The 72,089-nt window shown below is 39.2% G+C and overlaps 1 protein-coding gene, 1 long non-coding RNA gene and 1 pseudogene across 2 annotated transcripts; all 3 read right to left on the bottom strand.

The window, feature by feature from the left end:
- Positions 1–7,977: 7,977 nt before the first annotated feature.
- Positions 7,978–18,395, bottom strand: LOC118147218 (uncharacterized). Its single transcript, XR_008476203.2, has 4 exons — positions 18,033–18,395; positions 10,898–11,005; positions 10,150–10,272; positions 7,978–9,859 (listed from the first exon to the last, which is right to left on the bottom strand). It is a non-coding gene; the product is annotated as an uncharacterized LOC118147218 (long non-coding RNA).
- A 14,172-nt stretch (positions 18,396–32,567) lies between these two features.
- IL18RAP (interleukin 18 receptor accessory protein) lies at positions 32,568–62,960 on the bottom strand. Its single transcript, XM_003734685.6, is given in 11 exon segments — positions 32,568–32,627; positions 32,629–32,927; positions 33,659–33,832; positions 37,837–37,974; positions 39,434–39,585; positions 41,742–41,865; positions 43,637–43,702; positions 47,582–47,732; positions 61,474–61,657; positions 61,751–62,075; positions 62,540–62,960. Coding segments are annotated over 11 exon segments (1,743 nt in total). The 5' UTR covers positions 62,610–62,960.
- Positions 62,961–70,124: 7,164 nt separating this feature from the next.
- On the bottom strand, positions 70,125–71,095 carry LOC144579115 (NADH-ubiquinone oxidoreductase chain 4 pseudogene; annotated as a pseudogene).
- Positions 71,096–72,089: the final 994 nt, after the last annotated feature.

Genomic DNA, 72,089 nt, shown 5'->3' with positions numbered 1-72,089 from the left:
CAAGTGTTTGATAGTTTTATCTCTTAAATATAAATCTATATTCCATTTGAATCAATCTCTATATACAGTGTAAGAAATAGAACCAGATGCATTCCTTAGCATATAGCTATCTAGTTGTTCCAACACTAGTTGCTGAAGAGTATTCTTCTGTCTTGAATTTCTGTAATACACTTGGCAACAAACAACTAACTACAAGGGTAAAACTTTATTTCTAGAGTCTGCATTCTATGCCACTGATAATGTATGTTTTTCAATATGACAACTCTACATAATCTTTTATTACTTTAGCTTTGTAATAAGTTCTAACATCTGAAACTGTAACCATAAGAACTTGTGTTCTTTATCCAAAATGTCTGTCTATTCTTGACCAATATTGTTTTGGCTGTTCTGACATTCCGTACGAATATTAGGATCAACCTGACAGTTTCTGCAAGAGGCAGCTGGAACTTTGATGGGGACTGACGAAATCTCTTATCCATGAACACTATTTATTTTAGGTCTTCTCTTTCATTCAATAATGCTTTATAATTTCTAGTGCACAAGATTTGCACTTCTCTTTAAAAACCTTCTTAAACTGTTATTCATTTTGATATTATTGTAATGAAAATGTTTTCTTGATATCATTTTAAATTGTTCATTCCTACCACATGGTTTTTCCTAGAGAATATTTCTTGTGTACTCAAGAAGAATGTGTATTTTGCTGACATTAGGTGAAGCATTCATTCTACAGAAGTTAGTATGGTCTAGTGAATTTAGAATATTTTTTAAATGTTCTACTTTCTTGCTGATCTTCTAAGTTTTCTGTTCATTACTAAAGTGCTGCATTGAAGGCTCCAACTACTACTGTTCAATCATCTGTTTCTGCCTTCACTTCTTCCAGATTTTGCTTCATGCATTTTGGGACACTGTTTTTATTTGTATGGGTGTCTACAACTATGACATCTTTCTGAAAGACTAATTACTTTGTCTTTACAAAATGTTCCTCCTTTCCTCTAGTAGCATTTTTTTCTTTAATGTCGAGCATGTCTGTCATTAGAACAGTTACTTCAGCGTTCTTGTGGTTGCTGTTTGTGTGACATATCATTTCCCAATTTTTTACTTTCAAACTACTGTATCTATTTCATGAAAGGGCCATATATGCAAAGCAACTGGCAAATGAAGGAGTAGTTGAGAAGTGAAAGAGCGAGGCAAACTAATCTAGTTTGTCAATAAAGGGTAATTTAATGGAGAACTTACACACAGAAATGTGGTCTTGATGGCAGCAAGACAGGCAGATCTCTGAACCATAACTTCCCAGGCTCAGTGCTCATATACCACAGGGAAAGGGGGTGCAAGCTTTCTAGGGACAATTAAAGGCAACCTTCCAGAACAAGGAAAAATGCTGTATGTGTCACAGCCTGTAATTCGTAGGAAAATATTGTATGTGTCTTAGCCTGTAATTTGTATGATAGTATCAAGGTTGCTTTGATCTAAAGGCAAGATTTAGAGTGTATATTCTTATACCAAAGACAGTAAATAAACCAGGGGCAGTGGCTCACACCTGCAATTTCAGCTTTTTAAGAGGCCGAGGCAAGCAGATTGTTTTAGACAGGAGTTTGAGACAAGCTTGGGCAATATCGTGAAACCCTGTCTCTACTAAATACAAAAATTAGCCAGATGTGGTGACCTGAGGTGCACCTGTCATCCCAGCTACTGTGGAGGCTGAGGCAGGAGGATCACCTGAATCCAGGGAGGCAGAGACTGCAGTGGTCTGTGATCATGCCACTGCACTACATCCTGGGTGATGGGAGTGAGACCCTGTCTCAAAAAAAAAAGAAAAAAAAGATAGTAAATAAAAAATCACGAGGTATTCCTGGGACTGAGTTCAAGCAGAAGTGATTATAGCAGATTAGCATCAAGATGGAGTCACTTTTTTCTCCACGCTCCATGGCTCTAATCAGGATCTTATAATTTTATACATCCACTTGTTCCACAGTCATCCCTGAGCTGGGGACCCGGTGTAGGATGGGGGGCACAGCAGTCATTTTGATGGGTGGATAACATATTGCATCAATTTATTTTCTGCATGTAAGCAGAGGCTACAGCACTAATATGAACAACTGGTGATTATACCTATGCTAAGTATAAGAAACACAATTAATAATGCTTTTTCCATCATGCTCCTCAGGAGCTGAAAAAAATATAAAGGAGAGTCTTTGGGAGAAAGCATAGTGTCAGAAAGAAAAGGCAGTTATTCATTTATGCATGTCCTATAGGACTGAAGTTATATTGCTATAATTATTAAGAATATATATATACAACATTCAGTCTTCATAATAGCACAAATCCCCCCCTTCTGCAGCCATTAAGACAGCTATTGCTGGAAAAGCAAATTTACATGCCTTCCATTTTATACTGCTAGGTAGAGAAAACATTCCCAGTCAGACATAATACCCATTTCATAAAACATTTCAGCAAAGCGGACACAACTGAAGCTTCTTTTCTCCATCCCCAGATCATTTTACATTTTTCTGTGGAAAAGGATTTGGGTTCAGGGACTTGGGCTCTTTAATGTTGGGGGGCTATGAGAGGCTCCCTTCGGTCCACTCAGCCTTCAATCGTGTTGTATGAAGATCTTTGTTTTAATCCCACTAATTTCCATTTTGTTCATTCCTTTTTTTTTTTTTTTTTTTTTTTTTTGAGACGGAGTTTCATTCTTGTTACCCAGGCTGGAGTGCAATGGCGCGATCCCGGAGGCAACCTCCGCCTCCTGGGTTCAGGCAATTCTCCTGCCTCAGCCTCCCGAGTAGCTGGGATTACAGGCACGTGCCACCATGCCCAGCTAATTTTTTGTATTTTTAGTAGAGACAGGGTTTCACCATGGTGACCAGGATGGGCTTGATCTCTTGACCTCGTGATCCACCCGCCTCGGCCTCCCAAAGTGCTGGGATTACAGGCTTGAGCCACCGTGCCCGGCCGTCGTTCCGTTTTTTAATAAGCATCTAAAGATTTTCAACCTGCTGCATAAGTCTCATGTCTCTCCCGTTTCTTTTTCTGCTCAGTTTCATCTCTATCGATGTTTTCTTCACTCACCTTGTTTCTTAATATTTGTTTTAAAATTTCTACCTTTCTGAGATGAGTCCATTCACTCTCCCTCCTGCCTTTTCCCATTCTCTTGTTAATAAACTTAATGTTTTTATTAACATCTGTGAGACCATGAGAGGAAGCTCAGACAGCAAATTTGATAAGGCTTTTTGAACTGACATTTAGCTCTGCAGGAGCAAAGTCACGTGTAGAAGGGGTCACCTTAACCACAGCATTTACCCTGACCTAAGTAATGGGGCATACTCAGTGGCGAATATCCCTGTCATCACAGGCCCATGCAGCTTTCATAGGAAGCATATAAGCTGCTTCATCTGAGGTGCTTTACTTGGCATTTATAAGGAGAGCTGGACAGTTCCTTTCCTCAGGATACACAGAGCTTACAATGGCTTTCATCCAGTCCACCTGGCTGGCAGTTCCCTCGGGAAAGTCCTCTTGTGTGTCTGGATCATTTACCCCTATTTATAATTGTTCAATAGTGAGTTGTGCATCCTGCATCAACCCAAACATAGTATTTCACTCTGCAGCATTTGAAACCAAAGATATTGCTACTAAATTGGTTATTCTCAGAATCCATTTATTTAAGTTTTCTCAAAAAGCTGATAATGGCAATCTGCAACATGAAACAATTCTTTCACACTATGTCCTCTTGATTCAATAGTTTCAATAGAAGGTTATTCCTTCTCCCATATTGACTACCTTTTTGGTAACCACTGGTCTGAGGTACTTTGTTTTGTCTTGGAATAGTCTTCCCTTTCGTGGGTACTTTGAGTTTAGTAGTACGGCTCAGACAGGCCCACATCAAAACTTGCTCCAGCCTTAAGTTCCAACCTAGCACTCTTTTTTACGTTCATCTTAACTATTACATGTTACAATAACCAAATAATTGAATATTTTACTTCCTTATTAGTTTCATTTTCTTATGCAATCATTGAATCAACTCCCTGGAAATTGCAAGGTATTACAATGTGAGAGTTCTTGCGGTTGTACCTTCCTTCAAAATGCCATTTTCCCTTTCTTTTTCTCTTTTTCTTTATTTATTTATTGTTGAGACTGTGTCTCGCTCTGTTGCCCAGGCTGGAGTGCAGTGGCCCGATCTCAGCTCACTGCAACCTCCGCCTCCCAGGTTCAAGCAATTCTTCTGCCTCAGCCTCCCAAATAGCTGGGACCACAGGCATGTGCCACCACTCCTGGCTAATTTTTGTAGTTGTTTTTTTTTTTTTTTTTTTTTTTTTTTTTTAGTAGAGACAGAATTTCACCATGCTGGCCAGGATGATCTTGATCTCTTGAATTTGTGGTACACCCGCCTTGGCCTCCCAAAGTGTTGGGATTACCGGCATGAGCCACCGTGCCCAGCAGCCATTTTCCCTTTCAATCAACCCTGCTACTTAGGGATTATATAGCATGTGATATCTCCAGTCTATATCTTTTTCATGCATCCAATCTTGGCCATCATATCCAGTAAAATGCAGGCCTCCGTTGTAATCAATGCACGGAGGGTATCCATACATGACACTGAATTTTTCCAAGCCCTTAATGATGGCTGTTTGGTTTGCCGTTTTTCTAGGGAAGGCCTGCAACAATCTCTTGGCAGTATCTACACGTTAGTGCATGCTTTTGTTCCAAGATCCCTGGCAGGGTTCCGATGTAGTCTATCTGCCAGTCTCTTACAAGAGCAGCTGTCCTATGTGTGTGTTTGTATATTCACCTCATTTCTGTCCAGGTGTTTGTGGGATATGGCAGGGGCAGTTGGTAACTGCCACCACTAAATCTGTGTAGTAGAGGGGCAGTCTTGTTCACTTTCCTATTTGCCAGCACACTTCTGCACTGTGATGCCCACTGTGCTTATGTGCCAGTCAGCTAGTTCAGATAATTACAAGGGAGCTAAAGTTCTAATTTTTGCTAGAGTATCAGCTGCCATGTTTCCAGGAAGTGAATCTGACTGTTGTGGAAACATGATACACAGTTAAACTTGCAATGAGTTCTTGCAGCCTTTCTACATAGCAGCTCCCCATAAGAGTTTCAAAACACGTATCAGTCATCTGGGGCCCATTAGGCAAGCCAAGTGTAAGACCTTTAAAAACTTCCCAATTATCTGTACATAGAAATATAGGCCATAGCTCATGGGTGGAAACCAACCATGCACCTTAGAGTTCTTACCATTGACTGCTTGGCTGCATTCCTAACTCAAACCAGATAGTATCTGCCCATGGTGGTACAGCTACTGCTATCCATATACAAGGGTTAGTTCTTTTCCATTGGAACACCAAGCATTTTTAGGAATGGAGACTGTGCCTTTGTGCACTATTGGAAGCATCTCTTGTTGGGGATCCACCTTAAGGGCAGCGCTGGTTCCACAGATAGCACTGGCTCTAAGAGAGTGTGCAGTTCATTCCCATGGAACTCATGGAGAAGGCAGTATATTGTTGCAGGGATATATCATGCCCCTTTTGTAAAGTGGAGGCTTGGGCAATAGCTGATACAGGCCTAGGAAACAACTCTTCTACCCCACTGATCCCCTCAGGGCTTGTGTTTGCATATAAAGACATTGGCACCTTGGGAAGGGGAGACCAAAGGCTTGTGCCTGAGCCACTAATATTTTAGCCTTCGCCAATGTGTCTTCTTGTTCTTTATCCCAGCAACAACTAGATCCCTTCTTCACTAGTCAGTAGAGGGCATGAAAACATTGAGCTAAAAGTGGAATGAAAGCCTACTGATATTCCAAAAGGCCTAGGAAACTTTGTTACTGTTTAATTGCTTTAGACATGGAAAAGTGTATTTTGTCAATGACTGTGCCTGGATAAGGCATGTCTTACCCAACCAAGTGACTGCTAGGAACTTCGCAGCCAATCTTGGTCCTTGTATCTTTTGTGAGTTGATGGCCCATCCTCTGGATGGGAGAAGAGCACACAATGCATGGAGGTGCTGCTGTAGCAATAGTGAGTCTTCAGAAGTTGGCAAAATATCATTGTTAGAATGAACCTGTTTAACAGCAGGTGCTGCCATAGCAATACTGAATCTTCAGAAGTTGGCATAATATCATTGTTAGAATGAACCTGTTTAACAGCAGGTGGCAGTGAACACAAAGTTAAATCTCTAGCGATCATGTTTTTCATGATCTCTGTTTTCCATGACAAACAGTTGGGCTGTGGTAATAATGCTCGGGCAGCACTTGGAACGTCCACTGTTTGCTATTCCAAGAAAAAGCATATGGGTTCTGTAAGTCAGGGTGCAAAGCGCTACATTTTTATTATTTGCTCCATCACTTAGATTATATTAGGCATAGTAGTGATGCCTGTCTCTGGGACCATCTTATTTAGTTCCTGGTGGTCTACTCTCATGTTCTTAGTGCCATCAGGTATTCTTACTGGCTGTACAGGACTCTAGAAGGGACTCCGGAATGGCCACATAATATTAACTTTGGTCAGCTCCTGCATGATGCCTGTCTTTTTTTTATCCCACCCAGAAGTGGATATTGATTCACATGAATCATACACAGTGGAGGAGGAAGGTTTACCAGTTTCCATTTTGCTGCTCCTTTTAAAATAGCTTTTACCACCTAAACTCATGGGTTAATTCCCTCACAGACATTTGTAAAGTGCATTTAAAATGGACATTCATACTGAAGACGTTTTCTGGAATAAATGAGATAAAAACACATAATATCTGGGGTTCTCTGCCCAATAAAAGGAGGAAGGGAATCTGTTTCACTCGGATTGCTCGCCCCCGATAAACATCCACAGCTGCTCACTTACCCGGGTGTCTCTCTGGGTTTCCATGACTTACGGTGCATATTTCGCCTATGTCCACTAAAGCTAAGGCTTTCTGCTTCTTTTTTGGACTCTAATACTGTGTGAGATCCACATGGGGCCTCTGTTTGCCTCCTATCGCTGGCAGGTGGAGGCAACAGTCTTTAGACTGGAGAGTAGTCACCCCTGAAATGCGGAGAGACTGGAGTTGTTTTATTTGAAGCTCCTTCTTTTTCTCCCTGTTATGGTGGAGCTCTAGGAAGGAGTGCAACATGTTGATCGGGTGCCAGGTTTTCCTAAAGGCCCACTAATATGGTATTGTGTTTCTTATTGATTTTTTCTTTGTCTTCTCCAGCTGAGATGGGATCATGCCATATCTGTTTCCTGGTAATCCTAACTAGGCTGTTCATTTCTCCTGTGTTTAGTCTGGCAGACTTGGCTTCTCCTTCTCCACTCCCATCTTTTTTTAGTAACCAGACAGACCTTATCTCTTTCCTTTTTATTTTCTCCAAGATTAGCTATAGCTTTCTAATGTAATATATATCTTGTCCCACAAGAGGGCTTAAGAGGCATATGAAAGAACCATACCAATTCTATGGTTGGTGGAGACAGGACAGCTTGCAACAACTTTTTTCCTATGGTAAACACAACCTTATCTGGTCCTGTGAATGACGGGGCATAGCTGGCCTGAGTGTGCCCAACTCCTTTAAACTGGTCCTGGTTTCCTCCTGCATCCACCTTGCCAGCGTCTGACCTGGACAGTCCCCTTCATTTGGCCAAGCCTCTGTCATAGCCAGGATAATCTGATCTGTAAGACTATACTTGACCTCACGAGTTGCGGCACTATGCAACGCTGTCTTAAAGGGGATTGAGCTCATTTTATCAGCTTCACTTTCTGCTAAGGAAATACCTTCCGCACTAGGGTGTCTTACCTGCATCATCCATGTAGCTCAGCTTTCTCTTGGCTAGTGTTTGAAAAGATTTTGCTAAGTTCAACAATTCTGCCAAGGTGTAATTTTGGACATTCAAACGTTCCTGTTTAAAGGCTGTCCATCACTGCCTGCAGGTTAGGCAGGTTAGGCTTTTGTTTTCCACTGCGTGAGGGGTGCTGCTCTCAAAAGGGAAGGATAATTAGCCTCCGCCTCTTGAGGTATGGCTTCATCTCACTCAGTAATTGGTTCCTAAGGACAACAAGTTGTAACGTTCCAGTCCGGTTTAGGAAAAACAGCTTGCATTTTTGGCCAACACAGCTCTATCCCGCCTAACCATACAAAGCAACAAGCTGGGGGTTCCAGGTGAGTATCCTGAGTTTTGAGCTTATCTGCCAGACCACATGCAAACACGGAGGTGGAGTTCCTCATATCCTTTTCTAACTGTAGTTCTTCCACTAGTGTTAGTACCTTCATCTCAGCTGCTAACTACACTTCTGTGGCCATTCCCACAACCCGTAACAGTGAGCCATAAGACTTGCTACTAACAAGCATTGTAGACCCTCTCGCATCTTCAGAGCATCCCTGTACTCACACAATGGTCCACGGGCATCTAACAAGTAGGCAACACCACCCCAGGCATTAGGTGGGGAAATAGCAGACACAGACATGGGGGAAACATGTTTATTTTTATTCTTTAGGACCCCCGCAACTGGGGTAGGTAAAGATACTACAGGTCAGTGATGCAAATTCAGAAGAGAAGAGATGGTCTGGATTGATTTGGAGAGAGATGAGATGGTCCAGTTTAATTCTTTTACTCCATAGTAATTAGTAGACACACTCTAGACATCCACTTTGCAGCTACCTCTAGTTTTTGAACTTGCAAACAAAGGAGAACGTCTCCTTACAAGAATCATTCTTCCATTTATTGAATCCTATAAGCCAATGAGAAGATTCAAACTGAGGGGATCAGAATGTGTTACCCTCTAGGCTGCAGAACTCAGGAAAAGTCAAGAGGAAACGCTCCTCTATTTCCTGAATGCGGAGCTCACCTTTCCTCTATTGCAGTCCCCAGGTCAATCCTGAGACAAATAGGATAGGATGGCAGTAAGTGTGAGGTTGCTGTACCTCTCACCTGAGCTTGAAGTCAGGCTTGCACAACAGGCAATACTGGCACAGCTTGGGGCTCCAGTGTCCCAGGATTTGTAGGAGACCAGGGACCCACTGCTCCAGTGCCAGTGGTGGTTCTAGATGGAGAAGGGCCAGGGCAGGGGCGGACGAGACTCAGAAAGAGAAAGAAACACCTGATTTGTGTTTGACTTGTGTTTCTTGATTCAGAAACCGGTCAAGACATAAGGCAAGGATAAACCTTGCTTTATCTCTGAGTGTCACACATTTCCTCCACATTTTCTCTAAGCTTCTCCTTTCCTGGAATCTTCACCTACCTCTCTGTGTCCTGCCAAACAGTAAGTGTTCTAAATATGACACAGAGAACCATAAAACATCATTATTGAAACTGGTTCCTGATTTTTCTTTCCTGAGGCCCCGAAAGTTCATATCCAGCATAGCATTGGATGGCCATTAGTTGTTGATATATTATTTAGTATACCTTGAGTTTCCCAAATACAAGCAGCACATTCTCCTCCTCTATTACCTTTCTCTATATGGTTTACAAGATGATAACACAATAGATAAGAGGTGCATAACAGATATATAAAGATGCTACCCTAGAAGTAGACAAAATGAGTTTACTGTGAATGTCTGAAACACAGAGGATATTCAGTTTTAAGCTTATCTCTAAGGACCTATAGAGAAACTTAATATCCTGTACATTATAGGATTTATAGAGAGGTTGCTTTTATCATAGTATGGTAAAAACTGGTGTTTGCGGTGCCAGACATCACACCTCCTTCTTCCCTCTGAAACCTGATAATAAGGAGGTAGAAGATGCAGCAGACTGGCCCAGTGGGAGTCATGGAAGCCAATCCAGACATTGCAATCCTTGGTGCCACCCTCTTTAATCAGCGAAGCCACGAAGGCACCCTCAGCCTCAGTGAGCGCAGACACCAGGTTACCCGAATTCGTATTCTGGCAGTAGAGCTGTTGGAGAGTAAAATGGAGCATTCAGTGAAGGAGGAAAGTGTGGGGGACATAGTGAGCCCTCCCAATGGATGTGATAGTAAAAGGACCGCACAGAAATGTCCCTGATGATGCTTTCACTGACCATCAGCATCTCTGTGCTGAATGATGGATTAAGTATACTGGAAAGTTTGGGCTGATGATTGGATAGGGAAATGATTAGTCTCATCTTATATCAGCCACTGAACACACTGGAGAGAGGCAGCTGCCTCTGCCTTCATGAGCCTCCCTTCCCACACTGCTCTCCTCACCCACATCTGCATCAACCCAGGTCTCAAGGTCTTCATTAAAGTAGTAGCAGTAGGAGCCATAGGCATTGTTGCCTTCTGGGCAGCTGACCCGGGACTTGGGCAACTCTGTCTGGCCATCCTATCCTGGGAAAAGAGACAATTAAGAAAGACTCTAGGGAAAGACAAAAGGCTAAAAGGTGATGTAGGAGATTCTGAGGATTCTTTATAGGAATAGATGGTTGCTGTACGTCATGAAGTGATTGGTCACTTCCATTCTCCTGCATCTTACTTATAGTCTCTCAATATGTCTTTGCTCCAGACAAAAGCACACAATAAATAGGCTAATGAAATGTGTTCCCATTGTCCCTTTTACTTCTGGGGCTCAGGCCTTTTCTGCCTTGAAGGACTCAGGCTTCTGTCTTTCTCAAGCCTGTCTGGTTTCTCTACTCACAAAGCTCCCCTCAATTCCCCATTCCACTAATGACTGTCTACATACAGGCATCCCCAAACCCCTGATTATTAATAGAGTTGATATGATAAACCAATGCCAATTGCCACAGTCACTGATAAAGGGTCATACCAAGTTTCATTTCTAATTACCTTATGAGGTGAAGATGTTTTTGAATGGGATGAAATCAGCAATAAATATCACTGAACAACACAAAACAACCCCTGATGTTGACTCTGCTATTTTTCAAGTGAACCCAAATGCATGAGGATGGAGGGAAGACTTCAGGGCTGGTGTGAGAGGTGTGAGGGAAAATCTCACCTTGGCTCAGAGACAGGAACATCAGGCAGGAGATCAGCATGAAGAATGTATTGGTCTGAGCCATGCTGAGCAGCAGTGAGTCTCTTGCTTAAGGAGAAAGTCAGAAATCTTCATAGGAGAATACAAGGAAGAGGGTTTGAGAGAATGAGAGCAGAGCACCTATTACCTTCCTTAGATTCTCCTCTGAATTCCTGACAGCAGGAAGGTCCTCCCAAATATTTCTCTTGAGAATCTGGCACCTATTCAGACTCAGTAACCCAAAGTAACTTTGGCTCCCACTGAGGCTTCATTACTGCTGACATCTCTTGGGCAGATATGCTGTATCTTCCCCAAGATTTTAGATTCCAGCCTTTGTCCTTCTCCTGTAAAGGTGTTCTTCTGAATGCCCACCTACCTGTGGGCTGAATCTAAGGTAACTTTTCAGGCTAGATAGTGGTAGAGATTTATAACAGGGTCTGAAAGAAGAGCCACAGTGTTTAAGCAAGGGGTGGGGCAAGGAGTGAGGGACAGCGTTCCTACAGAGGGCATTGACAGCAGGAGATTCTTGCATAAAGAGGAGCTCTTCCTGCTATATCCTGGGAAAGGCCACAGATAAGGTCCCTTCCTCCAAACTGGAAAGCTTTCCCAGTTCAAGGCAGATCTTGCCCTTGCTTGGCAGAAACCAGATGTCCTATTTTGTAGGCTTGAAGATCCAGCAAGGAAAGAAAGTGGAGCTAAAACTCAATTCTTCTTTACTTTATCCTTTCTTCTTATTCTAATACTCTGTTTTGTTTTTTGTTTGTTTGTTTTGTCTCTGAGCACCCTCCACTTTCAGGTTCTGTCAGTCCATGTGTGGTCAGTCCTTCTGTACTGTTCATTTCCTGGCAAGATCACTGCCTGCATCACCCTGATATAACTTCCCTGTACTTCTCAAACCATTCCTGCATTTCAGTTTTGACTGTCCCACAAGTAGCTGAAAAGCCCATACTTTTCCTCCTCTATGAACGCACTTAAAAGATAGATCACTCTCTATCTTTTGCAAAAGGAGCTCTAGGTTCTTTCTGAGAATCTCCCTTATTGGATTTGCTGCCTTGCCTTCTGATCCTACCATCCAGTAGAATTTCCTATTGCTTATTTTCAATATTGGCATCTTCTCTATTTAGCTAATTAAAGAACACTACAGGGTCAGACCTAAGAATTCTCCCTCACAGTGTCTCCTTAGCATAGACTAAAATATCCTTAGAATATACCAGAAAATAGGTTAACATCTGCTCATTAAAATTTTAGTGGTACCAAGTCTTTGATCTTTGGAGAAGGTAATTATAACTCACAAGAGGATTCCAGACTAACCCCCATATATGGTCTTTCTCTGTAAACTCAGTTTCTTAGTTTAACTTGGCTGTGTGACAAATTTCCACTTCCATTGAGGTTGACTGAATGCAGTTCCTTGTAGTTGTAGAGTTGTAGCAGTAAAGTCCCCATTTCCTTGCTGGCTATCAGCTTAGGTGCCAGTCTTAGCTAGATTTCTTGGCACAAGAGCCCCTCCATCTTCTAAGCTAGCAAGGGGATCATGCATTTTTTTCAGCCTTTGAATTTCTTGACTTCCCCTTATGCTGCCAGTCAGAGAAAATTCTCTGCTTTCAAATGGCTCATGTGATTAGACTGGGCCTCTCCAGGAATCTCCCAAAACCTCCTTTCTTGTTGAGACAAAGTCAATGAATTAGTGACCATCATTGTATCTTCAAGAATCCCTTTTGCCATATAATACAACATAGTTGTGGTTTTTTGATCTCCTTCTATTTACGGGTTCTGCTCACATTCATAGGGCACACATTATACAAGATCAAGATGGGGGCCATAATTCTGCACTGCACAGCACACCATGGCAAATAATTCAATCTCTCCTGAGATGAACCTCCCTCAGACTTGTATGGGGAGAAGAATTACTCTATTTCCCACATGAAAGAACCAAAACACTTGATGCCTAAGACATTTCCTCTGGACTTTCATGTTCATGACCTTTCAGCTAATCTCATTCTCACCCAACTACTCCCCATATGTATAATACTTCAGTCCCTAACAATTTATCTTCACATCTTTTGAGTAAATTCAAATTACTCAATTTATGGCTGCCAGTCCTGAAGAACAGTCCCTCTATTCTTGATAGTGGCTGAAGTACCCTTGCTAAAGCCCCATAAAACATTTCACCATCCTGATCCAGTCAGAATGGCCCTTGAGACTCTTCTTAAGCCAAGAACATTTTCAAATAGTCTTACGCTACTGATGTTTTGTTCGATTTTCCTCCAGTGTTAGGTAGGCTATATCATTTAGGTTTGTGTAAGTACAGTCTTTGATATTCGTATGAAAACAAAATCACCTAAGGATGCATTTTTCAGAACATATCCCCATTGTTAAACAAACTATAACTATATTCTGTGGCACCTTATAGTCAAAATGTTCAGAGATTCCAACTGTTTAATGGACAGCCTTTTAAAAGTTGTTATGAAGATGGTTTTAGATATATAAACTCTTTTAAAAAAAGGAAAATCCTAAAATTTATTTTCCCAAGTATTGTTGAGGATAGGCTAATAAAAACATTGACTGTATAATCCCAAATTTTAGTAGTACTCTGGTTTATTTTCTTCCACGCTTATTTTCTTACAAGATTCCCTAATCTGTGACCCTTGTGAACTTCACGGTATTTGATGTTTGGAAGTAGTTTGGAAAGACATTCGTTTAACATTAAGGTTTCCTTTGGGAAGACATTCTTAGAAAGCTGAGCTGTTTCTTAGGGAAGAACAATGGGACTATCCTTAGTACTATGCAGGACTAGATACAGTGTTAGGGTGAAGTTCATAGCACTTCCAGATGCTATGAAGGAAAAGGAAAGGAGAGCCATTGTCAGACAAGGCTAAGCATGGAGCAGGTGGGTGACCAGAAGAACGGACCAGGATAACATGGCTGGCAGATGTAGGTTAAAACGAACAAAAACAACAGTAAGAAAAACCCACAAAAAAAATCTGCATTTCTTTTTTCTAGAAGGAAAATGAAATGGAAACAGCAACAGAAATAAAGAGATGCTTCCGAGATTTATGACAAACCAATAGCCAATATCATACTTAATGGGCAAAAACTGGAAGCATTCCCTTTGAAATCCGGCACTAGACAAGGATGCCCTCTTTCACCACTCCTATTCAATATAGTACTGGAAGTTCTAGCCAGAGCAATCAGGCAAGAAAAAGAAATAAAGGGTATTCAAATAGGAAAGGTGGAAGCCAAATTGTCTCTATTTGCAGACGACATGATAGTATACATAGAAGACCCCATTGCCTCAGCCCAAAAACTCCTGAAAATGATAAGCAACTTCAGCAAAGTCTCAGGATATAAAATCAATGTGGAAAAATCACAAGCCTTCCTCTACACCAATAACAGACTTAAAGAAAGCCAAATCAAGAAAGAACTGCCATTCACAATTGCTACAAAAAGAATAAAATACCTTGGAATACAACTCACAAGGAACGTAAGGGATCTCTTCAAGGAAAACTACAAACCACTGCTCAACAAAATCAGAGAGGACACAAACAGATGGAGAAACATTCCATGTTCATGGTTAGGAAGAATTAATATCGTAAAAATGGCTATACTGCCCCAAGTAATTTACAGAATCAATGCTATCCCCATCAAGCTACCATTGACTTTCTTCACAGAACTGGAAAAAACCACCATAAACTTCATATGGAACCAAAAGAGAGCCCGCATAGCCAAGTCAATTCTAAGCAAAAAGAACACAGCGGGGGGCATCACACTACCGGATTTCAAACTATACTACAAGGCTACAGTAATCAAAACAGCATGGTACTGGTACCAAAACAGAGATATAGACCAATGAAACAGAACAGAGGCATCGGAGGCAACACAACATATCTACAATTATACAATTTTTGATAAACCTGACAAAAACAAGCAATGGGGAAAGGATTCCCTGTTCAACAAATGGTGTTGGGAAAACTGGCTAGCCATGTGCAGAAAGCAGAAACTGGACCCCTTCCTGACACCTTACACTAAAATTAACTCCAGATGGATTAAAGACTTAAACATAAGACCTGGCACCATAAACACCCTAGAGGAAAATCTAGGCAAAACCATCCAAGACATAGGAGTAGGCAAGGACTTCATGAACAAAACACCAAAAGCATTGGCAACAAAGGCCAAAATAGACAAATGGGACCTAATCAAACTCCACAGCTTCTGCACGGCAAAAGAAACAGTCACTAGAGTGAATCGGCAACCAACAGAATGGGAAAAAATTTTTGCAGTTTACCCATCTGACAAAGGGCTGATATCCAGAATTTACAAAGAACTCAAATAGATTTACAGGAAAAAAACAAACAAGCTCATTCAAAAGTGGGCAAAGGATATGAACAGACACTTTACGAAAGAAGACATATATGAGGCCAACAATCATATGAAAAAATGCTCATCGTCACTGGTCATCAGAGAGATGCAAATCAAAACCACATTGAGATACCATCTCACGCCAGTTAGAATGGCGATCATTAAAATATCTGGAGACAACAGATGCTGGAGAGGATGTGGAGAAAAAGGAACACTTTTACACTGTTGGTGGGAGTGTAAATTAGTCCAACCATTGTGGAAGACAGTGTGGCGATTCCTCAAGGCCTTAGAAATAGAAATTCCATTTGACCCAGCAATCCCATTACTGGGTATATATCCAAAGGACTATAAATCGTCCTACTATAAGGACACATGCACACGAATGTTCATTGTAGCACTGTTTACAATAACAAAGACCTGGAATCAACCAAAATGCCCATCGATGATAGACTGGATTGGGAAAATGTGGCACATATACACTATGGAATATTATGCAGCAATCAGAAATGATGAGTTTGTGTCGTTTGTAGGGACATGGATGAATCTGGAGAACATCATTCTCAGCAAACTGACACAAGAACAGAAAATGAAACACCGCATATTCTCACTTATAGGCGGGTGATGAAAAATGAGAACACATGGACACAAGGAGGGGAGTACTAAACACTGGGGTCTATTGGGGGGAAAAGGGGAGGGCCAGCGGGAGGGGGAGGTGCAGAGGGATAGCCTGGGGAGAAATGCCAAATGTGGGTGAAGGGGAGAAAGGAGGCAAAACACACTGACATATGTGTACCTATGCAACTGTCTTGCATGTTCTGCACATATACTCACAAACCTAAAATGCAATAAAAAGTTTTTAAAAAAAAAAGAAATAAAGAGATGCAGCTCAATTCTTTTCAGTTAATATTCTTTTCTTCTAATGTGCTGCAAATGAAAATAATTTAACTTCATGTCAAGAATTATAAAGGCTCTGAGATTTTACCCTACTTGCAAGGCAAGGTAAACTTCCACAGTTTGATTGATACTGGCAAAAGACAAAGGACTTTGTATTACTCATGGTACCATAAGCAGCACAAGCAGAAACACACCCGCTGTAGGTTCCCTTACTCCAAGTTTCATTGAGGTGACATCGATGGGCAGACAGATGCCTTCACATTAACTGGGTTATGTTACAGGGGTGAAATGTCCCCTGCAATTACATTTTAAGAGCTTAGGAAATCTGAATCACTTATCACTTATAATGGGCAAAAGGCAAGCCTACCCTTTGCTTCAGAGGGGGACTATTTTATTATACCTGGGAGTAAATATGTCTGTTTTTACTATGAATGGAAACTTTCAAAACTATAGGCAAACCTACTCTTTGCTCCGGAGGAAGATGCTGTCTCTATTTTTAAAGATTTTTTACTACACGAACATTCTTGAAAGATAGTCTAAAAACAAATGGCAGTAAGTGCCTCTGCTTGCAAGACATGAAGAAACATGAGAGACACATAAATAATTGTCTCTCTTCTCTGAACATTACTTACTCTCTCCATAAAACAAGAGGGCTCTTTACACTTAAGGTAGACTAGGACTTTTAGAAAAAGATGATTTGTATGGATTTAATTGTCTGAAGAAAGATCTGTGGGAAATTGGCAGCAAAGAGATGATAAGCTTTTGAAAATCTTTAAAATGATGGAATTGAAGAAGGAATGCACCAAAAGCATTATACAACTGGAAAACTTTCTCATCCCTATGATAAATTCCAAGTAGCACCTAAGACATTAATGCACATTCTACAGGCAGCATATCTGACTAACATTTTCTTGAGAGAATACCTTTTGGTTTTTAAATACCTCAACTCTACACAATGTTTATGTTCCTTGGTGCAAGATTTTTTCTGCCAAAGTTTATATAAGAACAGTGTAAATATTTTAATGCAATTATAAGTGGGCTAAATCTCTAGTAACATTTCAAGCACAATGAATGAAGAAACAGAATCATGTGTACTTTGAAAAGGATACTGAGGGTCAATAAAGGGGTCCCGGCTATTGGTCATACATGTTACTGGTGCAAAAAGAGCCTCAGTGGACCATGACATTTCATACAAAAAAACAGGTTTTTAGGAAACATATTAATCATCTACCAATCAAGGAGTTAACTTTTAAAGAATTTTTTATCTTAGCATGATATTTTGCCATTTATATATAGATGTTTATATGTTTGTTACAGAGTTGGTTGAGGGTTTGTGGTGAACACCTACTATATTAGATTTCTAAATACAAATAATGAGATACAAGCTTACAGCTATAATTTTTTTTTTTACTAAAGTCAGATTTTCAGAGAATAACTGGAGCTGGATTCATTTGGAAGAATGATTATTACTTTTATCATCCTCCTCTGCCACCATCATATTCTACATTGGCAAGTATTGGTCATTTTCATTAGTTTGGGACAAGGGGTAAAATCAAGAGATAAGATGGGCGGTCCAGAGGAGGAATCCTCAGTCTACTCTTATCTACTGCTTTCTTCTTCTGTGAATCTCTCCTCAAATGTCCACATTATTCCCATGTAACCTCTTGCAGTCTTTCCTAGAAGATCTCTTGTTTCTCCCTCTGCCTCTCAGGGACATGGGAACTGGGCACCTGGGAGCACCCAGAGAACAGCAAACTCCACCTTTACCTGAAGGAAAGTCTGTTTTGACTATGGGAGGATACCTTATGTCCCACCTGCTGCCTGGAAGAGCATCTCCCATGCCCGAAATCTCTCTGAGCCCACTCACCTGCATCTCTTCTCAGTGTCCTGGGGTTGCTCTGCTCACTTGCTTGGCTCTGATTTCTGCTCCTCCCCACATCAGGTGCTGTTAATAAAAGATCTTTCTCATCTACCCTGGCAAAACCATTCCAGCAGGAAATTGTATAAGAGGATGTAAAAGGAGTTCATTTATTGTCTCCACCTCTTCTTCCCCCATATCTGCCTTTTGTAATTTAACAAATATAAAAAATGTCTACAGTGTCATTTATAATAGTTCAACCATATTCAGTTCAATAAATGTATCACAATTTATTAAATATATCCTGTGTGTTAGATGCCTACATCTTTAATTTCCATTTTATAATGATTGTTTGCAATGGTGTTTCTTGAGAGATTGAGAGAGAGAGAGAAAGAGAGAGCGAGAGAGAGAGAGAGAGAGAGAGAAAATGTAAGCACTTGTTTCTGGGAAAATGTCTGTCAGGAAAGAACTAATTATAAAGTCCCTAAATTGTTAAGGAGTTACTAAGCAGTCACTTGGTTTGTAGACCTAGAATATGGTTGCCAAGTGGTCTTACTGGAGTTTTAGGTAAATTAATTATCATAATGTTGAACAGATCCTTGAGAGAGCAGTAATGTTCACTAGGAAACTGTATTTAGAAAGAAGAGTTTACAAAATATTTAATAAGCAACATTTACAATTTTTCTGGCATTCACTTAATTCCTTTTTTCTCTGAGGAGGGGGAGGACTTTGATTTTACCTTCATCAGATGACCCATCAGCTTGTCTAAAATATGAAATATCACCAGCCTTAGGCTTAAAAATCATGTTACCTAAACTTTTGGTATCAATGAGGCTGGTTACTTTCAGAGAGAGTGTTGAAATGACCATGGCTTTTTTATACTACCATTTAAACAAAAGAAAACTGTAGCAGACCCTGCACAATGTAAATTGTCAAAAAAGTAACTGAAAAGGAACAACCAAAGACATAAGGAAAATTGAAAGAGTGATACTTCTTAGCTGTCAGGTGTCAACAGTAAACTGACAATAAGAAAGTGGTTGATTTCTAATTTAAGGACTGCCAAATTTGGGATGTCTTCACTTTCTGTACATCTTTATAGTTGGATTATCTTATGGCAGTAATGTGGTGTTTGGGAAATACTAAGTAACAAAGAAGACTTGTACAGTTTTTATGCTTCTTAATCTTAATGGATTATGATGTCAAGTCTTTCCCAATTCCAGTTATCTGCCTGAATGTGTGCACAGTGATATTCTCTGGGTACATATCTGGCTTCATTGCTTCATTTATGCTTTATGTACATAGTATCCAGGTGTGTTCCTCTGTGAAAATCCAACCCCTTTATCCTCCTGACAGGGCATTTGATAATAATCACACCCCAAATCCTGAGCTGTTTATAACTTGTAAAATTCAACAAGCGTAGTGTATCCTCTTTCCTGTATTAATGATTCAATGATGTGCAATAATTTTTGCTTTAGTAACTAGCCCCTGGCCCTGGCCTTGGAAATTTTCTGTTTTGTCCAAAAAGAGAGATACTTAGGATTTTTAAAAAATACATTTAGAAAGTATCCTATGTTTCCCCTTCTAGAACTGATAAAGAATTGGTACCGCAGTTGCTGATAGCAACTATGTTGAGTTATAAAAGGAAACCTGTATAGAGGGGGAAAAAAACATACAAAGGAAAAAGCACAGAAAAGGAAATCCTAGAGAAATGGCACTTGAGCTCTGACTGAAATGTATACAAAGACTACTGACTCCTAAATTCTTGGTGTTCATATATTCAAATAAACATCATTACGTTTTTAATCCAAATTATATAAGGATCTTTCTTATTTGCAATTACAAATGTCTTATCTTTCACAAATGGGCTTTCCAACTGTAAGAACAGGATATGATTTCCACAGCTGTGATAACTCACCCATCATTAAAGGGAGAAGACAGACTAAGATGAACTGGTTTTTATACCAGTACCATAGGTTTTGATTTCTACAGTTTTGCAATATAGTTTGAAACCAGGAAGCAATGCCTTAAGCTTTGTTCTTTCTTGATATTGCTTTGATTATTCAAGATATTTAGTGGTTTCATATCAATTTTAGAATTTTTTTCTATTTATGTGAAAAATGCCATTGAAATTTTGATATGCATTGCATCAATTCTGTAGATCATTTTGAGGAATATGGACATTTTAACAATATTAATTTTTCTAATACACGAATATGGAATACTTTCAATTTATCTGTGTCTTTTAAAATTTATTTCATCAATGTCTTATAGCATCAGTGGTAATAGATATGCTAATTAAATTGTGATATATATATATACACACATCAAATATACAGATATATATATATAGATATATATATATACAGTCTGTATTTGCCAATTAAATATTTTAAAAATAAGAGCTTGCACAAGTAAAACTGGTGTGAAATTTTCTAATCCATTTTATTACTTTATCCAGGGCAGAAAATCTAGTCTTGCAACATCACCCAAAGACAAATTCATCAAGGAGCTTTTTTTTTTTTTTGAAAAGATCAACAAAATAGACAGACTGCTAGCCAGATAAATAAAAAGAAAAGACAGAAGAATCAAATAGATGCAATAAAAATGATAAAGGAGATATCACCACCAATTCCACAGAAATGCAAACTACCATCAGAGATTACTACAAACAACTCTATGCACATAAACCAATAAACCTGAAAGAAATGTAAATTTCTGGGCACTTAAGCCCACCCAAGCCTAAACCAGGAAGAAGCTGAAAACCTGAATAGACCAATAACAAGGTCTGAAGTTGAAGCAGCAATTTTTAATAGCCCACTAACCAAAAAAAGGCCAGGTCCAGATGGGTTCACAGCTGAATTCTACCAGCTGGTGCCACTCCTCCTGAAACTATTCCAAACAATACAAAAAGAGGGAATCCTTCCCAAATCATTTTATGAGACCAACATCATCCTGATACCAAAACCCGGCAGACTCAACAAGAAAAGAAAACTTCAGGCTAATATCCATGACGAACGTAGATGAAAAAATCTTCAGTAAAATATTGCAAACCAATTGCAACAGCACATCAAAAAGCTTATTCATCACAATCAAGTAGGCTTCATCCCAGGGATGCAAAACTAGTTCAACATACTCAAGTCTACAAATGTAATCCACCACATAAACAAAATCAAATACAAAAAACACAAGATTATCTCAATAGATGCAGAGAAGGCCTTTGACAAAATGCAACAGCCCTTTATGCTAAAAACTCTCAATAAACTAGGTCACAATGGAACATATCTCAAAATAATAAAAGCTATTTATGACAAGCCCACAGCCAATATCATACTGAATGGGCAAAAACTGGAAGCATTCCCTTTGAAATCTGGCACTAGAAAAGGGTGCCCTCTGTTACCACTCCTATTCAATACATTATTGGATGTTCTAGCCAGAGCAATCAGGCAAGAAAACGAAATAAAGGGTATTGGATTAGGAAAGGAGGAAGTCAAATTGTCTCTATTTGCAGATGACATGATTGTGTATTTAGAAGAACCCATCATCTGAGCCCAAAATTTTCTTAAACTGATGAGCAACTTTAGCAAAGTCTCAGGATATAAAATAAAATGTGCAAAAATCACAAGAATTCTTATACATCAATAACAGAGAAACAGAGAGTCGAACCAAGAGCGAACTCCCATTTAAATTGCTACAAAGAGAATAAAATACCTAGGAATGCAACTAACAAAGAATGTAAAGGACCTCTTCAAGTAGAACTATGAACCACTGCTCAAGAATATAGAGAGGACACAAATAGATGAAAAAACATTCCATCTTCATGGTTAGGAAGAATCAATATTGTGAAAATGGCCATACTGCCCCAGGTAATTTATATTTCAATGCTATCCCCATCAAGCTACCTATGACTCTCTCTACAGAACTGGAAAAAAAAAACTCCTTAAACTTCATATGGAACCAAAAGAGAGCCCACATAGCCAAAAAAAACATAAGCAAAAAGAATAAAGCTGGAGGTATCATTCTACCTGACTTTGTTCCTTTCTTCCTCTTTTGCTGTCTTCTTTTTGACTAGGTAATTATCTCTTGTGCTATACTTAGGTTGCTTGCTTTTTATCTGTTATTTATCTATTACAGGTTGTTGCTTTGTGGTTACCATAAAGCTTACAAAAACCATATTTATAATAGACTATTTTAAAAAGATAACAACTTAATTTTGATCACATAAAAATATTTTACATTTTTGCTCTTGTTCACACATTCTTGTTATTGATGTTACAATTTACATGTTCCTTTACCGCATAATTCTTAACAATTATTGTAGTTATTGTTTTTTTTAATAGGTTTATCTTTTATCCTGTATGCTAAAGACTTAAGTGATTTGCCAACCACTAATTACAGTGTTAGAGTATTCTAAATTTTACTATGTACTTAATGGAGTCTATTTATACTTTGTACTTTCATGTGTTTTTATGACATCAGCTAGCATTTTTATCATTTGTATTGAAGAAATTATTTTAGCCTTCTTCATAAAGAAGGTCTAGTGTTAATGAACTCTCTCAACTTTTGTTTGTCTGGTAAAATTCCTCTCTTTTCATTGTCTGAAGGATAGAATTGTCAGATAAGGGTATTCTTTGTTTGCAGCGTTTTGTTTTGTTCATTGAGTACATTGAATGATTTTATTGAGTACATTGAATATCCCACTCTCTCCTGCCCTGAAAGGTAACTTCTGAAAAATCAACTGATAACCTTACAGACATTCCCTTGCACATCACATATGTTTCTTTCACTACTTTCAAGATTATTTTTTGTCTCTGACTTTTGGAAATTTGATTATACTGTGTTTCAGTTAATGTCTTTATATTTAATCTATTTAGAGTTTTTTTGTACTTCATGGATCTAGATGTTTCTTTTTCTCACCACTTATGGGAAGTTTTTCATATTTTTTCTTTTTTTAAAAAAAAAACTTTTATTTCAGGTTCACGTGAAGGTACATGTGCAGGTTTGTTACATAAGTAAATTATATGTCACAGTGGTTTGGTATATAGATTATTTTGTCATCCAGGTAATAAACATAGCATCTGATAGGTACTTTTTCATTATTTTCTTTCTTTCCACCCTTCAACCTCAAGTAGTTCACAATGTCTCTTTTTTTCTTCTTTGTGCCCATATGTATTCAAAGTTCAGCTCTCACTTACAAGTGATAACATGCAGTATTTTACCATTTATTGGTTTTCTGTTCCTGTGTTAGTTTGCTTAGGATAATGACCTCTAGCTCTGACCTAGGCAAGCAGGAGACCTTCCTTGCCATTCAGCGGCTACACCACACCTCTTCTGGTGATGTCTGAACCCCAGCCTTGGGAAAGGGAACACTTCCAACTTTGTATTTCTACTATCTCTCAGCCCTGAGGTGCTCTTTGGAGTTTTATTTAAGTCTTTGTAATTATTCTCTCATCATAGCCAAATAATTATTTATATCACAATATCCCTTTTTAAATTACTACTTGATGTCTGTCTTTTGATTGGACATAAACTGACACATACTAGTTGAAGATCCTTGAGTTTTTCTAGGTAATAGTGATTATGAGTAGAGCCACAATAAACATTTGTGTATTGGATTTTGTGTGAGCATAAGTTTTTATTTCTCTGGGGTAAATATCTACAAGTGGTATTTCTGGGACATATAGTAAGGAAGTCACATTATAAGGACTTGCTAAATTATTTTGTAGGGTGGCTACACCATTTTGCACTCTCACCAGTAATATATGAGAGTTCCAGTTTCTCCACATTGTCACCATTTGGTGTTGATAGGTTTCTTTTTTTTCCTCTGTGTGCACCAGGGCCATTTTAGTCAATGTGTTTTGTTTTGTTTTTTCCTCATTGTGGCTTTACTTTTTATTTTCCTAGTGGATGGTGATGTTGCACATCTTTTCATGTACCTATTTGCCAGCTGTCTGGTCTCTTCACAGAAACGTCTATTTAAGTTTTTGCTCCTTTTTTAATTGAATAGCTACTTGTTATTATTGAGGTTAGAGAGATCTTTATAAATTCTTAGCACAAGTCCTTTATTGGACTTGTGACCTTAAAATAACTTGTATCAGTTTAAGGCTTTTTTTTCCCCATACTTTTAACAGTGGTTTTGTCGGAAAAGAGGGTTTTAATTTTGTTAAAATTCAACTTTTTTTTCTCTTATAGATCATGCTTTTGGTGTTAGATCTAAGAACTCTTTTTCCAATCCCAGGTCATGTTTTCTTCTAACAGTTTTATAGATGTAGGTTTCACATTGAGATCTATGGCCTATTTCTAGTTACTTTTATATAAGGTATAATCTTCATCTTATTCCATGTGTATGTCCAATTGATCTAACAGTATTTGTTTAAAACTACTCTTTATTGAATTACCTTTGAAAATGTGTCAAAATCAAAGGCCATATTTGTGTGGATGTATTTCTAGACTGTCTATTCAGTTCCATTGATCTACCTCTTTATCAATATCACATCATTTTGATTGCTATAACCTTTTATTGATGCATAAAAGCATGTAGCATGACTCCTCCAGCTCTCTTTTCTTCTCCAAATTGCTTTGGTTTTTCTAGTTTATTCACCTTTCCACATAGATTTTAGAATTAGTTTGCCTATATCTACATTCTGCTGGAGTATTTGTTGGAATTGTATTAATCCTCTTAATTGATGTAAAGGGGATTGTTGATTTGAGAATATGTTGACTCTTTATACCAGCAAGCATGCTATGCTTCTCTCTTTATGTAATTATTCTCTAATTTTGCTCATAAGTGTTTCACAGTTGTCAGCTTATAAAACATCCACACATTCTGTTGATTTATACCTAAATTTCTTCTTCCTTCCTTCCTTCTTTTTTGAACTATTATAAATAGTAATGTCTGTAACATCTGGCTTTCAATTGTTTCTTAATGGAAATATGAATATTTTTGATTTTTATATTGTTAATTTTGTCTCCTAAGAACTTGCTAAGCTCACTAGTTCTAAGAATATCTTTGTAGCTTTCTTAGATTTTCTACACAGATAATTACTTTTCAGGAAAAAAAAGAGATATTAATTTTTTCTTTTCAAACTGCAGGCATGTTATTTCTTTTTATTATCTCATTCCACTTGTGAAAACTTTCATACAAGTATAGGATTCTGCAAGTAACTATCCTTGCTTTGCTTCCCATCTTATAAAGAAAACATACAATCTTTCACCATTTAGTTTGGTTTTCAGCTGTAGTTTGTTTATTGTTGTTTTTGGAGCCTTTTATCATGATGAGAAAATTCCCTTCTCAGCCTAGTTTGCTGAGAGGTTTTATGATGAGTGGATGGTGAATTCTGTCAAATGCATTTTGGAATTGGTCGATATGATCATGTGTTTGTTCTTCCTCAGACTGTTAATAGAAAGAATTACACTAAAATATTCTCAAATATTAAGCCAGCCTTGAATACTTAGGATATGCTCCACTTGGTTATGGTGCATTATTATATTTGTATGTTGCTAGGTTCAATTTGCTAATACTTTCTTGAATATTTTTGTGCCAATGTTCATGAAGAATGTTGGTCTATAGTTTTCTTATAATTTTTTGTTTGGTTTTAATATTAGAAAAATTCTGTACTCATAATAACCTGAATAACTTAGGAAATGTTCCTTCTGTTTTCTGAAAAAAATTGTGTAGGATTCACATTTTTTCCCTTTAAATGTTTGATAGAATTAGGCAGTGAAACCATCTGGGTCTGAAGATTTTATTTTTGAGGATGTTTTATAATATGAACTCAATTTCTTCAATAGTTATGACCAATTCAGGTTATCTATTTCATGCTGGGTATTTTTAGCCTGTGGTTTTTGAGCATTTATCCATTTCATGTAAGTTGTCAAATATGTATTTATATAGTATCCATGATATTTCCTTATTATTCTTTTAAGATGTGCAGGATCTGCACCACCAACCTGGGCCTCCCAACGTCCTGGGATTACAGGTGTGAGCCACTGCATCCAGCCCAAAACATTCTTATTGTAAGGGCATTAAATTTCTTGTTCAGATAAGCTTGCAAAAGACAATGTACTGAGAATGCGAGACATGATCAAGATTTCACTAATTCTGAAGACAGTGAATTAGCTTAATTTGGTTTTGATCATGTTAAATCCGATAAAGGGCTTGCTGAAAATGATTTTAAATAAATTTGTAAAAGTTTATTCTAATAATCTCTGTCTTTTAATTATTTTGTTTAGATATTTTACACTTAATGTAATTATTATGTTTGGATCTGTAAGACAAAAGAGTGCTATCTCGTCTCTCACTGCTAATATTGGTAATTTGTCGTCGTCTTCTTCTTCGTCTTGTCAGTCTCTCTAGGAGTTTTTCAATTTTATTGATGCTCTCAAAGAACCAGGTTTCTGTACTATTGATTTTCTTTATTGTTTTATGTTATTCAATGGCAGTAGTTTCTGCTCTTAAATTTATCATTTTTTTCTGCTTACTGAGGTGGAAGTTTAGATTATTATTTTATATATTTTTCTTTTCTAACATAAGCATTTAATAGTATATACTTCCCCTTAAGCATGGCTTTAGTCTCATCTTGCAAATTTTGATATGTTGCATTTTCCTTTCCATTCATTTGAAAATATCATCTCATTTGCTTTGAGGGTTCCTCTTTTATCCATAGATTATTTAGAAATGTGTCACTTAATTTCCAAGTGAGATTTTTTGAGATTTTTTCCTATCATCTTTCTGTTAACACTCTCTAGACTGAATTCATTATAAAGCCATTATAAATACAGAACATAACTTTGTATAATTTCAATTTTTAAATTCTTGTTAATGTTTGTTTTACAATCTCGGATATGGTCTATCTTAGCAGATGATCCATGTGTACATCAAAAGATTGTGTGTGCTGCAATCATTGGGTGCAGCATTTTACAAATGTCAAGTCGATCCAGAAAACAGCAATTAAGTGGTGTTGTTCTATATTCTTGATAGATTTCTATTTACCAGTTTTATCAATACTTGAGAGAATAACATTCAAGTCTCCAACTATAGTTGTGGATTTATCTATTTCTTTTTAGTTCCGTCAGTTTTGCTTCATGTGTTTTGAAGCACTGCTGTTAGGTGCATACACACTTAAGATTGTTATGTCCTCTTGGTAAATTTATCCTTTTATTATAGTGTAATATCTGTTTTTCTCTCTGGTAATTTTCTTTGCTCCAAAGTCTCCTTTAGCTGATGTATTATAGGCACTCCAGGGCCTGGCATGGTGGCTCACACCTATAATCCCAGCACTTTGGGAGGCCAAGGCAGGCAAATCACTTGAGCTCAGGAGTTCAAGACCAGTCTAGACAACATGGTAAAACCCCTTCTTTACAAAAAAATTAAAAAAAAAAGAATAAATTAGCCAGATGTTGCAGTGCACACCCGTGGTTCCAGCTACTTGGAGGGCTGAGGTGAAAAGATTGCTTGAGCCTAGGAGGTTGAGATTGTAGTAACCCATGATCACACCACTATACTTCAGCCTGGGCAACAGAGGGAGACCTTATCTCATAAAAATGTGCATACATATATATATTTATTTAGAAACAAATAATGTATATTAATATATTTTTATCATATACTATATAAAATAATAAATGTTGACATATTTATCATATTAAATATATATTTATTAACATTATTTATTTCTAAATAACGTATAGATTAAATAATACATTAATTATTTACAGGCACTCTAGCTTTCTTTTAATTAATGTTCATATAATTATATCTTATTAACCTACCTATACCATTGCATTCAAAGCATTTTTCTCTTTTTTTGAGACGCAGTCTTTCTCTGTCACCCAAGCTGGAGTCCAGTGGTGTGATTTCGGCTCACTGCAACCTTCACCTCCTAGTTTCGTGATTCTCTTCCCTCAGCTTCGCGAGTAGCTGGGACTACAGGTACGTCCCCCGGCCCCCGCTAATTTTTTGTATTCTTAGTAGAGACGGGGTTTCACCACGTTAACCAGGATGGTCTTGATCTCCTGACCTCATGATCCACCAACCTGGGCCTCCCAACGTCAGGGGATTACAGGTGTGAGCCACTGCATCCAGCCCAAAACATTCTTATTGTAAGGGCATTAAATTTCTTGTTCAGATAAGCTTGCAAAAGACAATGTACTGAGAATGCGAGACATGATCAAGATTTCACTAATTCTGAAGACAGTGAATTAGCTGACTTTGGTTTTGATCATGTTAAATCCAATAAAGGGCTTGCTGAAAATGATTTTAAATAAATTTGTAAAAGTTTATTCTAATAATCTCTGTCTTTTAATTATTTTGTTTAGACATTTTACACTTAATGTAATTATTATGTTTGGATTTATGTCTACCATTTTGTTATTTGATTTCTATCTGTTTTCTTAGTTTTTTTCCTCTTGTTTTTCTCTTCCTTTTTTTGGATTATTTAAACATTTTGATTATTCCATCAAAACATTTTTATTGTGGTAAGAACACTCAACATGAGGTCTAACCTCTTAACCTATTTTAAGTTTGCAATACACCATTGTTGACTATAGGTATGATGTCGTGCAGCAGACACCTAGTGCTTATTCATTTCACGTAGCTGATATTTTATGCCTGTTTATTGATAACTTCCTATTTCCCCCAGTCACCATTTTAGTCCTTCATTTTATGCATTTGACTATTTTAGTTAGCTCATATAGGTGAAATCATGCAGTATTTGTCTTTCTGTGTCTGGCTTATTTACATAGCATAATGTTCTCAAAGTCGGTCCATACTGTGACCTATTGTAGAAACTCCTTCTTTTTACAGGCTGAATAGTATTTCAATGTCCGTCATGTTTTAACAATATTTGATGTTTTGTTTGTTTGTGTTAATGGCTACCCAGTGGAATAAAATGTAAGGAGTTTCACATTCTACTCAGTATCAACAGTGTGCCACTTCAACTGGGAAACAGACACCTTATTGTCATCTAGAGCCCTCATCTGACGCCTTATGTTGCATTACATCTACCTATATTGAAAATCCTACCAGAAAATGTCATCATGTTTGCTTTTCATAAATCACATCCTGGATGTTTTAAATATTATGCTATATAATTCTAGATCTTGTTGAAATCTTATGTAGAATGTTATTTTTGCTTCAACAGGAAATAAACCCGGTGGGATTAAGGCTCCAAATTAAGCCTGTGGCTTTAATTTCAGTTTCGTTTCACTGCCTTTCAGTTCTATTTAGACCTACTTCATATTTACACCTTTCAGTGGCTAGAATGGAACTCAGAAAGTGATTTCTCCTATAGCTTAATTCTCAAAGTTTATGGTATTCCCTTTAGGATCAGATTCATATATGCATAGATTGGGAATGAGCCCAAAGGTGCATAAACAGTTGTATAGGTTCAGTTTTCTAAGCTCCTCTCTGCCTGTACCCTCCTCCTCTGTGCAGTTCTCTGGTCAAAGCATTGAGGCTTTATTTATCTCACTCTGCAGTGCACTTCCCACAACTGCTTACATCCATGTAACAAAAGGGTAAGAGGAAAAAGAAAAAATAAAACACAATAGAGATTTGCCACACCCTCTTGGGACTACAGGTCCTCATATCAAGGTAGAAAATTCCCTTCCTCAGAGATTTAGGCTCTCGAGGGCCACTAATGCCACTGTTTTTGTTGGTGTCACTGCTGCTACCACAGGATTGCTTAGAGACTGGGCAGTGAAAGACATGAAGTGGAAAATATGGGAGGGCTAGAAAACTCTTTCTCAGTCTTCAAGCCGGAACTAGAGTCCTTCTCAAGTTCTTTCTGTTATTGCTGATGTCTACTTCCGAGTTTCAGACCATACCGAGTCTAAGTCAGAAGAGACTGGGGACAAATTATGAGACTTTGAATTATTGTTTTCTCCAATCTGTCTGCTTCTATTTACTTTTCAGAATACTCAGATTGATTTTAATGCATTTTTATCCAGACTTTATAGCTGTACTAGGAGGAAGAGACAGGATGGTGTTGTTTCCTCCATCTTACCTAGAATTTCAACTTAGAAATAATCTAGATGTTAAATGTAAGTATTCAAACCTAAAAGGGACCAGGAAAGCTATGAGAATTGCTCGAGCTTTCATAGAAGGGTCAGTAAGGAGTACTGTATGACGTATGTCAGAGGTAGGGTGGCCATCATCCAAGGTAGAGTACATTTTCAGAGTAAAATAGAGTACTATAATAATAATACGTGGACAATAGGTACAACCAGGAACTAGAATATATAGACACCTTCCTTAGAAGATGTGATAAAAAAGTAATACTCTTTTCTAATTATATTCCACTGAGTCCAGTTGTTCTATTGCAGTCAGTATCCTATACATAGAAATTTTGTTTTGGTTGTCTGCTTTCTTGTGGTTAATTTACATGTAAGAAATATAAATAGCCCCCTGTCCCAAATGCTACTTTGTTACCTTCACTGTACCTACCAGCCTGGAAAGAGTGTATTCTGTAAATATTAGAAGTAGCTATTTCTCCTTCTGTGTACCTGCTAACCTGAAGCTCGATTTGATTTTCTGTGGGGCTAAGGATAAAACGCTGGACCTCTGGATAGCTTGGTTATCTATCTTAGGATAAACCGAATAAACCGGCCAAAAGAAGTTTGAGTCTTAAATCTCAGCAAGTGGCTGGCAGGAAGGCCAGGGATCTTGGCCATCACCAAAGCACAATGGCACAGTGACAGTATGGGTTCCTCTTCACCGAGACCCTGCAATGATCCTTCCCACAAGAAACTTCCTCCAAGAATAATTTATACCCTTTAACTCATCATTAACTTTATCACTGAAATTTCCAACAAGGATGTTGCTCGGTGCCAAAGCCACAGTGGTTTTTATGATGTGGGTGCCTCTGTGAATAAAGAGCAGAAAAAGCGTTTCACACAGGCCCCAAGACGATTATGAGTTTTAGCCACTCTGAACTTGGATAACATCCAGACCGGTGGATGTGACGCATTGCATGTGAATGAGCCCAGACGTTGCTTTCATTCATTGCTCAGATGATAAACCATTTTATTCCATTAGAGAAGACAGAGTATAAGAGTTTGATATCCATACGCGAGTAGAACACTATTTTAACTGCAGGATAAACTGTTGTAAAGGAAACACACTTAGGAGGAGGAAATTGGCCTCATCTATCATGAACAATTTCACGGCCCTGCAGCCCATCACCCCACTACTTTGGAGGATTTAAAGGGAGACCCCCCAAATCGGCAGCACACAGGATTGCCAGACTCAGCAGACGGTTCAGGCTACAGTTCTGCTCACATTCCATTCTTGCTGCCTTTTAATCAGTGTATATCCTTATTCCCTAGACTCTTCGCTGCACTGCTGACTCTTGCCAGTGTCTCTCTGCTTTGCATGTCACTGCAAGTCTATTCCTTGTCTCTTCATTGGCCTGATCATTTTGGCCCAGTTGGTCTATACTTCCAGGGGCCCAGGGTAAGGATTTACACTTCATACCCATCACAAAGATTTCTGGCCAACATCACAAGGAGGAACTGAAATTACCTCTACTCTTCTTTCCAAGCCTATATTCTGGCACAAACTGCATCTGGCAAAAAGGAAAGGGATTCTTCCTTTAGTTCATCTACCCAGAGTGGGCACTTCCCATAAGCACGGTAGAAACCAACCCTAGCCTTGTCTATTCTAGGTGCTGTTGGTCTCTACCTTTTATGCTCACTTTCTGTGCTTCAGAGTTGTTGGCTGACCATGGAGTAGGAATTGTCTTCTTTACAGAAATGCTTTAGGCAGAGTTTAAATCACTCGTTTCTAAGGCCGGGGGTGTGGCTCATGCCTTTAATTCCAGCACTTTGGGAGGCTGAGGCAGGTGGATTCCCTGAGGTCAGGAGTTTGAGACCAGCTTGATCAACATGACGAAACCCCATGTCTACTAAAAATACAAAAATCAGCCTGGCGTGGTAGTGCACATGTGTAATCCCAGCTACAAGGGGAGCTGAGGCAGGAGAATTGCTTGAACCCAGGGGTCAAAGGTTGCAGTGAGCCGAGATTGTGCCACTGTACTCCAGCCTGGGCAACAAGAGTGAGGCTCTGTCTAAAAAAAAAAACAAACGAACAAACAAACAAAAAAAAAAACTCTTGTTTCTAATAAAATAATATTTGTTTGATTGCAAGTATATATAAAGTCATATGCACAATACATGGTAGACATGACAGTCCCTAGCCACAAGGCAGAATTAGCTGCATTTTCTGATTCTGCTTGGACCACAGGGAAATCTTGGGGGTGTTGTGTACTGAAAGTACCCAAGGTCTAGAGAGTTCACTCCCCCTTCCTGTCCAGTCCAGGAAATCAAAGGCTCTAAACCACAGTTTCAATCCCATTCCACTGTCCATCAAGCTTGCTGGAGCTGGCAGGAGACTCTTTCAAGCCTGAACACACACACACACACAGCTGTGAGTTTTGCCCAACAACATCTCTATCCCAGGGATTGGATTGGGAAGGGGCTCCCGAGCTCATTTCACCATTCCTCAGGCTGGGAGCTCCTCCCAGTGGTTTCTGTTTTACTGAGTCCTTTTCACTGAAAAATCCTAGAGGCAATTCTGAGCTGGTTCCACGTGAATCCTTGAGAGTTTTTTCACAGGCATGTGGTAGCGAATTTGGGTCCAGAAGCGAGAATTGGGAGGAACTGATTTTAAGCCTCTCCATGTAACTGTGGGCAAAACCCTGAGAGCTTTTTTCACAAGATGAGGTAGAGCCTCTGGCTCTTGGAAGTAACAGAACTTAATTAAAATGAGTTTCAGTGTTTGATCATTCAAGGCAAGATTCACTGCTGCTTGTAGTTCAAAGACACTGGGTCCGTTGACATAGTTGGGACTTAAGATAAATATTCCTCTTCTGCTTCTCTTAATAATGCTCACAATGTCTTCTGCATACACTGGAAATAAAACATTTGATTATTTGCAGTTGATATTGTTAAGCCCTGAGTCAGAGAGCTCCTTGCAATGGATTCTCTTACATAGAAGGAAGGGAAACATGTTCATTCTACTGCTTACGCTTTATCAACTCTATTGCCAGTGGAATACACGCTCCAGTGTCTAGTGACTCTCACCTTTACATTCCTCTCGTTGTGTTCAGTCTCCCCAAATTGGCAATTCCTCTAGGAACAAAGCTGACTGGAACTAGGTAAGCTGGGATAATGGGAGCCGTGGAACACCCCAGCCTCCTTGGTGGAGGTATCTGGGGAGGAGGAGACCAGCAGAACAGGCTGAGATCTGGACCTCTGAGGGTGCCCAGGGCTTGGCCCAGGCCTGAAAAGTCTGCTTGACCCAGTGATGAATGAGCTTTGTGGAAGGAAGAGTCCCAGAAATCAGAGGGACCACTAAATTGGGGTGACAGAGAAAATCTTCATCTGTGAAGCCGGGAGAGGTATCTTTGTCTTGGAAGGCCTGCCTAGGACCCCATATCATTTTTTCTTTTGCAGATGGATCTGTTTGATAATGGAGCACATCTCTGGAACACCTAGTTTCTGTGTTGTTGCCCAGGATGTTCTAACCTCATGAAATCTCCCAGATCTATATTCCAAAAGAAAGAATGACAAAAAGAACTTGGAAATTGCATTGAACTGCCCTTTTTGCGCTGTTGTTTTTCTTGACATGCTGGACTCACCTCCTCCTGGAGCCACATCCCTTTCAAGCAAACACAAGGTATATCCATATTTGTTTTCCAAAACATCAGGAAATAGGCTCAAGGCCAAGTCTTCTTCACTCAGAGATGAAGTGGCCTCACTTTGAAAAGAGCTGGATTTTGCATAGGACACGAAAGCATCAAAATCCTTTTTATCTGAAGAATAGGAAAAAGTACAAAACATAAGTAATTTACTTTTTAAAAAACTATCATGGTACACATAAATATGCTTGAAACCTATGGTAAATGAATAAGAAATAAGATTTGGGAATCCTTATTAAATTGCTTTTAAAAATTCATTTCAAAATCATACCACTGAGTGGTATTGCTTGTCCACCCAAAATCTAATTCTAATTTATGAAGCACTTTTGCATTTTGGCTGAGGCTAGATCAAACAGCTGAGGCATTGTGTGACTGAATCACATGAACTCAGGAGTTTCTCTGAGCTTTCTTTGTACCTGCAGTGTTTCTGTGTCATTAGTCACACATCAAACAGGACTCTGCCTCATCCAACATGATGGTATCCAGTAAGCAAAGTAGTGCTAACACCCAGCACATCGTATCCAAGCATAAATAGTACTTCCTTGGAGAGCTGATGGCACATATGCTGATATGCGAATCCCTATATCTAAAATCAAGATAATCATAACTCCTTGGCAGGCTGTTTCAAGGGTTTCGTGAGATAAGGTATATGAATTTCTTGGTGCCTGGCTCATAGGAGACACAAGATAGATGTCCATTGCTCTCTATTTGAGACGGAAAACTACATGTATAAAACTTGTTACGGGATATTTTAAGGTCATATATGCCTTTGTTGACTATATTATAAAATAATTTATATAATGTAAAATAAATAGTCAACAGAGGCATATGAGACCTTGAAAATACCCTATATTTTCATATGCATACTTCATAAATGCATATGATTACTGGGAGTAAGGAACTAGCTGGAAGAAGTAGAAAATCCCAACACAACTCACAGGCTTTGGAATGGGATACACCAGATTCATATTCCAGCAATCCCACAGTTGTTACAAAATGGTAAACAATAGCACTGATTGCTGATGCTATTTATTAGTACACCATGTTCAAGATGAACCTAAAAAGATTCCATGGTGGATGGAAGTACCAGGTACCAAAAAGGAAGGTCCCAGAGTCAATAGAGGAGGATGCCAAAGAGCTGAGGTTGGGAAACTAACCCAACCTCAGGAAGGCTGAGACTTGTGAGGCATGGCTGACAGGTAGGTGTCGTGCTGTTTAAATGTGTAACACACCATAGTTGCCTCTGTGTCTTCCATACCATGTGAAATCCCGGCAAACTAAAATTTTTCTGCTACCTGGAAACTCCATTTATTCAGTCATAAAATTAGAGAACAGAGTATCAGATGATCTCTGAGGTCCTCCAGAATTCTAACATTCTACATGTCTAAAATTTTGGTTACTCAGCACTAACTTCAACAGTCATATTGCTAAAAAATATGAATTGGCCAGCAGAGGGTACTGCATCCCTGTGTTTGAAAACCAGATTTTCCCTCCAGATCCAATCACTAAAACATTGTCTTTGCAAAGTAGAAAGAGAAAGGACACAAATCTTTCACCATTGACTGACTCTCCTACACAAGCTCCAGAATCTTAAGGTAAATAGCAATTTAAGACATTTATTACATAATTTGCTTCACTCAAAAAAGCTATTAAAAATAAATCTTAAAAACATTTAGCTTAAGGATTTCTAGTACATATTCCCAATAGTTAGTCTAAAGAAAGACGTGAATGATGCACTTCTTTTTTTTTTTTTTTGAGACGGCATCTTGCTCTGTCACCAGGCTGGAGTGCAGTGGCATGATCTCGGCTCACTGCAACCTACCTCCTGGGTTCAAGTGATTCTCCTGCCTCAGCCTTCCGAGTAGCTGTGATTACATGTGCCTGCCACCATGCCTGGCTACATTTTATATTTTTAGTAAGGATGGGGTTCATCATGTTGGCCAGGTTAGTCTCAAACTCCTGACTTCAAGTGATCTGCCTGCCTGGGTCTCCCAAAGCACTGGGATTATAGCTGTGAGCCAACACTCCCGGCCACTTTTTTTTTAGATTGGGTCTCACTCTGTCATCCAGGTTGGAGTGCTGTGATGTAGTCATGGCTCACTGCAGCCTTAACCTCCGGGGCTCAGGTGATTATCCCATCTCAGCCTTCTAAGTAGCTGGAACTACACTGGGTCACCACCACACCCAGCTGATTTTAAAAATATTTATTGTAGAGACGGAGTTTCACCATGTTGCCAAGGCTGGTTTCGAACCCCTGAGCTCCTGCAGTCCCCCTGACTCTGACCTCCCAAAGTGCTAGAATTATAGGTGTGAGCCACCATACCCAGCCTCCCATGCAAGTCTTTATTCAGCCTTTCTTCCCCTAGGGATCTGACACCTCCTCACTGAAGTCCTAGTTTGGGAAAGCACTGGAGTTTGAAGGGGCCTCTCAGTAAGGTAAACGATTATCCCTGAAATCCAGCAAAAAAAGGGATTCTACCCTTTTCAAGCAATAAAATCATTTACTAAAACTGCAAACTTCTAACCTTAGAGCCTGGGCTAGAAAAAAACAGAAGCAGCTCTTCTATTCCAAAGAAGCAAACATCAATGAACGTGATTATCCTACACCAAATATTGAGGCACTTCATTAATAATAATGGTACTTGCATTTTACAGGACTTCTCACTTTTAGGGGCATTCCCACCATCTAAAAAGCCCTCATTTTACAGATGAGGCTAACTGGGGTAACAGCTAATGAGATCTCTAATCCAGGCGATCTGTGCCCAAATCCCAAGCTCTAACGCATTCCAGTGGTTCAATTTTAGGCACATGACTTCCTCTCTCACTGCCTGGCTGGTAGGATTGCTGTGTCCATTAAAGTAGCTAACAGAATGACAGGAATACACTCCAGTCCTCAAGAAACAGCCATAGCTGAGCATTTACCGTGTGCTGGGCACTATTCTAAATACTTAATGTGGCCGGGGACGTTGGCTCATGCCTGTAATCCCAGCACTTTGGGAGGCCTAGGCAGATGGATCATCTGAGGTAAGGAGTTGGAGACCAGCCTGGCCAACATGGCAAAACCTGTCTCTAGTGCAGCAATCAAAAACGATGAGTTCGTGTCCTTTATAGGGACATTGCTGAACCTGGAGAACATCATTCTCAGCAAACTGACACAAGAACAGAAAATGAAACACCGCATGTTCTCGCTCATAGGCGGGTGTTGAACAATGAGAACATATGGACACAGGGAGGGGAGCACTACACACTGGGGTCTTTTGGGGGGAATAGAGAAGGGACAGTGCAAGGTGGGGAGGTGGGGAGAGATAGCATGGGGAGAAATGCCAGATGTAGGTGATGGGGAGGAAGGCAGCAAATCACACTGCCATGTGTGTACCTCTGCAACTATCTTGCATGTTCTTCACATGTACCCTAAAACCTAAAATGCAATAAAATAAATAAATACAAGAAATACAAAAAAAAAAACCCACAAACAATAGCTGGGTGTGGTGATGCACACCCATAATCCTGACTACTCAGGAGGCTGAGGTAGGAGAATCGCTTGAACCCGGGAGGTGAAGATTGCAGTGAGCTGAGATAGTGCCACTGCATTCCAGCCTGGGAGACAAAGCAAGACTCTGTCTCAAAATAAATAAATAAACAAATACTTAATGTGTCTTAAGAATGCGTCAATGAGCCCTCATAGCATCCTTTGCAGTTGGTGCTATGACAATTCTATTTTATAGATGAGGAAACAAAGGCACAGAGATGTTCAGTCATTTTCCCTATTGCTTTAGGTTGGTTATAGAGGCATGATTTTTAAGTCCAACATGTTTCACAATAGCATTGTCTACAAGATTCCTGGTAACTAGAATGAAACAAAAAATAAATGTTTCTCCAGCCTTCCTTAGTGTGAGGTCACCAGCCCTGGAGGAAGGCATCAAAACCAGTGGGGGGGGATTTCTTTCTTCAGCTCCTCCCTCACGCTCTGCCCTGGCTGGCAGATGACATCTGAAATTATTTTCTGAAGTAACTCTGAAGAAACAAAGCCAAAGAGTAGTGGTGGTATTTTCTGTCATCCTGCTCCAAGTCAATTCTGAGAGGAAAAGTCAGAGCGCTGCGTGTGGGGGTGACCTTACCTCCAAGCGTCTCGTCCTTGCTCTGGTAGGTCCGGTACAACAGCACTATTTCAATCCAGTGCCTGTAGAGGAGGGCACTCGCCACCAGCAAGGCCACCAGGGTCCCGACAGTGCCGAGCAGGATGTACAGGAGCACCACTGTGGAGACAGGGCCTTTGTGAAGGGCCGCCGAGGCATTGGGCCCAAACCATGTTCAGGCTGGCACTGTGGCCCACCCAGCACCTTTTCCAGCTCTATTATTTTATCAAAACCATTGCCACTAGCAGCAGTTTTTGTGAATCTGGAAACATCTTAAATCACATCATGGAAAACTACTCAGCCATGAAAAGGAACAAATAATGGCATCTGTAGCAGCATGGATGGAAGAGGAGACCATTATTCTAAGTGAAGTAACCCAGGAATGAAACACCAAACATTGTATGTTTTCACATGTAAGTGGGAGCTAAGCTATGAGGATGCAAAGGCATAAGAATAATATCATGGCCTTCAGGGACTGAGGGAGAAGGGTGGGAGGAGGGGGATGAGGGATAAAAGACTACACATTGGGTACAGGGTGCACTGCTTGGGTGATGGGCATGCCAAAATCTCAAAAATCACCACTAAAGAACTCATCCATGTAAACAAAACCACCTGTATCCCCAAACCCTACTGAAATAAATTTTTTTAAATATCTTATTTTGAGAACCATCTTACAATAAACACTAGAGACCCCAGGGGAATGGGTAATTCCTGATCCGGGTGATCACAGAAACTTATCACATTCATTTTATTTTTTCCCCTCATAAACGTCCACACGATCCATTGCATCTTTCTCATTGCATATTGTAAATTATTTCCCTGTATTATTATTCCTACTGAAGCCTAAATTTCCAGAGACCAGGAGCCCCATCTGGCTTACCTGACTCGAGGGGTCTCCTACACACTCCCATGGGGAAAACCCCCCTTCACAGTGTGTCTACTACAGGCCAGAACACACTTTGTCTTATTTAAGCCTCACAAACATTCAAATATGCTTATTGCTACAGTTATCTATTCATTAAAGAAATGAATGATATCAACTTCATCTCTAGACATCATCTTAAAGAAATTTAAATGCTGTTCTTCACCTAGAATTTCTACTCCAACTTTTTTTTTTCATATAGCAGTGGTATATCACTTTGAACAATGAAGAAGATTACTCCTTCTCTCTTCCTTTCTCCACTTATCAGAACATGAATCCATCATGTCCTCTGGATTTGGAAGCCAGGAAAGAAAAACTGGAAAGGGAGCTAGGTCTTAGCACAATGCCTGCCACTCAGGGCACGTAAGCGCTGTAGCAATTGTAGAATGAATGCATGAATGAGTGAGTGAATGAATGAGTTGCCTCCCAAATACAGAGTATTACTTAAGAGGACTAGCTCCAAACCAATAATATGCAGTTGACCAGTTGTGTGGCTTTGGTCAAGGTATTAAATGGGTTGACACAGGAAAGTGCTTAGAACAATGTCTGTCATCTAGAAATGTAATCACTATCATCATTATTACTATTCTTTAGGGAAACTCCTCCCCTCTCAAGGGAAAGGAGTTTCATGCCTCCTGGGCAACCTTCTGGGTTTACCTCCTCTCTTTTCCTTCAGTTGGATGGACTGGGTTGCGTTCCCAATGGAGTTTTGGACAAAGCAAACAAACTTCCTGCGAAGATCACGCTGAGTCACTTTTTCCAAGATGATATCACGCTCAATGATTTCACCCTTTACAGTGGATTCAATACTAAGAAAGGAGAAAAAAATACCACATCCATTCAGTAACATACATTAACACCCATTTGCAGCATTTGAAACTCGTACAAGCATTTGAAACAGTCTGGCTTTTAGAGAACTGTGAAATCAATAGTATAAGAAGATACCAGGAAAATGTAAGATGGTCTGATAAGAGGGCTCTTTCCTGACTCAATTATTGACTCTTCTAAGCATTCATGCTAAGATACTATTTACTTACGGGACTCATCTGACCTTCCTTACTCTAAGAATTCTCCTTGAGAATAGATAGTAACAACACATTAAGAAAAATATTTAATAACCAACTCCTACTGAAGGCTTACTATGTATCAGTTCCTCTTCTGTGCACCAAATACAGACTCTAATGTCCTCCATTCCTCACCTCCCAGAAACCATAGAATTTAATGGAATCATAACAGCTTTGGCCAGTGACAAGGACAAGGCAAAGAAGATGGGTGAGCAGGCCCAGGCCACACCACAGGAAATGGGCAACCTGATTCCTGGGCCTGTGACACACACATCCACTTAGGAAGTTGAGACTCTTGGCAACTATTCACAATTTGAGTTCTCTGAAGTTGCCAATTTACAATCCATCTTTTTTTTTGAGACAGAGTCCCACACTGTCACCCAGGCTGTAGTGCAGTGGCATGATCTCAGCTCACTGCAATCTCCATGTCCTGGGTTCAAGCAATTCTCCTGCCTGAGCCTCCCGAGTAGCTGAAACTACAGGCATGTACCACCACGCCCAGCTAATTTTTTTTGTAATTTTAGTAGAGACGGGGTTTCACTATGTTGGCCAGGATGGTCTCCATCTCCTTACCTCATGATACCCCCACCTCGGCCTCTCAAAGTGCTAGGATTACAGGAATGAGCCACCACTCCCGGCCTACAATCCATCTTTGTGTTAAGCAATCTTGTAAATGTGAATGATGTTTTAGGCTGTGTTGCTCTGAACCCCTGATGCCAGCTCCTATTTACTAAGTGCTTTCTACCTGTCAGATTGTGATAGGCATCATACCTCCACTGCAGCCACCCCTCCCAGTGAGCTTGCAAAGTGAAGGTGATTATCCATAGATTATCAGTGGGGTGATGGAGGCTCACAGGAGTTAAGGGTCATGTTGCCACTAGACAGAAAATGGGTTTAAACCCAAGGGTGCATGATGTCAAACTATACCTTCTTGACTACACTCTCCTACTATGAACTCTAATGCAGTAACATCTTAAGATGGGCCTCAATGACCTTTTTGATCTTAGAAAGTCTTGCTAAATTTTATTGTTGTGACCAAATCTGTTCTTTACTTTTTTGTAATGATGTACACTTTTTCAAAATGATACTGCATTTGCTCATTGATATATGTTCAATATCAGAAGATGGTACTTAATCTATAAACTCTTACTCTGGGTCAGATCTTTGAAAAATCAGGGAATGTGTCCTTTAGAGACATGTCTGATTGGACATCATTGGATCCAGGCCTGACTGGAGATCAACTTTTCTTGTGATTGGATAGCTCCATATATCTAAGGTTTTCTACTGGCCCAAATCTCTTACTGATAAATTCTTACCACTGATCCGGGTTCTGTGCTCCAGAGAGCAACAAACCAAGTCTAATTTCGGAAACAACGTACTAGCTCCCAAGGGTTTCAAGACAGAGAGCCCTCCTCTGAGCCTCTTTTTCTGAGCTAAGTTGCTTCAGCTGTTCCTCACTTTACATATTTTTGTCAGACTTCTTATTATGATGCCTTTTCCCCTGGATGTTTCCCAGAGTGTTCATTACCCCACACATCTGGATCCCCAGACCTGCCATGCTCTGCATGGGCGACCTGGGTGAAACGCGGAATGAGGGCAGGCAGCATTTCCTCCCACTTTTTGGACGTGTTACTTATCTCCAAGTAATTGGATTAGTACATCTGTCTGCTCAATAGCCTGACTTTGAGAGCAGCCACGTCAAACTGTTTCAACAAATTGAGGTTTAAAACAACTTACATATTTCATTCCATGGCCTTTTGCACCTTGCATTTCTGTACTTTTATTTTCACCACTAGTCGGTGCTCGTGGCTATACCATCAACTGCATATTTCAGAAGTTTCTAAAGGTAAAAGCATCTCTTCTGAATCGTAGAGAACAGAATCTGTGAGTTTTTTTCTTACCTTTTCGCCTCAGGTACTGAGACTTCCCGCTCTAGGTCAGAATCTTTGATGTACCATTTTATGACAGGTTTAGAGACCCTTTCAAAGCCAAATAGTGCTTTGCAGCTAATATTTAAAGGCTTTCCTGAAAATGAAGAGGCCAGAGAAAACAAGAAGGAAGCTCGTGAGAACACTTTGTCCTATGACTGGAAGGAAGATGTGGCCAGGAGCTGTTTTCTGATGCAGTCAGGTTTGCAGGTAGAATACGTGTGCCAGAAATAGTGAAATGTCTACACATCTTTCATTCAGGAACACATGAAACCAGTTATGTTTGTTCTAATGGGCAATCCTTCTATCTCAACCATATAACCATATGTTCTTAAAATGAAGATGAGCGTGACTATATCACTAAGGGTCCTTACGAGGACTGAGAGAGACACTAAGAAAATGAGGAGTTTCTGAGATCAGCCCACTCTCCTACACCTGCTGAAGTACAAGGTGTGTCCCTAAAGAAAATCTTACTATCCAATATGTTTATTAAGTAAAAATAATGTTATTGTAGCACGTGGTTTAAATAAGAAATTATATTTATATTATGCTATTTTTCTGAACAATTCACTATGAATGGGCATGTATATTATGAGACTAACTTCTTTCTACCCATTTTTTTTCCCCATATCCAGATATTCCTACCTCAAAAATAATATTTAACCATGAAACGTTTAGGAGCTCTGTTTGAAAACTCATCTTTGCACCTCAATGTTTTTCCACCAGTAATACCTTATAATTCACTAATATATATGTGACTTAACTGTTCGAATTAATTTAATTTCCCCCTCCCTTCTTTCCCCCTTCCTTCCGTTTTCGTGTTGTTGACCATACAGCTGGTGCTATTTCTAGAGTCAGGACACGCCACTACTGCCACCTAGTGATCTTATAACATGTTTACATTTCTTTCTAAAATAATACATCTTTTAGTAGCATTTTAGAAAATATTATTAAAAGAAAAACAGCATATTATTTTACATACAGCAATTCTTATTTGTCTGTGTAGAAAGACATAGATGTTATTGAAGTCGACAAAATAAAAGGAGACCGCAGGGAAGTCAATCTCTCCTCAACCCCCAAGGAGACACTACTTTGCAACACAAATTGTTTGGGCAAGGGTTGTAGAATTCCACTACAATTATCTTAAATGCCAGACTAAATGTCATATTCATAAGAGTTAATGTTACTCATGTTGGTGAATTTATAGTCATAACTGATAGACCTAACCAACATACACAAAACCACCTGTTCCTGGGGTAAGTATAAAATCTATTGATCATGTTTTACCCTCCAGCCGCTCAACATACATTGTCCCGTTACTTCTCAATATAATGTTTTAATTTTTTTCTTTGAGATAGAGTCTCGTTCTCTCAGCCAGGATGGATGGCAATGGTGTGATCTTGGCTCACTGTAACCTCTGCCTTCCAGGTTCAAGTGATTCTCCTGCCTCATCCTCCTGAGTAGCTGGGATTACAGGCACCCACCACCACACCTGGCTAATTTTTGTGGTTTTAGTAGAGACAGGGTTTCACCATATTGGCCAGGCTGGTCTGAACTCCTCCTGACCTCAGGTGATCTGCCCACCTCAGCCTCCCAAAGTGGTGGGATTACAGGCGTGAGCTACTGTGCCAGGCCTGCCATATAATCTTTTAGGGTCATTTTTATGGTACCGATTTGCAGATTTAAATACTGAGGCTTAAAGGGCAAAGTAACTGTCCAAGGTCACAAAACTAGTCAATGGCTGAGTTAAGATTCAAACTCAATTCTGTTTGACTGGAAATCCCAATGTTCTTTTCCTTCTGTCCCACTTAGACCTGCTCCCAGCATTACAATTTCATTCAAAGGTGATGTAATGATACCCAGCTTACCAAGTTCTACCTCCAGTGTGCTCTCGATGGGATCCAGAATATCTGGTTTGAGTTTAGTGTCTGCGACTGAAAGATGAAAACAAAGATTACCGTTTGCATTGAGAAGTCTGAGGGCCTGCTTGATGAAGATTTGCACGCCCAGCCACACTTTCAGCTAAATGTCTTGGAGCTCTGTCTTCAAGCTCATTTACTCATGATCTGTAAATTTAGGAATTATGGTTTCCATGTAAAAATCTTGCCCCCTAAAATGACTGCTACATTGAGTTGTGGGTGCTGGTACAACATTAGCCGTTAATTGATCCATATATGCCTGTGTGCATTTTCTTTCACACTGATCCTGCCCCTTGGAGACTTAGCCCCTATCTCTGTCTTTTCCTACAAGATTTCTTTGTGGTACCATCTGGCTGAGTAATCCAACTGAAAGGAGAATCCACCCGAGAAACTGTGAAAGTCAAGCATGTCTGAGTCCACCCCTCCATCCTTAAACTCACGATTTATTTCAAAATAAAGAAGAGTTCAGTCCTTAATTAACAATTTTATCCTTCAACTTCTTGCCACAAACTTTCAAATATGCCTCCACTGTCAAAGTTCCTCGTGAAGGTGTCTCTTTTTCTGGATAAAAGAAAATTCAGGGTCTTTTTTGTTGGCACCATCCACTCTTAATTCTCAAAGGCCTCCTCTCCTTTGCACCATCTTGGTCCTGTATATTTAACTTCTCTCTCTCTCGCTGACTCTTTCTCTCCCTCTCTTTCTCTGGGCTTCTTCTCATTGCATTTATTCATGCTCAGTCTCATCATCCTTAAAAAGAGAAAACACACCCTGCCTCACATCCCAGCCTTACTCATTCTCCTTCCTTCCCAGCCAAATTCTTGAAAAGTAGTTCTATGTGCCCATTCCCTCCATCCCCTCACCTCCCATGGAACCTGATTTCTGCCACCATTACTCCACTGAAATTGCTTTAGCCAAGTTCACTAATGACACCCATGCACCTAAATCCACTGGGCATTATCAAGTTTTTAATTTACTTTCCCTCTTATCAGCATTGGACACTGTTGGCCATGCTCTCTTTGAAACCCTCTCTTCTTTTGGTTCCATGTTCTCTTACTCTGCTGCTTACCTTCAACTTCTATATTCACTTCTCTGTGTCTTTCCCTTCCTCTATATCTCTTTTGACTATTAGTTCTCTCTTAGTGTTCTTTCACTCCTCTTGATTCCCCTGGGTAGTAAGTTTATTCTCTAGTCCTCTTCCCTGTGAAAGGTCTTGATGCTTGAGATTATGTCTCTCCTACATCATCAGTTTCACTTCCTCTGTTGCTCTTCTCTCCATCCTTCTACTGATATTCACTTGCAGATGTATGTTTCCATCCCCTTTAAGGATCTTCCTCTTCTCCACCTCCTCAAGCATTGAAATATTCCTGAGTTCGGCTCTAGGACCTTCTGTCTCTATGCCCACTTCCTAGGTGATCTCATTCAGCTCTTTGGCTTCAGATATCATGTAAAAATTGACTATCTTCACATTCACATCTCCAGCCCTAACTTCTCCAGACTGGATTATCCAAATGCCTACTTGTTATCATGATTTGGATGGCTAAAAGTCCTTTTAAGCCTATTACTTAATTTCCTCTTCAAATGCTCTTTTCCTTCAGCCATTTCAGTCTCATTAAATGGTACCACCATTCACTAACTTATCCAGGGCAGAAAACAAAAACACGCTTGATTGTTCTCTTTCTCCTACCTTCTACTTGAAATCCAGCAGCCTGCTCTGTTGAATTACAAAAGCCCAGCCACTTCTCGTCGCCTCTTCTAGGTCTATTCACAGCACAAGCAGTTTAACCATGAGTCAAGCCTGCTGCTCCAAGACTGTGCCTGTTGTCATCCTTCATATCGATGTGCTCTTGTCAGCACATTGCCTCCTTGACCAGCTCAAAGCCTGGCTTGCATCCATGGCTCCTGCTTTCCCTCATCCTTGCTCCCAAACACCAAATCCTTTACATCTACCTCCTAAATATTTTCACAGTCATCTAATTATCTCCATTCCCTTTACCACTCCTTAGTTCAGATTCCCGTCAGCAACTGCCTGCTTGACCACAGAACTTCCTCATCCTTCTCCCTGCCTCCGTTCCTCCCACTTCTAGCCCAGCAAACAAAGTGATCTATCTTGAATACGAATTTATTCATTACATTCTCCCACTTAAAACCCTCAATACCTCCCCCTTGTTCCTTCATTAAACCTCACACATATTAGAAGAGTGTGTTGTCAGTCCTGCTCCCAGATGCTCTCCTTCATCTCCTGGACATCACCTGTGCTGCTGCCTTGGTCTAGATTGGAAGCTCCCCTACCCTTACTGAGCTGGTGTGTCCTCATTTCTCTTTTCTCCCTTGGACTGGGCTTCCCCAGGTTGGATCTGGTGGGCCTTCCATGTGCCCATAGTGTTCCTTTCTCTAGCTGCACTGTATTGTGATAACCTGCTTCATCTTTGTCTTCTTACCAAAACAGAAAGTTCTTGGAGTCAGATAAAGCATCTGGGCCCTCATCCTTGCAGTCTTAGCTCCAAGCCTGACATATGTTAGGTGTTCAGTACATATTTGTGTGAAAATGAATAAATGCGAGAATGAATGGCTAAGTGAGGAAGACAGTAATGATGGCAGAGAGGGCTTGACTGAAATAGAGGCAACAGGTGTTGCAAGGTGTCCCTTGGGTGAGAGAAAAGCAGATTATGCCATTGAGAACTTGGGCTGAGTTATGGCTGAATTAAAGAACAATTACACATCGCTTGCAGGGGAAAAGTGGTGCAAGTGGGTTTTTCACATTCCAACATCTTTCAAGGAGCAATGTAATAATAGAAAATGACATCTAATCTATGTAAGATCTAATCTAAAGTAATAAAAAATGATTCTGAAGTGATAGAGGGTGCAAGGGCCAGGAAGTAAGCAGGAGAGTTTCACTTGATCATGGGGTGCTCCATGTGGTTTGTATCTTGTAACGAAAGAAGAAGATTAATAACTAAGAACAACATCAACCACTCTGTAGCTCTTTGATACAAAGCATGAGTGACTGGCTCTCTTATGTTTTGACTCCTCAGACCACATTTCAATTAATGCTATCACCTAGTTGATTCAAGCTGATACTTGCAGATCTAGTAAGAATGACCCTAGGTAAAAGTAGACAAGCCATGGAAGAAAGCCAACGAACCAAAAAACATATAGCAAGATGTTCAACCTCTTATTAGTCAGGGAAGTATACTGTGGAGTAGAAAACAAACAAACAAAAATGAAACTCCACAACATCAGTCATAAAGTTTGATAACACCAAGTATTACTTGGGAATAGAGGGAATTTACTGCTAATGGAGGTATAAATTGGCAAACCAATAATTTAGTATAATACTATGTGTTTATGATACAAAACACATTTCATAACTCAAAACAATATTCTATTTTGTCAATAGATGCATACATATGTAGAAAAAACATAAAAACATAAACGGAAATGACATCAGTGATAAGATGTGACTATACTGCGGAAGCAAAGGCTTGGAAGGGAATGGAGTCATAGACCACAAGTTGTTCTTCCAATATTTTGTTTCTTTAAAAAAAAAGTATGATTTTAAGTATGTGGGAAAATGGTAACACAGTTAAAACTGGTGATAGGTACATGGATGGCAATATTTCTCTGTGTGAAATGTTTAATACATTTTTTAAATGTATTACAAAAGCAATTCAGGGGCATACTCATGGACAACCCAACTTGTGAGAATTTGAATCTGTTTCAGAACTTAGCCTTCCTGGGGGATGGCAACCTTGATGTTTGCCCACATTAAAGATTTTCCATGATTATAAGTATATGACTCTTTTTTTCCCTAAGAGGAAAAATTAACTAAGCCAAAAGAAGATAATTTTAATTTGGTGCTCAGATCTCAGATCTTGAGACAAAAATCTCACTTACCAACGGTTCTCACTTGAACCACAGCTCTGACTGTCCATGAACTCGCGGTATCCGACAGCGTGTAATCACACACATATCTGCCCTGGTGATAGTCATAAACTTCATCCACTGTGAGTTGGTTGCTCCTTTCCTTAGGGAGGAGGGTTCCATTCTAATCCAAAAAAGATTTTAACCAGATAATTTTTGCCATAGAAAAACTTCATGAATTACATACCTACAGAAAAATCTTACAAATTTGAACAGGGAGGAAGAAGGTCAATCTGAGATAAGGGTATCCCACAAGCTATGAAGACATTGTGTTGAAAAACTGTACTTGTAAATTTGAAACAAGAGGCATTTTTTAATATAATTGCATTGCGTGTAGAGATGAGACAGTCAAACCTCCAAACCTGATCAGCCCCTGAAGAGCTATTTAAAATAGGACTTCCCAGAGCATGCATGACTTGGAGCCCTGAGAACATTCTAGAAGACCTGTAGTGTTCTAAGGGCTGATACCAAAATGAATTTTTTTTAATATGTGTGTGTGTACAGGCATGTATATATGTATCTACAAAACATATATTGTCTATATTTACTTATATAAAAGATATATACTTATAAATAAATACTTTATATATTATATAAGCAGAGGTTCTGGAATGTGAGTGGCTTTTTTCTCTCTGACAAAGCTGGTAAGTGAGAGCACTGAGAATCAACCTCATTTTTTCTGGTTGAGTTTCATGTTGAGATTGAGGAATTTCCCTTCCACTTTGCCTGTCTACTGGTAGAAGCTGGGATTCCCCTGTGCCACATCTCTGGTGTGTTTTCTGTGGGCCAGGAAGGAATTTACAGCAGGCTAGAAAGGAGACTAAGGGTGGGGGCAGACTGGCCAGAGAAGGGCCTCTGTGGGCAGGAAGCAAAACGAGGCCACGAGGTGGTGGCAGAGAAGGCCAAATGTGTACCAGGTGATCCTAAGAATAAGAACTTTTCAAAAGAAAGTTTGAAAACATAGAGGGAAATTCAAAGATAAAACTTCAGAGCACACAGTGAGAGCATACAAAGATCAGACTCTGGGGGAAGGTGTAAATCACATGAGAACATGTATAGACAGAGGACATAGAGCTGTCACTAAGACCCACCTAAGCCACCAGGGAGGATGGGGAATAACATATCTTTTTTATCCATAGAAAGGTAAGTGAGGCTTAGTATGTATCATTAAGACATTATGATATGGAGCATAGAGGAAACATCAAAGAAAAGAAATTAGGGAGAAGCAATTTATGCCGAGGATGATGGGAAACCCATTCTAATAATACAATTACAGGTCATCCTCATAGGACAAAGAGAGGCTAATGCAGCTGCACAGGGAACGCTTTCTTTTTCTCATATGTGAGCAGTCATGAACAGAATATGGAAGCAGGAACATCCACCAGCGTGTATCTGGATGAATAGTATCAGTAAGTCCTCAAAAGAATGGAGGCATGAAAAAAAAAAGGAAGACACTGCAAAGGACTTTTAAAGAAGCAGGGAGAAGAACACAGTTATTCTTACTCCTAGGGGTAGATATTATAATATTATACTGCAGTCTTATCAATTTATTATACTACCAGTCAGCACAGCTGCTGAGCATCCTGCACACTGTGTTATTCTATGGCAATGGTGCTTCCTGGACTTGGTAACACAGTAGAGCTCCTTGCTGGGCTTCCACTACCTAGTCTGGGAGGCCTCCAAAGATCTGCATTTCTAGCCTCATACTCCCTGGCCCATCCTCCCTGGTGCATTTCAGGTTTTCATGTCCATTTTAGTGTTCCCTATCATAGACAGTGTTCCCTATCATAGACTCATTTTGTCCAGGTCTGTATTCATCGCCGCTTTCCTGCTCCTACTTGAATTTACCACTACTGTCTCCAACTTGGTAAATACTGTGAATATGTGTTGAGCCAGAAAGATGCCAAATAGTCTACTCATCTATTTTACACACACTCCTAGTCAATTCTTTTAATCTTTCATTTTATTACATGAAAATATCACTAGCATCTGCCACCTTCTTTCTGTTTCTACTTCTTTCTGTACTGTCCTGGATCAGGACTCACACCTGTAAAGTTCAAACACATCAACAAGGTTCCAATAACCATCATGAGAAATCCACAGACTTTATTTCCATTCTTGTCTTAATTAAACCACTCAAGAACTCTCAGCTCTCATCACAGTGAGCTGCTCAGTGTGACCATTCACTAAATATACTTTTTGTTTTTCTGTTTCTGTTGCCTGTGATGCTCTTTTCAGCTAAGTGTAGTTGCAGTCTCTTGCCCCATTTTCAACTAGCAACATTCTATTGATAGATTTTTTTTACTAATATTTATCTTTTAACGGGAATAGAGTATATTATGGAAATGATTGATAATGGGCTGGATGTCAATTTCTAGTGAAGGTCTTGAATTAATTATTTAACAGATGGTTTATGAACCCTTAGAGAAGGAAGTGATGGTTAATAACCAGCTTGCATTTGCTAACAACAATCATATAAACGTAATTTCATTGTCCATAGTTAAATAGACTAGAAGTTCAGAGGAATACAACAGACACAGAGTATCTTCACTACCGTGAGTCATTTGGAAAATATTCTCATGATCTCTCTGTTAAACAAAAGGTACATTGTGATCTGAATGATCAGATGTAGGACTTTTGAGTGCCCTTTTAGTTAATTAAGCAACATCCTTGTGTTGTGGATGAATGGATTATATGTAACTAGAAGGATCAATCTGGAGTCAATAGCACAACACTGTTTCTGGTGCTATTTCATGGTGCTAGCCTGGTTGGTAGTTTTAGCAGGGGCTTGAGTGAGAACATATCGTGCATGCAGATCTCATCTACATGCCTCACAAACCTGCATGTGATGTCTAATATGTCAGCATTCAAAATCAGAATTCCAACCTCTTGACATGTAGAATGAGCTAAAAACAACAAATTATCTTTAACAGAAATAAGTATAAAATCATGAACATAAGTTACAAATTCTACTCTATAAACAAAAAAATAGAGAGAGCTGGCTTGATTTCCATTTTTGTGAAACAGCTTGCCTGCCAACTGAGAATAAATCAACCTTACAATGGGGCTGTCCCAAAGCTAAAACAATTGTGAGCTGTGGCAATATTCTATTCTGAACAAGGAAGGAAATGTTTCTTCTGTTTCAGTGTTGGTTAGACAGCATATAGATGATTGTTTTGAACATGTGTTAGAAAGCTATCCAGATCCTCAGAGTTCTGAAATGTTAATAGTGAGAATAATCAGATGGGCCAATGTATCAACCCTGAAACAGTTTTGAAAAATATAATAAATTATCTTCTTCCTATTTAGAAACACATTAAATTAGCTTCTTCTCAATTTAGAAATGCATTAATCTTTGGATCTACCCAGTCTCACCATGCTCAGCAAATCTTCACAGTGCTAGGCCCACAGGGTGCCAACAGGTGCCAGTTATAAGAACTGGGAAATGAGAAGTATCAGGTATAGGTACCAAACGTCCCTGTGGTTGGGCTCACACCTGTAATCCCAGGACTTTGGGACACCGATGCCGGGGGATCACCTGAGGTCAGGAGCTCGAGACCAGCCTGGTCAACATGGTGAAACCCCAGCTCTACTAAAAATACAAAAATTAGCTGGGTGTGGTGGTGCACACCTGTAGTCCCAGCTACTTGAGAGGCTGAGGCATGAGAATCACTTGAACCTGGGAGGTGGAGATTGAAGTGACCCAAGATTACTCCATTGCACTCCAGCCTGTGTGACAGAGAGAAAGACTCCATCTCCAAAAAAAAATAAAAATAACTTCTTTGTGGTTGGCATGATGGCTCACACCTGTAATCCCAGCATTTTGGAAGGCAAAGGCAGGGGGATTGATTGAAATCATAAGTTTGAAACCAGCCTGAGCAATATAGCAAAACCCCTTCTCTACAAAAAAAAAAAAAAAAAAAAAAAAAAAATCAAATTAGCTGGGTGCAGTGGTGTGTTCCTGTAGTCCCAACTACTTGAGATGCTGAGGCTGGAGGATAACTTGAGCCCAAATTCCAAGACGGCAGTGAGCTGTGATTATACCACTGCACTCCAGCCTAGGCAGCAGAATGAGATCCTATCTCTAATACAAACAAAAACCTTCCATGCAACATCGGGCTTAAAAGCAGTCCAGCAGCCATGTCAGAAGTGTGGCAAGATAATGTGGCATGAGTGAGATTGTCTTAAACTACCAATGGAAATGTCACTCAAGGTACAAGTCCTACTAACAGTAGATCACAGCAATGTTGTCAAAACTCATAACTCGGGGGCCCTAGACCAGTACAGAAGAGACTTTCCTACTGCCCTTCATTATAATTTTGACTTGTTGCAAGGATTTGCTTAACTGAAAATCATAAAAATGCTGTTACATTAAACGTAACTATTATTTATTTAAGATGAAGTCCGTTTATGCAAATGCCATTTTTTCATTACATTTCTCAAACCAGAAAAATATATAGAAAAAGTTAGTAGAAAAATAATAACTCACTTTGATTCTGACTTTTCAGTCATTAAATATGTTAATTAATATAATTATTGTGATTATATTATTAATTACTGATTAATATAATTTAATCTCCAAGCTGGACCCCAGCACTTTCCCACAGTCTTCCTTAGGCCAAGAGGCCAGTGCAGGTCAGCAATTACCTGCAGAGGGGGCAGCTGGCCTCATCCAGGCCCAGAAGGTGAGTGGAAACCCAATCAAGCCTCAATGCTCTGCTTAAGGTTATCCCTGTCCCAGAGGCAAGACCAAGCCCACACACATATGTGCAGCCTAGCTTCTGCCCCTGCCCATCCCAAATTGCTGAGCAGCAACCCCAGAGAACTCACTTTGCCTCAGAGACTAGCATGTTGTTCTGCCCAACTACACATTCTAACAACAATATTTCTCAGCCAGATGTAGGGAATTTGAGTGCCCTTTTAGTTAATTAAGCAATATCTTCATGTTGTGGATGAATGAAAGACGTAAGGGTATTGCTCTGTGACTAATTCTGATCAGGCAAAGTTCCAGACTATTTGGGAAGACAAGTCTGCAACTTTATCTCATCAGAGGCAATCACAGAGCCCAGCCAGCGACTCAGCCTGACCATAGAGTTCAGAAAGGAACACGAAGCACAGCAAGCAGTTTCATTTGACCTCAGAGCACAGAAAACAGCCAAGCCCAACTAGAAAACTCAGCACCGAAGTCTGCTTATCTGGAATTGCCACCAACTAGCCCATCTGGAATTCCAGACTAGACTAAATAGTGAAGGTCTACTACCACCGAAGAACACCTACAAAGACCAAAAGAGGTGGCTGCTTCCCTAGTTGCACAGGCACCAATGCAAGGACTGATGATGACGAAAAATCAAGGAAAAAGGACACCACCAAAGGAAACTGATAAAGCTACTGTAATGAAATCTGAAGAAGTAAAGATCTAAGAAATGACTGACAAAACTCCAGAATAATCCTCTTAAGAGAGTTTAGGGAACTCCAAGGAAATATGTATAGAAATTAAAATAAATTTTAAAAACAATTCACAAACAAAGTGAAAAGTTTAAAAGAAAAATAGGAAAAAAATGTAAATAGAAATCCTTCTACTTGAAGTGTAGGTATTTGAAAAATAAAGAAACCCTAGAGATAAAGAATGTAATACCTGAACTATAATATTAACAGCAGATTTGATTAAGCAGAAGAAAGCCTCAGTGATATCAAAGATGACATTTGAAATTATCCAGTCAGAGGAGCAAAAAGGAAAAAGAATACAAAAGGCTTGTGGAAGTTATGGAACACCTTCAAGAGAACCCAGATTCACGTAATAGGAATTTTAGAAGATGGAAGAAAAAAGAAGGAAGAAAGCATAATTAAGGAAATATTGGCTGAAAATTTCCCAAATCTAAGGAAAGACAATATTCATGCATAGGAAACTCAGATATTGCCAATCAATTCAACCAACCCAAAAGGGTTTTACCAAGATACATCATAATCAAATTGTCAAAAATTCAAACAAGAAGAAAGAATAGTGAAAGTAGCAAAATATGAGAAACATACCATATTCGAGAAAGTCCCAATATTGCTCTCAGTGGATTTCTCAGCAGAAACGCTTTAGGCCAGGAGAGAGTGTTATGATATATTCAGTGCTGAAGGAAAAAAACAAAACAAAACAAAAACCTGCCAACCAAGCAAAGCTGTTATAAATAGCCTGTTATCAAGATAAAGTGTTTTATGGAAGCCTCATGGCAACCACAAAACAAAAACATGTAGTAGTTTCACAAAATATAAAAATAAAAGATTCAAAGCACACCACCAAAGATAACCATCAAAACATGAATGAAAATACTAACATGAAAAAGTAACAAGAAAACCTAAAAAACGCATAGAAAATAAATTGCAAAATGGCAATAGCATGTGCTTATCTAGCAATAATTACCTTGAATATAAATGGATTAATCAAACCATTTACAATATGTCTCCAATCAAGAGACGTATAAAGGCTAAATGGGTTTTCAAAAATTCAGCCATATGCTCCCTTCAAAAGATTCACTAGTAAGGACACATATAGACTAGAAGGGAAAGGATGGAAAAAGATATTCCATGCAAATGAAAACCAACAGAGAGCAGGGATAGCTCTACTTATATCAGACAAAATAGACTTTCAGTCAAAAGCTATAAAAAGAGACAAGAAAGACCATTGTATAATGATAAAGAGTCCATTCACTAAGAGGATAAAACAATTGAAGATACATAGGTACTCAACACTACAGCATATATGTATATAAGGCAATTATTAAATGAAGAAAGAGATAGACTGCAATGCAATAATAGTGAGGAAACTCAATACCTTAATTTCAACCATGGACAGGTCATTAAATAAAATAAAAAAAAACTTCGAAAATTGACCTTGAATTATGCTTTTGACCAAATGACTCAACAGACATATAGAGAACATTCTATCCAACAGCAGCCAAATACACATCCTTCTCAAGTACACACAGAACATTTCCCAGAAAAGATATGTTCAGCTACAAGATAAATCTTAACAATTTTAAGAAAATTGGGTCACAAAGGCATAAAAGTAGAAATCTAAAAATAGAAAATATCTTGGGAAATATGCACATATGCAGAAATGAAACAAAATGCTCCTAAACAACAAATGGGATAAAGAGAAAATAAAAAGGAAGTTAAAAAATATCTTGAGACAAACAAAAATGAAAATATGATGTACTGAAACATGTGGGATGCAGCAAAAGCATTTCTGAGGGAAATTTATAGCAATGAATGCCTGTAACAAAAGAGAGGAAAGATTTCAAATAAACAATCTAATGATACACTTAACGATGCTAGAAAAAGGGTAAAAAATTTTATTTATTTATTTATTTATTTGAGATGGAGTTTCGCTCTTGTTACCCAGGCTGTAGTGCAATGGTGCGATCTCAGCTCACTGCAAACTCCGCCTCCTGGGTTCAGGCAATTCTCCCGCCTCAGCCTCCTGAGTAGCTGGGATTGCAGGCATGCCCCACCATGCCCAGCTGATTTTTTGTAGTTTTAGTAGAGACGGGGTTTCACCATGTTGACCAGGATGGTGTCGATCTCTTGACCTCGTGATTCACCCGCCTCGGCCTCCCAAAGTGCTGGGATTACAGGCTTGAGCCAAAAAGGGTAAAAAATTAAGCCCAAAGTTTGCAGAAGAAAGGAAATAACAAAGATCGAAGGAGAAATAAATGAAATACAGATTGGAAAAACAGTAAGAAGAAATGAATAAAACTAAGAGTTGGAGTATTGAAAAAGCCAAAAAGAGGATCAATACTCTTAGCTAGACTAAGAAAAAAGAGAAAACTCAAATAGATAAAATCAGACAAAAGAGGAGACTTTACAACCAATATCACAAAAATACAAAGAATTTTAAGAAACTCCTATGAACAATTATATGCCAATAAAACGAATAATCTAAAAGAACCAGATATATTCCTAGGCATATACAACTTACCAATATTGGATTATAAAGAAATAGAAAATCTAAACAGACCAGTAATGAATAAGGAGACTGAATCAGTAATAAGACATCTTCCATTAAGGAAAATTCCATTCCAGATAGTTTCACTGTTGCATTCTACTAAACATTTAAAGAAGAACTAATACCAATATTTCTCAAACTCTTTAAAACAAACAAAGTGGTGGGAATACTTCCAAGCTAATTTTATGAAGCCAGCATCACTCTGATATCAAAGTCAGAGAGAGAATTACAAGAAAATTACAAGCCAGTATCCCTGAAAAATACAGATGCAAAAATCCACAACAAAATATTAGCAAACCAAATTTAATCATACTTTAACAGAATCATTAATCATGATCAAGTAGGATATATCTCTGGGATGCAAGGATGACTCAACATGTGCAAATCAATAAATATGATAGACCACATTAATAAAATGAAAGATAAAATCTATATGATTATCTCAATCGATGCAGAAAAAACACTTGACAAAATTTAACACCTTTTATGATAAAACCCCTCAACCAATTAAACATAGTGGGAATGTACCTCAATACATTCAATATATGTACCTCAATATATGACAAACCCATAGATAACATCATACTTAATTGTGAAAAGTTGAAATCTTTTCCTCTAAGATCAGATTAACAATCAAGAATGTGCACTCTCAACCACCTGTTTTCTTCATAGTACTGGAAGTCCTAGCCAGAGCCATTAAGCAAGAGAAAGAAATAAGAAGAATATTAGTAGCAAAACAAGTACAATTGTCTTTATTTGCTGATGACATGATCTCATCTATAGAAAACTCTAAAAACTCCAGCAAAAAAACTGTTAGAAGTGATAAATGAAGTTAGTAAAGTTGTAGAATATAAAATCAACATATAAAAATCATTAGTGTTCCCATGTACTGATAATGAACTATCTGCAGAAAAGGAAATTAAGAAAGCAAGGCAACTTACTATAGCAGCAAAAAAGTAAAATAGTTGGAAATAAATTTAACCAAGAAAGTAAAAGACCTATATACTGAAAATTATTTAAAATACTGACAAAAGGAATGGAAGAAAACAGAAATAAACCTAAAGGTGTCCTGTGTTTATAGATTGGAAGAATTAATATTGAGGAAATGTTGTTACTACTCAAAGTAATCTACACATTCAATGCAAACCCTATCAAAATGTCATTATTTTTTACAGGAATACAAAAAGAAAACTGTCCTTAAATTCACATGAAACCACAAAAGACCCCAAATAACAAAAACGATCTTGAGCAAAAAAAAAAAAGGTAACTGTTCCACATTTCCTGATTTCAAAATATATTACAAAGCCACTTAAACCAAAACAGCATGGCACTGGCATAAAAACAGACACATCAACAAATGGAATAGGATAGAAAGCTCAGAAAGAAACCCACACATTTATGGTTAATAAATTAAAAAAAAAATGCCAAGAACAAGCATGAAATGGGGAAAGGATCATCTCTCCAATAAATGGTGTTAGGAAAACTGGTTATCTACAGGGAAAAGAATAAATTGTATCTCATGCCACATACAATCAATCAACTCAAAATGCATTAAGTAATTAAACACAAGATCTAAAGTTGTAGAACTCCTAAAAGACAGCATAGTGGGTAAGCTCTACAGCATTGTTATGGGCAAATATTTTTTTGGATATGACCCTGAAAGCACAGGCAACAAAACCAAAAAGAGAGAAATGTATAGCATAAAACTGAAAATCTTCTGTGTAGCAAAGGAAATAATTAATGGAGTGAAGAGACACTCCACCAAATGGGGAAAATATTTATAAGCCATACATCTGATAAGGAGTTAACATCAGGAAATATAAGGAACTCAAACTCGGCAACAGCAAGAAAACAAATAGCCCATTTTAAAAATAGGCAAAAGATCTGAAAAAAAATTTCTCAAAAGAAAGCATGCAAATAGCCAACAGCTATATAAAAACACTGGTCATCAGAGAGATGCAAATCAAAACCACATTGAGATACCATCTCACGCCAGTTAGAATGGCGATCATTAAAAAATCTGAAGACAACAGATGCTGGAGAGGATGTGGAGAAAAAGGAACACTTTTACACTGTTGGTGGGAGTGTAAATTAGTTCAACCATTGTGGAAGACGGTGTGGCTATTCCTCAAGGCCTTAGAAATAGAAATTCCATTTGACCCAGCAATCCCATTACTGGGTATATATGCAAAGGACTATAAATCGTTCTACTACAAGGACACATGCACACTAATGTTCATTGCAGCACTGTTTACAATAGCAAAGACCTGGAATCAACCCAAATGCCCATCGATGATAGACTGGATTGGGAAAATGTGGCACATATACACCATGGAATATTATGCAGCAATCAGAAATGATGAGTTCGTGTCGTTTGTAGGGACATGGATGAATCTGGAGAACATCATTCTCAGCAAACTGACACAAGAACAGAAAATGAAACACTGCATATTCTCACTCATAGGTGGGTGATGAAAAATGAGAACACATGGACACAGAGAGGGGAGTACTAAACACTGGGGTCTATAGGGGGTAAAGGGGAGGGCCAGTGGGAGGGGGAGGTGGGGAGGGATTGCCTGGGGAGAAATACCAAATGTGGATGAAGGGGAGAAAGCAAACAAAACACACTGCCATGTGTGTACCTATGCAACTGTATTGCATGCTCTGCACATGTACCCCAAAACCTAAAATGCAGTAAAAAATAAATAAATAAATAAATGCTAAGTATCACTAATCATTAGAGAAATACAAATTGAAACCACAATGATACATTACCTCACATGTGGCTTTTATCAAAAAATTAACCTGTTTTACATTGCTGGTGGAAATGTAAATTACTACAGCCATTATGGGAAACTCTATGAAGGCTCATCAGAGAAACTAAAAATAGAACTTTCATATGATTCAGCGATCCCAGTTTTGGGGACATATCCAAAGAAATTGAAATCAATATGGCAAAGGGATATCTACACTCCTATGATTACTGCAGCACTGTTCACAATAGCCAAGATATGAAATCAATCTCAGTGTCCATCAACAGATGAATAGACAAAGAAAAATGTGACACATTTACACAATGAAATACTATTCTGTCTCTACAAAAGAAAATTCCATCATTTGGTACAACATGAATGAACTTGGAAGACTATGCTAAATGAAATAAGCCAAGCACAGAAAGACAAATCCTGCATGATCTCACTCATATGTAGAACCTTAAAAAGTTGAACTCACAGCAATAAAGAGTAAAATAATGATTAGCAGAGGCTTGGTTGGTGGGGAGAAGAGGGTGAATGGGGAGATGCTGATCAAAGAGTACAAAGTTTCAGATAGATAGGAGGAATAAACTTTCAGACATATTTCATAGCCAATAATATTGTATTGCACATTTCAAAATAACTAAGAATGCAAGTTTCAAATGCCTGGCCACAAAAAATAAGTAAGCAAGGTGAGGGATTCATTAATTAGCTTTGTCATTCACTCCACATTGTATACTTATATCAAAACATCACATCATACCTTGTAAATGTACATAATTATAATTTGTTATTTAAAAATAATTTTAAAATAAAGAAGTTAAAAAAAGTTTTAAAAGCAATCTGCAAGCCTGTTTTTTGATTTGCCAGTTAAAAATATTGTGGAATGTTCCACAAACTCCAAGCCCAGGGATTTATTTCAGTTGGATACTCTATATCTGATGGGTATATCCCTGTTCAGCAGTTTTGTTTGAATTTCATAAAGCCATGTTTCATGAAAACATTTTCTCAGCCGGTGTCAGCTTCGTCTGTTCAGAGATGGGTTATAGGTGTGACTCACCCACCACCTGAGAACCTAGGGCTGAGCAAGAAGAAGGAAAAGGCATTGGATGTTTTTTTCTTGCCTAATGCCATCACTTTTAGTAATGTACTACTGCTACAAGGTCTGTGATTTCCAGGTTCCTATGTGCCTGTATATGTATGTGTATGTGTAAGTGAACACACACATTTGTGTAATTCACAAAGCCAGGACCTGTCCAAATCTGTATCAGAGGTACAATTTTAATAACAGCCATTGTTCGCCTATCCTTAGGGCGACTGTCTGTTCACCATTAAACACATGCTGATGTTTGCAGTCAAAGCCCCAGGGAAGTGAAACAAAGCCTCCTTTTGTGAATGTCAAACAGTTTTAGGGTTTAGTTTATAAAAGCAATATTTTCAGATAGCTGGCAAATATTATGTGGCTTGTGCTCACCTGAAGAATAAAAATTCATAGCTTTCACTTCAGGGGCACGATCATTGAAAAGTCAAACACATTTCAACTGAAATAACTGGGACAAGACTGCTTTACTGGCCTAAGAACAGCCCACCAAGACAACAAAACAGCTGCCATGTTGGATGACAGATATGCTGAACCAAAAGGGAGTTTTGTTCTGGAGAGACAACTGAAAATAACAAACAAAACTATTGGCTCTTGTTACTAACCTTATTTTAGAAGTTATGAAATGAATGTTTCTGAAATTAGGATTTTCCTGAGACCAGCATTCTTTCAGTGTCATATCAAACTCGAAGTGAGACCATAACCCATGCCACTCATCCTCTCTGTATGTTTATTTCTGTAAAGGATGTGATAACATCCGTCCTCCTATTAGCATGGAGTCTCAGGAATCGAGCAGGGAAATGTCTCCTCAGACCATGGTAACCGTAGCCCCAGGAGACTCGCATTCTGAAAATTTGGGGTGCCTTAAACCATTACATAAACATAACTCATCTTTCTGACTTTAATCAGTACCAGTTTAAAGTGATATTTTTATATTAACAAACATATATATGATGAGGTTGAATGCAAAATTGTGCATAATTTTGAAGACAAAGTATTGGACTTCAAATAGTTTTTGCAATCATCGGAAGCGATTTACATTCTATTCCTGGATTCCACCACCCAAGAGACAACTGACAGGAGGCTTTGTTGGAGGAGATGGTTAGGCAGCATTTACTCATCGGCTAGCACTCGGAAAAACTATAGAACAAGATGGAAATACGAAGTGCTTTTGTTATCGGAGTTTACATACATGTGGTTCATAGCTCAAAGTCATTTTGAAACTTGCCTTTGTTCCCTTTTTCTCTTAACACTGTGCTCCTTTCCCAGCATCTCACCTGGGCAAGACATCTGTCACTCAGGGCCACCTAGGATTTGTCCTAACTGTCCTTCAGGATCCTTTTGGGAATGTATTCCAGTCCCCAATATCTTTCACAAATCCTTCAAGACTTATGTCTTGGGTGCTCCCTTCCCCTTTGCAATGCCTATTGCTTTCCAAAGACAGTGAAAATGAATGAACCTTTCCTCCTACATTAGCAGATGTTAGTAGGCTTATGTCTAACCTCACGTGTAATATACTTGAATTTTGTAAGTTTTTCTGCTATTGATCAAAAGGATGGTTTTAATAATTAAAATATCAAGCACTGTGGCTTCCCAGGGGACATGATCATTTTAGAAAGTCAGATCTCCTGAATAGGCACAGGGCTGGTTTTTGAGAAGCTCTAGACCTAAGATCTCAAACATGCTTTTCTGTGAATAAGCCATGAAGATGATACCATAAAAACAATGAATAAATCCTTCCCTTGAGACAGACGGATTGCTTGAGGTCAGTAGTTCGAGACCAGCCTTGCCAACATGGTGAAACCCTATCTCTACTAAAAATACAAAAAATTAGCCAGGCATGGTGGTGCAGGCCTGTAGTTCTAGCTACTCAGGAGACTGAGGCACGAGAATTGTTCTAACCCCGGAGGCGGGAGTTGCGGTGAACCAAGATCATGCCACTGCACTCTGGCCTGGGCGACAGAGCAAGACCCCATCTCAAAAAATGCTCTTATATTAATTTTAGAGAATTCACTCTTACCTGGTACCAGATTACCTCTGGACTTTGTGCATCATGTTGGCAGCTGAGACTGGGGCAAGAAATGGAGCCAATACTCCCAAGAAGTAGGTCTTGCTTATGTGATGCAGAATTCTCACAGGATGCATTTGTCTGGGGCTTAACTTCTAAAATCATTTTGACACAACAGGCCACATGATAGGAACTCCTAGGAAATTAACAAGATCCTGTGAATATAGATTTTGTCTAGATAATAGAGAATTTGGAAATGTTTTCAGATAGAAATGCATTTGGAACATACTTAATCATCTTGGGTTTACAAATATATGATCCAGCATTATTCACCCCTGGGGTCCTAAAACGAAGGGTGTATTTTTCCTGAATGATGTGAGGATTGCTTTTCCTAATGTCCTCTAATGGATCACCATTCGAAGGTTGTCGGTACCATTGGACATCAGATAGGTCCTTACTACCAGTGAAGGGTAGGTGCTCAGGGCCTTGTGTCGGTGAGAGTCGACTTCTGTGGCAGAAATATGATTTCTGTTGCTTTGGTAAATCACAGAATAAGACAAATTCTTCTTCACTCCTTGTAGAATATGTCCAAATGTACTTTTTTGTGTAACAACCTGAAAATCACAATAAATAGAACAACATGGAAACATATTAGAAAGCAGAACTCTAGCTTCTATTTACACATAGTACTTGATTTAACAAGAGACTAAGCTTCCTCATATGTCTTTCTTCTTCACTGTCCATTTTGTAGGAGAAAGAAGTTCGTGTTTTAATCCCCACCAAGTAGACTCCAGCATCACCAGCAGCAGCTCCGGTTTCCTGGAAAAGATGGTAGAACCCTGGCTTATCCCTCTTCAGCTGCTCTCACTGAACACTCAACTACAGTAATGGGTACCTTGTCAATGCTTGGTATCAGCTGAAAGCTGTTCATCCTAATAATTCTCCTCTCACTACCTTTTTAACAGCAGGATGGAAAGGTTGTGTATTATCATGGCATGATGCTGATATATCAGGTTATCCCTCATTTTACCTTTGACCACAGACTCACAGTGCTAACATAAAAAGTGAAAACTCCTACCTGAAATATTAAATTGTTCAATTCTTTCTCCTGAGACAAGTGAAAGAAATATCCAGCCCAAATAGAGCATTGTTCTCCCATGTTCCTGTCATCACTCCAGTAACTTCATTCTGTTGCCAGAATAGAGTTTTGAGATGCAGAACTGTTTCTTGAGCATCCTTTTCATTTCTGCAAATGAAGAAATGGGAAATGAAGAAATCAGAGCCAGTGACCAAATTGAAACCCATACAGGAAACTTCGAAAGGGCAGACCCTACCCAGACCGGCTTTCTTGTGCCCATAGCTTACGTGGGTATTTCCAATGGTATGTAGCAATCTTTTCACTGGTGTCATTTCTTACAAATCGCCTCAAGCTCATGATATCCCTTGGGCCTAGGCTCTATACAGAGTGTTCTTTTAATGGCATTTCCCCCTCATTAATCTTTTTTCTTTGATATTCTCACCTAGCACATTTATTTCCATGAGTAATTTGGAAAGAGGTAAGTTTAACTTTTCCTGAAAAAATAACCCAAGTTGAATAAAAATGTCAGGTTCTTCACAGTTAGGGAAGCTAGAGATATAGCTCCTATTGATAAAATTTGAGAAGGTTTGGACATCACTAGTCTGTACTATTAGAGAATAGAGGCCACCTGCCTTTATGCCCCAAATACAAGAGGGAAAATTGTCACTGGATGGCATCACTATCAATCCTTTCAAAAATGAAAGGGGGAGCTGGTCCCCTCCAGAGAATCATATCTAGGCTGTGTCCAAAGGACTTGTGTTCCCTCTGTTGATAGGTTAGTTATGGGACTTTTCAAACCACTAAGGAGAAATGAAAGATAAGAATCCTGGGTGGGAAATATTTAATTATCATTTAAATGTGTTTTGAGTAGGAAGAAAAAGGATTTTGCTATAGAACAGTTTTATCTGTGTCTCTTAGAGTTCTGAAGTATTATCATTAACATAAAAATAACCTGTGTATAGCTCTTCAAGTTATAGGAAAAAGGTGAGTTCCCCCTGAACGTAAAGATTCCCCGAAAACACTCCCAAACTGTCATAGGTTCTTTAAGGGTGCTGAGGGGAAAAATAAATAGTATCGTCACTATTTTCAAGGGTCTATTACAGGATAAAGAACATCATTAAAAATACAATTATTCTGACACTGGTTAAAACCATAGGGAAGGCTTTATTCAAGACTTTTGGGGACCAGGCATAGTGGATCGTGCCTGTAATCTCAGCACTTTGGGAGGCTGAGACAAACAGATTGCTTGAGGTCAGTAGTTCGAGACCAGCCTAAAGACTTTTGGGGAAAGAGATCAAACTCAATGCCCATACACCAAGGACAAAGCGCAAGGTAAAGGTCAGTGGATAGAAAATCACTGAGTGACATAAGGACACAGGGATCCTTGCTAAACTGTAAACTGACCTAACAGGATTCTTGCTAAAGTCAGGTTAGGGACTTAAACATCAAGGGTGGTGAATGTAAGCTTGTTCAGACATTCAGGGCCATCAGATATCAAGAGTGCACTGAAAAATTAGCAGGAATTTTTTTGAAGACTATTTGGGCAGGCCAAAGATAGGAGGGGATGCCAAAACTAAGGCCGAGCCAAGAAGAAGGCTCGAGGGACCCAGACTAAAGCTTGGCCAAGGAGAGAGTCTTTGTCAATATAAACATGAAAATAAACAATCACAACAAAGTGTAAGAAAGAAATGAAGTCCAGTGATGACAGAAAAGAAAAAAAACAAGAGGAAAGTAAAGAAAGAATGGAGGAAGGGAAGGAGGGGGGAAGAAAGGAGAGGAAAAGGGAAGAAAGGAGAGAAAGAGGAAAGGAAAAAAGCAAAGAAAGAAAGCTCCCCTAAATATTATATGGCCTCTCTAAAAATCTTTAAGTCTCTCCACAACTTCCCTGGGTTGGTTGGTTTGTCTGTTTTGGCAGCTGACAAAATCAGCCTCTCTCTCTCTCTCTCTCTCTCTCTCTCTCTCTCTCTCTCTCTCTCTCTCTCTCTCTCCCTCTTCCCGACATCTATTTAGCTATGAAAGTTTCTCTCTTCACTTCTTCCTGTGCTCTCTGGCCAGTCTGACAGCCACATCTCCACCACCCCCAGCTTTCCCAGGACGTTTCTTTCCAGGTAGTTCCATCTTTTCTCATAAACACTTGGCTTATCTCACTTTATAATATCCTTTACCTCCAACCATATTGCAACACACACACACACACACACACACACACACACACACACACTCCAATTCTTAGATACAGGAGGCGAGAGTAATTTCAATAATTATAAATTAATGGTTAATAATTAATGTTTCTCTAACAAGAACTCTGAACTTGAAATATCTTGGAGATCCTTGTAGTAGCTTCGAAGGACACACAAAAAAATAAAAACATAAAAAGAAATATCTTGGAGATCCAACCCGAGCATTCCCAGGGCAGCAGCGTGGGGAGGGGGATGGCTCAGAACAGGGTCTGGATTTCAGCAGCTGGAGGGTGCCCGGGGCATCTGTAACAAGCATGGAGTGTCTGTTGCCCCACAAGGGAGGCCAGATGAACTTCCTTGAGAAACCTCAGCCTTTCAGAGTAGGCCAGGGCCAATGGAAAATAACAAATGACAAACCTAAAAGGAAGACAAGGAGCAGAGCTGAGAGACCACCTTAGCAATCCAGACAGAGAAAGCTTGGAGGAGATACTAGACACCAGTGGCAGAAGCTGCAGAGGAGTTGGACATGAGAAGGACTGAAAAGTGTCCACCAAAGTGTCTTGGTTTGGCTACCAAAAACTCAGCATGTGCAGCTGGGGTGAGATGAGGGAGTGCTTCAGGGTGGAGAGAGAGGAGTGGAGGGAATGTGTAGTAGAGGGAAAGAGGCTGCATGGTGCAGGGAAGACAGGAGGAAGTGTTCACTCATTTCTGAAGATGAGAGAGCTTGGGCAGGATTTCACTGTGAGGGGAATGCATCAGCAGGCCAGTGAGGTCAAACACAAATGAGGGTGAAGACAGGGTGCATGGACTCCTTTCCCCCAGGAAGCCAGAAGAGATGGGGTCCCTGATGCCATGGAGAGATTAATCTTAGATAGGAGGCAGGCAGAGCCATGCAGAGAGACAAGGAAGGTCTGCCCAGACCACTTTGTCCAGGTGGAGCCAGACAGTACAGGATGCTACCACCTGGCTGCTGATGCTGATCTGGCTGTCTGCTGAGGGTGAGGCGTGTTGATGGGAGAAAGAAAAGGGGCTCTGTGCAACTCACCTTGCAGAAAGCCAGTGATAGGGGTTAAGGTCACTGAGTTATCCCCACTGCTGATAACTAACAGCTCTTCTTACAAGGACTGCAGTCAAGGAACAAGGTGGATCAGCATCAGCCTTTGAAGATGTGGTCTCCCCACTTGCCTTTCCCTTGTCCACAAAGTCTCTGAAAGAACAGTCCTCCAGCTCCACCACCAGCCATATCTTCTTAAGAAGCAAGCCTCAGCATTTCATTTCCATGCCCAAACCGTCACTGGCTTCTGCCACCCATGTGATGAAGCACGGATTCTGGAGCACTATGGACAAACCCTGTAGCGTTTGGCTCTCTCGTGTCTTATCTCTGATTTCTTCCTCAGAGAGACGTTCCCTGACCACCTGGATAAAGAAGCCCCTTCCTCCCTCCTTGCCAGCAGCTATTTCTCTTCTTACTCATTTTAAATGACTTTTGTCTTAGCACACATTATTGTCTGAAACTCTCTTATTCCTAAAACTTCTCCCCAGCTAGAATGTAAGTTCCATGCCAGCAGGAACTGAGTTTGTCTTTCTGAGTCCCGCAGCGTCTCTCCAGGAATAGTGCCAGCTAATAACAGGAGTCCAGTATAACAACTTGCTCAGGATTTAGCTATGCTGCTGTAGGACAGCTGTTCCTTACACCTTGTCCTGTCCCTAGACTGGGAGCTCCTGAAGAGCAGAGACCCTGTTCCAGCAATAGTATCTCCTGACCCTAAGAGAGTGCCAAATGAATAATTAGTAATAAATTCTGTGTTCTAAAAAATGATAAACACTTCCAGAGCAGTCAGAACAAACACATAGAGCAATCTGTTATGGCAATTCACTTATTGTGTGACTCCAGTTAAGTCACTTAGGCTCTTTCTGAACTTCAGTATTCTTATCCGCAAAATAAAATGTCTGGGCTGTATCAGCAGTTACTCAACCTCAGAATGATGGAATCAGAATTTCTGGGGTTTAAGTGGTTGCAAATGGACAACCAAGACTCATATTTTTTAAAAAGCTCTCTGACTTCTAAATCATAACACTAGATGACTGCTAAGATCATCCCAGCTCTACAGTCCTGCAATTTATGTCTACATGTCCAAGCCCATAGCAAATTAGTTACCATGACACCCAGCAGTCTCCAGCCCTCAGAATTTCCACCAACCTTGAGATGACAGCTACTACCTACTGATGCACCCACCCACTGGCCTCAGACCTCTGGCTGCCTGAGGCTGATTTCAGGCTGCAGCTTTCACTCTGGGACAGTGTTTCTCAAATTATCTTGATTCTAAGAATCACCTGAAACACTTATTACAAATGTGGATTTTTGGTCTCCCCAAGGACTTATTAAATCAGATTCTCAAAGAGAAGAACAATGGAACCTACATTATAAACGTGTATCAGGGCCACCACTCTCAAGAGATACCGTTGGAAAGCGCTGCTCAAGGATAAGCATAGAGTTTGGGGAGGTGGGTCAGTGCTGAGTTACAGTAGCTGTTGCCAGCATTGTGGGCAACTGACTGACATGAGCCAAAGCCCATTCTGGAAGTCCCGTTTATGTGGGACAACACACCCACACTGTGTGGCTTGTTTGTTAATATCTACCTTTTAAAGGCCATCTAATGTTTAAGTGATGTTTTCCATGCTGCCATCGCTAAAATGCTTCTCTGGATCAGAAGAATCTATACAAATGCAGAGTACATCATTTATTGAGCACTGGGCAATTTAAGCCAAAGCAAGCTTCAGACTCAGCTCATGGGAATAAAATCATGTGGCTCTCATTTACTTTCTGTAAAGTGAAGAGGGGTGCTGTCCTTCTTGTATTGCAAATGGACAACCAAGACTCATATTGCTTGGAATAGCGGTGCCCATTCTCAATGATAATCACGTACCCGGTGAGTATTAGAAGGGGAATTCATATCCAGGTGTAGAGGGTCTCAAAGCTTCTGACTTTCTCATCACCATACACTGTCCTTCACAAAAGGAATTGAGAGCCCAGCAGCACTGAGAGAATCTACAGAATCTCTTCAATTATTTTCCAGATGTGAATCACATATCTTTCCTCAGAGGTGAAGATTTCTTTTTCAGGTGGTCAGGACTACACCTTCAACTGTCTCTGGGAGAAACAACGAACTAAACTTTTCACACAGAAGTCTGCGGTGGGAAACAATGATGAGAGAGGAAAGCGCTGGACAAAGCAGTGTCAACAGGGATACAGGGATCAGAGGCCCAGGGAGAGAAAGGTCACCATCAAAGGCAGATGTAATCCACTTTACACAGAGAACATCTGTAGACAGAGATTTGGTCTCTTGTAATAGTGACAGTATTTAATTTGACTAATATCATTGTGATTCTCACATGCTCCGTGGTAGCTTTATACCCTATTGTCTAGGGATGACAGAAAATGGAGCTTAGTGCCTGCCATCAAAGATGTTACAGTTAAGTTCAAATAGGCATTCAAATTTGACAAACATCTTGAATCTCTCTGCTTTTAGACCTTCCTGTAAAATGCTCAAAGCACATTAGACAGGTTTATTTTATAGCCACCAGTTTTTTTAAGTGAAGACTCCATATATATGGAGAGGTAAATTTTGTTAGTAAATAACCCATTCATTATTTGAAAATATTTCTTGAAAAGTAATTGTGTTAGCAACTCATTTTTATAATTTTTTAAGCTCTTTTCCGAACTTATATTTTCTGGTTAGGAAATCTAGTGGAAAAAAAACAAAAACAAAAAACATACTACTCTCTTACCTTTATTTCCTGTCCTTAAGACATAAAAAAAAGAGGAAGGAACTTCAAGTTCTTATTTCAGTGACTGCCAGCTTTGTATCTGAAGAAAAACATGTGAGAATATCCATTTTCAAAGGATTCTACTATATTTCTTCCTATCCAGAGAGATACCTAGAGAAGACACAGCAGCCATGTGACTCACACCAGTTTAAAAAATAGTGAGTTATAACTAGATGAAAAAGAAAAATCTTATTTTGTAAATGACCATTGACATTGTGAAATGCATGGTCAGACAGAGGAAAGTCAAATAAACTACCTCCATCAGTAGGAAACACTCCGAGGAAGAAGCACCTAAACTCTTCTCTCACCAGCCTCCTTGATGAGATAACGCTTGTGGTTGGGTTTAGTTGAGAGAGTGAGCAAGCTGGGTTCCTTTACAGGAATTTCCTGTAAATAATATTAACTCTCAACTCAATTTCTCAACTGTGGGTTTCGTTTTTATTCTTGTAAAACTAACCTCCAAAAGTGTAACCTTTGAGAGAAACACTGAAGCCTGGCTTGTGGTTAACATTTTTTAATCTTTTTTTATTTATTTTGTGTGTGGTTAACTTTTTAATTTTGAGAAAGAAAAAATAGCTCTCCAACACCAATTTTATAAAGCAGCAATTTATTGATACACAATACATATTTAAGGTCTAAAGTTACTTGGGTTTTTTTTTTTTTTGTACCTATTAAGAGACAGTTTCAGAATATAACATATAATTGAAAACTCCATTGTTCCTTTAATAGAGCAACTGAAACCATTTGACACTTAGAACACTGTGAGACTACAATAGTCATAACGAGTTTTGTCTAGGAACTTCTTTGGTTAAGTCTAGATAACATCCTTCATCAAGAGTCTAGCATTCTAATAAAGGTAAGGCTGGCACAGCAGAGCACATCAAAGCTCCAGGCTGCTTCTACACGTATCTAGAGAATAACACGAAATACAAATGAAAACTAAATTTACTTTGGTATGAAAGCAAAATAAGTGTTTACCTGAGATGAAGGTAGGAGAATACAAGAATTAGTAACTGTAGACAGAAAGGAGTTCCAAAAATATATCTACCACTGGTCATGCATCTACCTAAGATTCCAAGAGGATGTGAGGGTTTGTTCCAAGCGTATTCCAAGAGTGGTAACAAGGAACAGTGACACAGACGCTCCAGGCACATGATGCTCCAGGCTTACAGCGTCATGTGCCAACAGCCCCAGTGATAAGAACAAGGGCAGGAGACCCCAGAAATCTTGGAGAAATAAGGTTGAATGGATGAAAAAGGCTAATAATAAGGTGTTGTTTGTGATAAGTGTTCACTACCTGTGGAATGGAACTGTATTCAAGTGAACTGGGTTATGGAAGCTGTCCTTGTGAAGTTTCAGAGATCTGGATGCAGACCTTGAAACTGAATCTAAAGTTATTATATTAGGCTGTGCTTGCATTGCTATAAAGAAATACCCAAGACTGAGCAATTTCTAAGAAAAGTGGTTTAATTGGCTTATAGTTCTGCAAGCTGTACAGAAAGCAGAGTGGCATCTGTCCCTGGGGAAGCCTCAGGAATCTTCCAATCATGAGAGAAGGCAAAAAATGAGCAGTCACATCACACAGTGAAAGCAGACGCAAGGCAGGGGTTAGTAACAAAAATGTTAATGTAATATGCAAGTGTCCCTCTTTGTGTCGTGCTTCACATGTAAAGGACTGTAATTAGTATATTAGGTCCTATAAGCAAAACGGTGATGTTTGATCAGGATAATGAAGCCATAGTCACAAAGAGTTCTCCTACCAGATTAATGGTAGCGGGTAAGGCAAGGTTATTGAGATTTGCTGGAAGTCATTGAGAGGCTGTTAGTGAAAGCGCTGTTTGAAGGCCTCAGGTAAGTAATATGATTCAGCTATGGACTTGGCTCATGGTTCAAATTTGCTAGGCAGAAAAATAAGGATGAAGTGAGTCCATGAGCAATTATAAGGGTGCCTGCACCTGTAAAGCTTCAAGGGGTTTGAATGAGGATAGCCATGACAACAAGTGCTATGTGGCTTATGGAGGAATAGGCAATAAGTGATTTTAGATCAGTTTGTTGCAGACAATTAGAGCTTGTCATAACTATCCCTCACAGGAATAGTATGAGGAAGGGGTAGGCTATATGCTTTGTTAGGAGGTTGAGGATAAGGATAAGCCGTATTGTACCATAGCTGCCTAGCTTTAGGAGTATCGCTGCGAGTACCAGGGAGGCAGCAATAGGGGCTTCTACGTGGGCTTTGGGGAGTCACAGGTGAAGTCTGTATAGAGGTATTTTTACTATAAAAGCCATATACATGCTAGTCATATGAGATTATTGGATCAAGAGGCTAATAGCTTTTGGGTGGTAAGTTTAGTGAACCTGAGGTATTCTGAGTATAAACATGTATAGCAAGTAGAGGAAGGGACCCTACTAGTGCATAAAATAAGAAACATGAGCTTGCGTTGAGGCGTTCTAGTTGGTTATCTCAGCAGGTGGTGCTAATTAGGGTAGGAATTCATTTCGCTTCAAAGAGGATATAAAATATAATTAGTTCTGTGGCTGTCAATGCCATAATTTGAAAAATCTGCAGGGAAATCAGTATAGAGCAATAGAGCTTTTTTCTTGGGGGTGATTCACTGGACAATTGACATTGGCTTGCTAGAATTATAAGAGGTAGTAGTGAGGCTGTTAAGATTAGAAGGGATAATGCCAGCACGTCAGAAGAGAAGATTGATGAGAAGTTGGATGAGTTATTGTTGAATTGGTTAAAAAATAATAGGATAATGAGGCTGATGAGTAGACTGTGGGTAGTCATATTGATTCAGATTATATAATCTTTAGAGAATCATGTCATTGGTAACAGCATACTTGTTGGAATGACAATTTTTGGCATTGAAGTAAATTTAGATTTTGTACATAAACTAGGCCATATGTATTGGAGATTGAAACTAGTAAGGCAGTTTCACAAGCAGCAAACACTAGAATGACGGGTACTATGGATGCTAGAATGACATGTTGGTTTCAAGTTATGAGTGTTTATGATAAATATTAATAGTATTTTGCCTTCTAGGCATAATAGGGATAGTAGGTGGGATCGATAGACCAATACTCCCAGCAGTGACATGGTGTATGCTAGTACAATGTTGATATCAATAGAGGGCATTTAGTAAATATGGTCTATCATAATGAGTTGAAATTATTTATTTTGACTTAAACTATTTACCAACTCAACTCAGTCTAATGAAAGTCAAGCCTAGGATTAAAATGGTAACTAGTTTAAGGGCTGTGCTGATTATTAGCATCAGCTTCTTTGAAGGGCTGTTTCTAATCCAAGAAACATACACATTCCATCTTCTACATGCGAGACCTTTTGCTGGTCGACCTAAAAACAAGCTGGGGCATAATTAATGTAAGAAGAGCTTGGGGATTACAATGCTGGACCATAGATTCAGGTTGTTCTGAATATATACTCTGATTAGCAGCAGTTACAGGTAGACATTTAAAGGAAAAGAAGAGACAGTTTCTAAGTCATTTAGCAAGGATTATATTTAACTAACATAAGCTAT

This window comes from Callithrix jacchus, chromosome 14, assembly GCF_049354715.1.
Source record: "Callithrix jacchus isolate 240 chromosome 14, calJac240_pri, whole genome shotgun sequence".
Classification (NCBI taxonomy): domain Eukaryota; kingdom Metazoa; phylum Chordata; class Mammalia; order Primates; family Cebidae; genus Callithrix; species Callithrix jacchus.
This window is presented reverse-complemented; position numbering and strand designations above follow the sequence as displayed.